At 38.9% G+C, this 64376-nt stretch overlaps 3 protein-coding genes and 1 pseudogene across 3 annotated transcripts; 2 read left to right on the forward strand and 2 right to left on the reverse strand.

Moving 5' to 3' along the window:
• Nucleotides 1–2031: 2031 nt before the first annotated feature.
• On the reverse strand, nt 2032–13772 carry LOC131793929 (fibulin-2-like). Its single transcript, XM_066172440.1, has 14 exons — nt 13682–13772; nt 12721–12825; nt 11547–11657; nt 11124–11264; nt 10479–10589; nt 10100–10237; nt 8712–8777; nt 7661–7768; nt 5602–5733; nt 4659–4781; nt 4092–4190; nt 3248–3379; nt 2797–2892; nt 2032–2490 (listed from the first exon to the last, which is right to left on the reverse strand). Exons 1-14 carry the CDS (start codon nt 13770–13772, stop codon nt 2390–2392), a joined length of 1554 nt encoding a protein of 517 aa, XP_066028537.1. The 3' UTR covers nt 2032–2389.
• Nucleotides 13773–14583: 811 nt separating this feature from the next.
• Nucleotides 14584–20322, forward strand: LOC131772168 (calcium-responsive transcription factor-like; annotated as a pseudogene).
• An 11410-nt stretch (nt 20323–31732) lies between these two features.
• Nucleotides 31733–32805, forward strand: LOC136283487 (uncharacterized). The gene is made up of 2 exons (XM_066172441.1): nt 31733–31781; nt 32303–32805. Exons 1-2 carry the CDS (start codon nt 31733–31735, stop codon nt 32803–32805), a joined length of 552 nt encoding a protein of 183 aa, XP_066028538.1.
• Nucleotides 32806–44205: 11400 nt separating this feature from the next.
• Nucleotides 44206–56754, reverse strand: LOC131772167 (tenascin-like). Its single transcript, XM_066172442.1, has 13 exons — nt 56655–56754; nt 55683–55787; nt 53639–53749; nt 53217–53354; nt 51827–51937; nt 51429–51572; nt 50322–50387; nt 49322–49429; nt 47405–47536; nt 46430–46552; nt 45899–46000; nt 44659–44754; nt 44206–44338 (listed from the first exon to the last, which is right to left on the reverse strand). The coding sequence occupies exons 1-13, from the start codon at nt 56752–56754 to the stop codon at nt 44232–44234; spliced, it is 1443 nt and encodes a 480-aa protein (XP_066028539.1). The 3' UTR covers nt 44206–44231.
• Nucleotides 56755–64376: the final 7622 nt, after the last annotated feature.

The raw sequence follows: 64376 nt of genomic DNA on the forward strand, positions 1-64376 counted from the left end.
TTTGAAGAACATTTGTTTATCCTTATCCAATCACCATCAAAAGAAGGGAGCCATGAATTGCAGTGCTGGTTCAATATTTAAGGGTAATGAATATGGTCCTGTGCAACATCCCAAAGGAGAAGAATTGTCAAGAATAAAGGACAGGATTTCTTCCACTCTTGCTCTTGATCCAAATTCAATAAATAATGTGGAATCATTTAAATGGATTAAACTTCATGGAACAAAATATATAGAGGATAAATGCTATTTGGCCATCCAGTTTGATGATGTAGACCATGATGTAGTACGTCTAGAAACGGTAGGATATGATGAAACACTTAAAGCTTTTGAGGTTCGTCCACAAGCCTCATGCATTTAACTTCAATCACGCCAGATATGCTAATTACTCACACACCTTTGGCCATGTATATATATCATGGCTCTAGTTACATTAAGTTGAAAGGCAGCATTTCAGATATACAAAATAACTAAATCTTCTCAATATCAGTTCCAGCTCATTGTTTGCATGACTTTGCTTCCATGGCTGTTCTCAATTAAAGTAACAAATATTGTGGTTATGAGAATGTTATATTTTCTATCAATATCTACAGTTAGACGTGAATTTCAATTGTGTTTTAAAGTTGTTATTTATTATTTGAGTTATACCACAGCTTGTGCTGGTATCATGCTGTTTTTGTTGAGTGTTTTAGGAGGGGATTGGATGCATGTTCCTGGTGCACAGTGCAGCACAACAAAATAAATTTATTTCAATTCACTTAACTTCATAGTCATTCTTCTCTTATAAGGATTTTAAAATAAGTAAAATGTTAAAGTACATTCTTTAGGGAATTTGAACCTACTTCCAAGCAGATACACTTAAAAGAAATAGAAGACACCGATATAAGTGCAATGCATTTTAAGTGACTCTTTGTTAAGGGAATATTATTTTAAAAGGGGAAATTTTTTCTTGTTTTGGGGCTTCAATTTTTTTTTAAGGGAAATTGATTCTTATTTGAGAGCGAAGTACACTTGGTTGACATAATTGCGCTAATTTCAGTGAAAACTTCATATTTCAGTTCAAACACTCTTACTTTTTTAGTTTTTCACTTAAGAATCATACTTTTTGCAGTGTATGCTTTCAACTATTTACCTATTTATTGAAGTAGAGGTGGCTGGAGGTGGATATTTACCGAGCAACGAAGCAGATATCCACCGCTAACCACCGATACTAAGGTGAATAGTTATTGTAGTATATACTAAAGCAGTAATTCCTGCAACGATTATAAAATTTTTGGGCGCGCATTGAAAATGTGATGGTAAATAGCCAACATGGCGCGTAGCGTTGATTTGGCTTAACCAGTCTTGCATCCAACAAGTGCGAAAAGTTTGGTTATTTGGCGGAGCCTTTTTCCAGCTCCGCAACAGTTGGTGCAATGCATTTCTATAAGGTGATTCAGAAAATGAGCTGATAAACCAATCAGAACACTAGAAATGCACTACTTGGAGTTGAAAATTTCATTATTAACAATCATTGTGAAGAGGTGAATAGTAACCTTAGTGGCATATACTAACAAACTATATTCGGAGTTTGAGTAGCCAATCGGTGCGCGCGTTTTAGGCTATTCACGTATAATTGTTTAAGTACATACTTATTTCTTTTGAGCCCCAGTCCTAAACTAGGATAACCCAATCGAAAACCTGAATAGGTCGCTCTACTCCGGAAGTGAGATTTTTTAAGAATTTTTTTGTTAAGGAATGTAACCTTGTTCGTTGTTTTAAAGTTTAAGTAAGCTATTGACTCCGTTGCTTTTCATCATGACTGATAATTTCATCCTCTCAATCATCAAAGGGAGATTTTCAGTCAGCTGAGATTGTGCGATATATATTCCCTCGCGTCTTCCCGGGAGACCAATTCATACAGACAAAAGATCATCAAAGACAACATTTTTTTCTAAGCGAGCAAAGCAAGGCGAAGCAAATTTATTGATTGACAAGGTAAGAAGTTCAATTCTGGTAATGTTTGACATCAAATATCAGGAAAAATTTCACGTAACTTCACATCATTCAGGATAACAAGAGGACTTGATGGTTGTGTTAAAAAATAGTAAGAAGTCTTTGAAGAGACACGAAACAAACTCAATGAAACAACGAGTGAAAGAGTACAATTGATGAGGTTCAGATAAACAGTTATTTGAACGTGAAAAATTATGTTTGAAAGGGTAGATATCAGTGTAAGGAGTTAAAAATATAATTTTTTCAAACTTTCTTGAATCATCCGTATAGATTTGTACCACGTATAGAAGTATCTCTTACAAATACAGTAATTTCATACAGATGTTTTTGTAAGACAAAAAGAGAAAAGTTAAAAGAATGAGCATGCAGCAGCAAAGCAAGCAGTAGGCGCGGTTCCTCATGCTGTAACGGCCAAGCGCCCAAGCAGCATAAGAACGAGGCCGAGGGTGCCCAGGTGACTGGTGACGTGTACAGAGTAGCCTGAACCAACTAAGCCACCTTAAAAAAAATAGAAAATGAATAACATAGAAATATAGAAAATGAATAATATGATCAAAGATTGTTAAGTATATTTTCTCTCGCTCTCTATTAGACTAAATACATATTTCTTACCCTTTGAAATACATTCTGATAACAAAGAACACCATTGGCTCAATCAAGTGATCTTAACACAATTTATCCTCCAAATGACGAACAGATGGAAATTCATACCAGGAAAGTAAGAGTCGCTGCACAATTAGAGTTCAGAGTCTAAGTATCCAAATTAAAAGGATACGTCTTTTTTCACTCGTGAATAGTACTTACGTTTTCGAGCACACATCCCTTTTGAGTTCCTCTTGTATCCTTTCTTGCACCTGCACTTTCCGTTGAAGCATTCTTCGTGCGATGTACACTTGCATTCTGTTCAAGATAGATAGAGGATATTGCATGCCTGCCTTTGAATACGAACTTTATCCTCTAGTATTATTGATGTCCACCTTCACTTGATTAACCAGCTCTAAGCAATTCCACGAGGGATAGTGCATGTGTTTCGTTACTTATCAGTGCTTGTGACGTTTCAAATTCTTTCTTTATTGCAAGAGTCGCAGACTAATACAGTTTAAAAACCTAATAAGCATCACATACGACCATCAATTTTGGTTGACGAAAAGGAGAGAGACCTAGGATTAAGGTATCCCTCATCAGGAAGCAGATAAATTTACTCGAGGACGCTATCATACACAAGAACATTCATATTATGCCAACAAATTCTTACGAGGTTCCTTGACGCATCCTCCATGATTATTCACATATCCCGCTCTGCATAAGCAAGAGTGTCCCCCTGGTTCATTTACACACTTCTCTCCATCACCGGTGCACTTTGCCCCTTTTTTACACTCGTCAATGTCTAGTATAATAAAAGAAAAGAAAAGGATGAATGGAGGATGTTACACGGTGGCGCATGGATATGAATTTTATGTTCGAGTGGCAAGAACAATATCTCACGAGGGAGCGCATCGAACTAGTGAGCTATTGCTCTTGCCACTCGAACATAAAATTTATATCTTCGAGCTAACGTGTAGTTTTCTTTTTATTATAAGTATAATAGATATTCAAGGTAAAGATTGAAAAGCTGGTTGTTATTTAAATACTGTGTTCATACAAACAAAATACCCGATTCCCAAATTATGATCAAGGTTTACATATAACACCGCCTGTTAAGCCTAAATTATCAGATACTGCTATTTTCAGACTCTTTTCACTGCGAACTTTTGAACAGCTGGAGGTTGTTTAGCACAAACAGAATAAAATTTATCTTTTGTCGCAACTTTAGAGAAATTCCTTGAAAAACTTTTGAGCATACAAGGTTTTCTTTCTGGTGTTCTAGTTCTCTTGTTGCACGGAAAATGCATTTACTTCTTCGCCCCTTACCACAACAAATCTTGCAGCGGCCGTTGTTCCCAACAACGAACAAACCTATATCGTATGGAGATTTTTCAAAGCCATGACACTTTGCACGCACTCTAATTTAACCAAAGAGCTACGCAGCACATAGACATTTATCGGTTTATCTCAATCCAAAGACCATTATGATGAGGCAAGTAAAGGTAATCACTTACCTTCACATACTCCTTCTCCATCTTTTTCATATCCTTTATTACAAGTACACTTTCCGTCGTCATCGCACTTACCATTGTCACCGCATGAACATTTCATTTCTATAAAGGTAAATCACATGCATTTGCTTGTTAAGCTGGAGAAGAGCAAAAAGAACTTTGCTTCTCTTGACCTCTTCGATGAAAAGCTCGATGTTGCAATACTCTTAGGGTCAGCTAACTCGGATGAACGCAAGGACAACTAGCCACGAGAAGAAAATTGTTCACAGCAAAACATAGCTTGATATTGTTGTTGCGCATGGGAACTTCGTTGCCCTATTCCAGCAAAGCTTGTGCAGAAGGCTCCTGAATAAACCAAACCGGTAACAGAGAATTCTCGTTCCGATTTTACAAACGCGTGGGGATCGAAAATTCTTTGAGAAACTACTGTGTATGATCGAAAATTCTTCGAGAAACTACTCTGTATGCAGCAGCACCTTTGGGGCAGCAAACTGTCTGGTCAGCATCAGGGATTTAAATTATTCAAACCTTTACGAAAAATCTCGAATTGGAAGTTTCGGTGGTACTTACTCACGCACTCGTCGCCATCTCCCTTCTCGTATCCATCTTTACAAGGACATTCATAGAAGCCAGGCATGTTTACACATTTGTGCTTAGCTGGGCACTTGTTTGGAGTTTTGCATTCGTCTATATCTGCATGTATACAATAGATATAAGATAAATACACGCTATGTTACCCCTAAAAATTAGTCTACTATGTTTGTTTAATTGCAATGTGTTCTGCTCATGCACCTCGGAAAATATATTTGAAACCCCCGCGCTAAAAAATATGCACTGAGACGAGAAGAAGAGATGTCTGACTGACTAGAACATAAAAATTCATGCAAGGGAGGAGGTAGTCCCGAAGTAATTTAACTTCGGTCCATCATATTATTAAAATTGATTGTCAACAATTATTTTGCGAACTTCTCCACTAAAGCACACATTTTTCAAATGTTCACTCAGTAATTTCTTGAAAAAAAAATGACAATAATGATCCATAGATAAACAAAAGTACATCCTTGATGATCAGTCTTAAAATCTACAACACTCTACTAGTGGTAATCTGCCTCTCTTCCATGTAAACAGAAAAAAAAGAAGACTAAAGACATTCAACGTTGGGTTTGTTACAGTGATTCATAAATTGGAGATGCACACTGACGACTCATCAACATCGCACACCACCAGCACCGTCCACTGACACCAACTCGGAGCGAAAATGTAGCTTTTCGAAAATGCCGAGATCACTGTTTCTAATTTTTGACGAAATGATTGATTTATTCCCATTATGCAAATGTAAAGCGTTTCTGTCACCAAAACTGTTGCATTTGGCGAAGTTTATCCGGCACGGCGTGGATGGAAATGTTAGGGGAAGTTTCAGAATGAAAACAATGTTTTCAAATTTATCAAGTCCAGGGTGAATGGGCTTCAAATAAATAGCGCTATTGAAGAATTTGATCTTTTTTGATCTTACCTATACAGGCGCCATCATCAGACTTCTCATAATGGGCTTTGCATCTGCAATAAGGACTATAAGGATAGTTGGGATCTCTAATACAAGTTGAGTTGGCATCGCATTCATGTGCGACTGGGCACGGTAAGGACTCTGTGATAGAAAACAATGGAATTAAAACATTACATCGCATGAAAGAAGTAACTCAAGTTGCATTCTAACCACAATTAGTGATAGTTCATTTGAAAAGAAACGAAAAAGAAGGAAGACCCAACGTTTTCAGATCGCAAATCAAATAGTGCAGACCCATAAAAAGCACGTTTTTTGCAAGAGGAGTTCTCTATCGATTATTCTAGTTTCGTCGGCTTGCTGACTGACTGTTGGCTCTGCTATCGGTCAGTCTGAGTCACTGAGCAACTGCCCTGATGTCTGACTGAATGACTGTTGACTGACTGACTGCATTGATTGACTGATGCATTGATTGACTGATGCATTGATTGACTGAGGTTCACAGACAGATTAACCTGTTGAACGGCCGACAGTTTATTTAACTATCTGATTGTCTGAATGAATGAAATAATGTTGGATCGATTGATTGATTGATTGGTTGACTGACTGATAGTCCGACTGAGTGACAGATTAAACGAGTGAACAGCAGACAGTTTATCTAATTATCTAATTGACCTGTTGACCTGGTAACTCATTGACCGACTGACTGATTAACTCATCAGCTGACTCAGTGGCCATCGGATTGACTGACCAACTGACTGTCTGGCTAACTGACAGATTAAACGACTAGACGGCTGACAGTTTATTTCGTTATCTAACTGACTGACTAACCGGGTAACTGACTGACTGACCCACGGACGGACTGACTCACCCACTCACACTCCGGCTATGTGACCGACTGACCAACTGACTGTCTGCCTAACTGGCAGCTTAATCGACTGAACTGCTAACAGTTTTTTAATCATCTAATTAACTGAATGAATAAAATAATGGCTGACTGATTGACTAGGTGACTGATTAACTGGGTGACTGATTGACTGGTTGACTGGTTGATCGACTGACTGACAGTGTAACTGACTGATCGACTGACTGACCGGGTAACTGACTGACCAGCTGCATGACAGACTGTCTGGCTAACTGATGGATTAACCACCTGACTGGCTGACTGTTTATTTATCTGACTGACAGACTGAATGACTGAAAAAATTACTGACTGATTTACTGACTGAATTATTGATCGTTTGCATGGCTAGCTAGGAGATTGATCAACCGTAAAACGAAAACGAATGTTAGGCTATATTATATGGCCTTTTTTTAGCTTAACATCTTCATAACATGGAAAGGTGGCTCAATTGTGTGCACTTATCAAGGTGTGCATCTTCTCGCAAAACATTAACCTATCCTTACCTTGGAAAATGTAGCTTTGAAATGTACTATCATTCGTTGTAGAGAAGGACACAAGAAATTTTGATAAGGAAGGGGGCTGGAGGGGGGGTGGGTGTAAAAAATTTCTTTTGCTTTTAAATTTCAAATAACAATTTTTATCTTTCTCTCCCCTCTATGTATTCCCTTTTTTAGTAACGAATAGCCAATCACGTCAAAGAACTCTAACCTTGACATTGGAAAACTGAAGTGGACATTTTCCTCGTGCTTTTGCTGTTTGTTTTAACTGAGTTTACTTGGATTTTTTTAGCTTTTGTTCGCGCAAAGTTGTTACCACTTTGTTTGCAATGTTACCAAGTCTCGGAATTTTTATTCGAGTTAACTGTTGTGGTTCATTTAACTAGTTTAAAATTTATTTTCTACGTAGTTTGAACTCTAGCCCCTGTTTTCGTAAATGAGTTTTCTAACAAAGGGGTCCAAAATTTAAATCAGAAAACAAACAATTCTTTTTAACTTTAGAGCTTTAAGTAGACCAGGAAATATTTCTAGACAAGTAAATCTGCATACCCAAAGTAGTATGTATTTTATCTTTGCAAGAATCTTAGCGTCATAAAAGAGGTGAGAGCCCCACAAGTTTGAATAGGAGGAGACGGTTCTGATCTCCTACATTTCCCCACTGTCGCTATACCTGTGCAACTAAGTCCATTCCCAGCGTACTTTTCCTTGCAGTGACACTTTTTATCGCGGCATTCGGCATTTCTATCGCAGTCCTTGGACGAATCACACGGATGTAAATCTGTTTTAAAACAATAGTTATTTAGCTGACTGTTACTAGCAGTTGACAGAGAACAATTAACTACCATTACAAATTTTGAATAGCATATTTAGCATTATTATATAGATACTGATGAAATACCAGGATTTTTCTTTTTACTAAAAAATCATATCTTCATCGCGCGCAGTGAAGATACTATTTTTATCTTTCACGTGTGAGGATATTGGTGTCACCATGGTTACATGGCTAGCCAATTACAAGAGAGCTTCCCACTCAGGCGCGCGGCCGGTTCTTTTGAAATTTCACTCACAAAATGGCTTTGTGGTGCGAAGACGGTACAGTTACCGGTGACTTTCTCCAAATTTTCACATCGATACTTTTTCCGAGCTTGAAGAACATTCAGGAAGTCTCGGAAAGCGATGTTAAAAAATTTATTTATGTAGGAATTTCATCAGTATCTATAAAACAAACAGAACATCACATGGCCAAGCAGCTAATGTAATATCCTCTATTTATCTCTCCCGCGTCGGAGCAAAAGGTCAAATGCTGAAAGTCGCAAAACTCGATCATTTTTTCTGTCGTTCTCTTAAAGAAGGAAGGAGGGGGGGAACTTGGTTTTTATAGCCTTATGGGGATGTGTCGATGGATAGGGTCACTTTTTTACAACTGGATTGATTGTAATGGGGTTGCATTTTGGGTTTTTTCTTCGGGATTTTACGAGTAAGTTTACAAATTGTCAAGTCATTTAAGAACCACTTTCTAAAAAGGTTCCATAAAGTAGATGCATATACAGAAAGTGACTAAGTTGGAATAACCAGAATTAAATTTGCCCAAAGAAGACTATAGGCTAGAATGGGGGTTCTGAGAGGCCAGCGGCTTGTACCAAGCTAAAATCGACTCAAGTAATCCCCTTTCCCCCCTCTCACACGGACAAACACTTTCAGAAATTAAACGGCAGTCTTACCAGGTCTCTTGCACTTAAAACCCTCACAGAGCTCAGCACCTTTACAATGCTTGTCAGTCACGCAGTCTGCAACAAATTTCGAGAAAAACATGCCCAGGAAATAACATGATTTCGAGTGTAATTTGGTGTATGCCCGGGCGAGTGCAATCTGTAGTCTTGAAAATTTACAAGTGCTTATTTAAATCAAATTGCGCAAGAAATCATGTTGTTACTTGATAATGATTAGCATGAAAAAAGCATCACAGAAAGTGAGGACAGACGAAATTTTGACAGCGCGCCTGCTATTTGTAATTTGAACTGGTGTTACAGCTTTGCACTCATGTTACAACTATCAGAAGCGCGTAACGCTTACATAGGTATTGTTAGTGTAACAGTTTTGTTGCGCGCGCATACTGACCATGCGCACTAGGTCTGTCACGGTTACACAACCTGAAAAAACTCGTCCTCCCCAAGTGGTCGACGACGAGTTTTTGGGCCTGTTCACATGGAGGTGGGAGACCCCATAGCCGTGGTCGAAAAATGAAACGCGTTTACGTACAATCTTACAACCCTGGGGTCAGGTTGTTGTTGCGTTTGCAATTAACGAGTTTTAGCAGAGGTGTCCCAAGCTCACATCTCGAGAAAGACGAAAGATTAATTCTCGGACACATTTGTATTTGTTCTTGAAAGCGTCACGCGTTGTGTTATGCGGTGTTAGGTTGCGCGAGGAACCGTTGACTTAATGCGTTATTTGGAATAGTTTGGGAAACAAAATATAGTCCATTTACAACGCTAAATATTCCGAAATGTGAACATTTTACACTCCTTGTGTGTCCGTTGCGGTTTCTGGAGATTTCTGCCATGAGACGGCTATGAAATGTACAAAGTTAATATACATGCTTCGCTTTTGAGCTTTTTGCCATGAACGCGATCCCGGCTAGGCGGGTTACCCCACCTTGAGACGTTTACATGGCAAATTGTCACCCCGACTGACAGGGTTACCCTAACTTACAGACCGGGCAACCCGCCTAGGCGGGTCACCCCACTTATCATGTAAACGTGATCAAGATAAAATAAGAAATTATATGGACAGGCGGGTTACCTCACTTACCTGGGGTCCCCCACCTCCATGTGAACAGGCCCTTTGTTAAAAATATAAATACGAACTGAAAGTTTAGGCAAGATTGCATTGTTGAAGTTAAAAAAAGGAAAACCGGCCTTCTAGCTGGATTTAAGGGAATGTCCCTTTCTCAGGTATTAAATATTGATACACATTAATCAAAACTTACTTCGATTGGTTCCCGACTTTCGACAATTAAATTCTCTGGCCTCAGAGCACTGTACCCTTCCCCATATATCTCTAAAAGCCCAAGTATAAATTAATTATATCAATCAAAAAGTGAACTTACCGACACATTCTTTGTTAGAGGCAATCTGGTGAACTTGATTCGGTGGGCATTTGCAGAGTTTCTCTCCTGGCATCACTGGATCAACGAGACACTTACTACTTCCGAGACAATTATGCTTCCCTGTGCATGGCTTGGCGTCTAAAAAATGCAAAATTCACATTTCTTTCCTCATGAGACTCGAAATGGAGAACGTTATCTTGATAAATGAGAGAGATGTTTTATCGTTATGTCATAAAAGTGAGACAAAGGAAATATTCCCCGTGCAGAATTAAACCTCAGACCCTCGGATTACCCGCCCTGACGCAATGCAGCACTGAGCATCAGAGACCCGACGATGAGCATCAGTACATCGCTCTTCTTTGTCTACTTGACTGGTTACCTCTGCATTCGCGGCCGTTTCCCACTCGGTTTCCTTGACAAACGCATAGTCCATGCTCGCACTTGGCCTTAGAAGAGCAATCTTTGTCGTCTGTACATGGTATGTTTGACGCTGAAACATAAGAATTAAGGCCATAATCCTTAACGAATCTCTGCACTGAAAGATTTTACCCGTTCAGATCTTTAAATTATCTTCCTCAACCCTGTAAGTACTCCAAGTGACCAAGATAGAATTTTTCTTTACAATATCAAACAGACAAGTGATGAGAATAATGAAAAATAACGGCAACGATAGTTAGTCCTTTTTAAACGTTTCATTCAGCGCGCCGCAAAAATTATTAAAAAAAGAAGCTTTAGATTGTTTGTAATTCGCCTTAAAATTCGGAGAAAACCTTTAGACAAAATTCCGTATGTTGGCCGCAGGGCTGAAAAAAGCCACAAGGCCCCGCGAACAGCGAGCAAAAAGAAGGATGAGGGAGGAGCAACGGTCGCGCGCGATAAAATACCTAATGGCTGAGTTAGGTTGGGCTGAACAAGAAAAGTTTTGGCTCTCGATTCTTACCTTTAGCCAGATTTTTTCTCCTACGACCCTCCCCTCCCCCACTCAGTCAATATGTTAGTATTACAGCCCCACATGGTGACTCACCGACACACATTTGCTTGTCGTTTAACACGTATCCAATCATGCATTTACAGAGGGTAGTGCTAGGAAGGTCTTTGTGAACCACACACATTCCTTTATCTCCGCAAAAATCCACTGTATTACAATGAAGTTTTTTAATTCTGCCTGAAAAAAGAAATCAATCATATTGTGAAGGGATACATGTTCATTTTTTTCGTTAGGTTCATCATGGAACTTCGATCTCTGATCATCTGCTGATTCCGAGAAAAGAGTGTCAATCAATCTTGCGATGCTTGAAAACCTACGCAAATTCTGTTCTCGGTCCTTCTGGTCAGCACCACGGATCTACAAGCTCTCGGAAATTAATTCGTTTACTCCAACTCGGCTGTCAAACGTTTCACGATACTCAATCGAAACACGCTCTATTTCAAAGCGAATGTCGCTTACGAGTGCAATTTCTGCCGTCTCCTAGAAATTCGCCCAAACAATGGCATCCTCCATCCATACAAACTGCGTTTTTATCACAATCTTTGGCCGTTGAGCAGTTCGCCGGCTTCCCTGATTGAAATGAAAACATAAGACAAAGTTAGCTAACAAAATAAGTGAACCTTGATTATTTGATTCGAATTATTAACGCTACTTATAATTAAAAAATAATGTGCTGTACGGCAGAATTCTGCAGATATCTTTTGGTGACTTAATTGCATCTTCGATCCCCAGGAGTTCACTATCCATTTCTAATCCAAGGAGGGGAGGAGATGGGCATAAGGTCTTTGCACTCCTTTCATCAGCACAACACGGTAGGGGCGACCCTAAAAGCCGGAACGGCGGAAAATTACCCCACATCCTAAGGACGGAACGACGGAAAATTACCCCAAGTCCTAAGAGACGGAATGGTGGAAAATCATCCCAAATTCTAAAAGACGGAATAATGGTACACACTTCCCACTCATTATTGTCTTTTCCTTTGCTATATCGTAGCGGTGTTCTGGTCGTGTACGTAAGTGAATGAGATCTTTCTTCGTCCTTTCTTCCCCTCATGATGACAACTTCCGCGGAAATGAAATCAATACTAAAACAAAAATCGTCTTGGCTCGTAATGTGTCACATTATGTTGGCTGTCGTTTAGGATTTGGGTGATTTTCCGCTATTCCGTCTTTTAGGATATGGGGTAATTTTCCGCCATTCTGTCTTTCCGCCCTTCCGCCGTTTAGATCCAACTAGTGATCGAGACCACGTGTCTTCGATCCGGAGCTTGGCAAGTATCAAATGAAGTAAACAAATTAGCGTGCAGTGCAGGGGTCTTATCAGGGCGAGTTAACTTTTAAGAAGCTCGAGATCGTTTATGCAACCGGTCATGTTTGATTTGGAGATAGAGACAACAGGAAGGAGAAGGGGGGGGAGGGGGAGGAAAGGCGAAAAGTAATATTCACTCCTCCACCCACAACTCTCTCCTTATTTTTGACCGTCACTCACCCCCCTGGCACAAATTATTTTCTCTCCTCAGCCTACCGCCGCCATTGAAATCAAAGATGGCGGCCATACTTGTCGCAAAGGATATTAAGCACTCGCTCGCCAAAATTACGCCCGCTCTGAAGGCTATAGACAAATAGGTCATTACCAAGTGTGCAATGAATTCCATCTCCGGCCAAGCCCGGCTTACATCGGCATCTATAGCCTCTACATTGAGCATTGGTTAAACACGATGCATATCTAGAGCAAAGTGCTGTTTAAAGGAAAAAAACAATGTTGAAATGATAAGCGACGCTTTACTAGCCATGATAACAATTGTGACGGCCTTGGGTAGCATCCGAGACCTTCGAGCTCAGTTTTCCCAATACGGACCTCCCGCTTGGTGAATAACATATGTTGCCCGTGATTTACATGAAAAAAAGAGAAAAAAATTAAATATGAGGGAACAATAGCGCGCGCAAATGTCTCGTAAACTTTTACATTACGTGTGCAATGTCGTAATAGTGCCCAAATTGGCTGTTGATGACCTGATATTGTTAGTCAATTTTTAAACCGGAATTTGATCAATATCTGAGAAGTCACACGTTATCTGTTTCTCTGGTTTGTTCTTGCTCTCGTGTTAGAAACGCATCCGTTCAAGGCGAAGTTTTCTCGAGCAAAGCTTCAATTGAGTTCAATGATTTGCACATTACGTCATGGCAAGAGCTCGTTGAAACCGTTAGAAGGAAGTTTTCATGAGAGTAATTTTTCTTCATTACTAGCTATTTAGATCTAATGTTTCAAAACTCTGCAAGAGAAAAGCAAACATGACTCTCCTAATAATCTATTAAACCATGGGCTCAGTTTAAACATCGTTTTAAAGAGAAAATTTTGTCATCGGTCCAATAGTTTACTCGAACTGAATCAGCCTTTCATTCACAGTGAGCGAGTACTGAACATCACATACTTAAGGTGGGAAAATCTTCCTACAAGAAAAGAAAAAACTATGACAATCACTCCTTAGTATCCTTCGACAACGATGCACAGAACTGATTCAAAATTCGGGATCTGACGGGAAAAATGAACCAATAGATAATTAGGTGAAATTGAAAATACTACTGTGAACTTACAGTAAGAGCCCTTAAGACTCCACGTTTGGCCTTCACCAACGAAAACTATGATTACTACCAAAGTAAGAATGTTCCTTAACAAAGGTTGCATTTTGAAGGGAACGCTTGCCACTTTATGAAGACCTCTAAGTTTAGATGCCCATTGTACCACGAAACTAACTGATCAAATGAGCCGTTAATTGATTTTACTGTTTTTAAACGTCATAATAGCTCACGTGAGAAATATTCGTACCCGTAGAGGGAAAACTGAGATATGAGAACGCGAAGTCGAGGCTCTACAGAAGCGATATGAATATTTCAACTTATTATTCGATTGCACAAAGTAGAGAACAAATATCCCGCGATTATGTACGGTTTTTAGGACAGTTGGTTATTTTGTACTTTAAAAAAGACCTGTTTGACAGTTTGGCTTCACTTGCCTTCTCTGGTGCCGTATTTAACAACTGTACCATTGTTCTTGGTTGACAACCCTTAGCTCTTCAAGTAACGGCAGCGATTCCTGCGTCGTCACCGTATGATTGACTCGGATGATGAAATTAGTTTTGGAAATTATTTTTGATATTCTTACAGCTCATCCCTGTCTTTGAGAGTTTGTCTCCCGGTAGATTCAAAGCTTTGTTACTGGCGATAAATTATTCATTGAAAAACGAACACTTTTGTACTTGTAGTACTTTTAAATGCGCACGATTTGAGAACAAATTCAACTTTGAATCGTTTTGACACCCTATGTGACAAGTTGACGTCTCATGAGCCAATCCGACCCGAGCATTACGCAAGACCTGTCACAAACCGCCTCTCTGTTTACTCCGCTTTTCCCGCCTTCTAAAACTTGCATAAAGATAAATAATTGTAAAAATCGTTGTTTGTATTTTGAATCACCCTGCGGACTCGTCAAAATACAGCTCAACTCGTAAAAATACTCCGCGATACAACACGCCAAAACGTCTAATGAGATATATTGAATGATATTTATGAAAGGAAAGACGGCGAAGAAAAAATGGCTTTAATCACACCAGATGAGGATAATAGCCAGTGGGAAGTAAGGGTTTGACGTTTTGATTGAAAAAATTTTATCGTGTTATAACCTTCTTGGGAAAATGACCTGAAATCCCATGCACATCCGTAGAGGTTTTTCGATATTGCATGAAAAAGTTTGACACGCAACCTTCTAGAGATCTTGGGCGCCTGATCTGAAACCACTGAAATTGTACCTGCTCGAGAAGCCTGCATATATCAGACAGCTGAACTGAAGGGGAGTAAACGTTTTAGATTTTACGCTACGATCTCAGATACCTAGATATTTATGTTATGCTTATGACATATACTATTATCATCATTATTATTATTACAGTAAATGGTTTGAACCAGGGGATAACATGTTATAGTGTAGTTTGATCGTCCGGGTGAGTGTAGTCCTGAGAAGGACTGTTGTCGGTCGTGGTGACTAACGTTTCGCCAACCTGAGCGGAGGTCATCATCAGAGTCAAGTGAATAGTTATTGTCAGTCGAATGTTCTTAGTCCGGTTTGTATAAACTGATTGGTCAATTTTCCCGTGATGTTATTGGCTGTAAGACTTAAGTGGCGTCTTGGTCAGCCGTGATTGGTCGGTCTCGATCCGTTAGTAGAGTTAGGCTACATTCACACGGTGCCGAACGAATTTTCGACCGGCCGAAAATTTCGACCGGACATTCTATTCACACGGAACCGTGCGAAAGTTTCCTTCTGTTCAGATGGAACTGTGACACTTGTCAGTGGTTTTACCATCTCCTCATGCGCACAACATTTCTTTAACCAAATGCAAAATGGCGTCCAGAAAGAGAAAAGCCAATTCGGATGGTAGCACGGATAACGAATATTTCACTTGGACGGATGAGGAGACAGCACTACTGCTTGATGTTGCTTTATCATATTAAAATGAGAAAACGTGCGAGGGGGAAGAATGGGAATCGATACGAACAAGGTATGAGGAATTACAAGAACTTTTCATTGAAAGATATAAATTGTTGTATAATGTGTATAATGTTATTATGTTAAATATTGTTTACGCAATTGTCTTGTCACAGGCGGCCCAAGGTCACGTCTCGAGAAAAAGCCAACGATTAATTCATGAACGCGTCACGCGTTGTGTGACTCGGTGTTAAGTTACGAGAGGAACTGCACGTTATAAGGAATAGTATAGGGAACGAAGTATGGTCGATTTACAACGATACATATTTCGAAATACGAACATTTTTCTCGTAAAATCAACAAAACTTACTCATACCCTGTGTATCCGTTGTATTTTCTGGCGATTTCTGCCGTTTTAAGCTTGCTCTACCATCACTGTCATTCACGTCATCTACTTTTATTACGTTGGTAAAATCTGTGCAGACATCACACCAACCAACTCGCGTGCAAAGTAAGAAGACTATATTGAAGGCTTGAAATTATATTACGATCGATTTTCATCAAGAAATGGGCCAGGAATTTTCCACAATAGTGCAAATAATCGTGAAGGCTGATCGCGTAAAAGCGATTGCGTGACGCTTGGTAAACTATAAGATGACATGTTATTATATACTAGACGTAAAAACTCTTCAGATTCTCAGTCTGCATTTTGTACCCACTCTGCAGTCTGCAGTCTATATTTTATGTCCGGTCTGCAGTCTGCTGTCTGCATTTTGTAGCGTATTCATAGTGTACTCGTGTATTAGGAAGTTCGCGTAGTGCGTTTGAGTCAGTTTCTGGCAGATTTGAACAGAAAGAACATCAGTGACACACTCGGCTGCGCCTCGTGTGCCACTTTTTTGTTCCTACCACATTTTGACGTCATCTGTGGTCTATTACTGAACAGACGCACGGCAACTTGGAATCTATTTGTTAAACATATCATCGTCCCAAACCAGATGAGCCCATGACACGTCAGCGGAATCGTGGCGGGAGTTCTCTATTTTTCTGCTCGTTTCCGGCGAATCAAGAGACCGTGACCTGCGTGACCGACGATAAAGCGTCGTGTTCTTCAATATTTTATCGCGAAAGTATTCTTCCCATAACTTGTACAAACTAATTTCTGTCTAGATCACATATTTAAGAAAAATTTTAGCCCGTTATTAAGGCGTTAAAAGGAGGATCGACACTTAAATATAACCGGCCTAATGGTTTCGGTCGATGTTATCCTTTGACCTCGCTATCATCGACCAAAACCAGACTCAGGTCAAAGATCATTTGCATAACTTTGCACTGTAAAATCTTTCGATTGGAACAAACATACAGTTCTTTTCTGTTTGTAATAAATTATCTTTACGTTTTATTTGACCATGATCTCTTGGTTTTTGTTCAACATCGTATTTGCTACTAATAAATATATTTGCGAAGGGGTGGTCCAGTTAATATTTAACACTCATGCATTTACGTTTTTCGGCTCGCAGGTAAATATTGGCGGGAAATCTAAATTTTTGGTAGAAGAACAAACATGGATGATAACAGTAAACCTCGGGCTTCAAGATGGACCATACAGTTTGACCCTTATTCCGGGTATGTTAACGATGAAAGCAGCGCTGACGAACTCATAAAACAGTACGAGATAGCTACGACGACACGCTTCACTGTATTTGAACAAACAGGAAGATTTTCAAATTGCAGTAAGCTGGGTAAGTAAGTGTTTCACATAAGCTTTACAAAACAAACCATACTGACAGTAAAGTAAAGTGAAGTAAAACTTAATTTAGACGCTATAAGTATTTAAAGCCAGGGGCTTATGGGGTCGTGTTATTAACTTGAAATATAGATAAATAAAAACAAAAAAAGGAAAATTGTATATAACTTTTTTCCAATCATTATTAATATCTTAAGAATACATGTACACATCATTATTCTTCGGTTTACACTGGTCAGTTAGACTTTCAAAATTAAAATGCAATTAAAAGTTAACTTAGCTTCAAGTGTCAATTTACTGTCAGCCTGCAACAAGAGTTAACAAGAAATGCTTAATTAATTAAGATCAAGCTTAAAGTGTCAAAACCCTACTCAGTGCTATTGACACACAGCTGCCAGCATCCCCATCCATTATGCCAGTCTTTGGGCTACATCTGGGTGGGGCAGGCTTGATGTTAAGGCCCTCCATTTTAAGCGCCTATGTATACATATGTACGTATGTGTTTGTGTACATGTATCGTATTTCTAGCTTAGCTTGGTTCCTCTTCTCATATAAAAACGTAGGAGTAAAAGAAAATGCAGAGAAAAATGCTGAGAACCACCATATACAATGGGCTGACTCACAGGAGATGGCAGGATGCAGACTAAGTTTTGACAGCATCCCATTCCAAATTGTGGGGGTCAAAGTTTCAGAATGCCAAAATGGGCCAGACAGAAGTAAGGCACTCAAAAGGAAGGAGGCTCAAAAGAGACCAAAAAGAGATGTAAGCATGCATAATAATTAACTAAAGAAGAATGTAAACAAGATGATATTATTAATCAAGGACTCCCAAAGAGGATATCATATATATGGCATTACATAGTTATTGATTTACCTTCACCTATTTGCTCTTAAGCTAACAAGGTGGTAAGTCCCGACTGATTTTTCTAAGCAATTTGGTGAGCACTCTCCTCTCCCTCAGGGCTAATAGCACGCAATAATGATTTCTTTTTTACCACTTGCAAGTAAAAGGACATATCACATTTTATTTGTTAAATTAAAAAAGTTGCTAAAAAAAGACCTTTGTGACTGAAGTTTACAAGGTAGGAATCAAGTACTATTTTAAAGGATGCTTTTCATTACTTCTAAGTTTATTGATAACTTGACTATTCCCATATGACTGCTCTATCTAACAATCCAATAAATCTATTTGGTTTCAGAAGGAGAATGCTGATCACTGCTATAACAACACCAAACAGTGCTTTATAGTACAGGAAACAAAGAAATGTGACTGTCCAGCAAAGATCCACCTGAGGAAAATAATCAAGTATCCTGAAAATAAGGTCAGTTTATTTAAATTATTGAAATAAGGATTCAGGGGGCACTACCATTAACATGAATGATCACTTGCCTTATAAATGGTGCTTAATCCCAATGGGCCTTGTGTTACATGTAGGTGGAGTGGACAGATGATAAGACGACCTGGACATTTCATTGTGCAGAAATGAAACAAATTTACCTGTAATGGAAACAGAGTGAATATTTTAGAAACTAATTTTTCAAATATTGTTTTAATTAAAACATTGTATCATTAGATTTCAGAGAACACAAAGAGTAGAAGGGAGACAATGTCAAAATTTCTGAGAACATCCCTAGAGTCAGAAAAGAAGCAAACAATAGCTACAGAGGAGTGTATTTACATATTACTTCCTAAACCTACGGATCACTTATTTCACCCTATGGGGAGGGTAAGTACTTGGCCATCAATTAAATTTTTTTTGCAGTCAGGACACTGAAGTTTGGTGGGGAGGTGACTTAACTTAACACAGATCATCAGTCTACTATAGACTGTGCTGCTTCCACTGTCATGTGGAATATGTACAAGAATAAATAAAGATTATACATCACAACAAAAGACCAATCAAATGTACTACATGTAGAGCTTCTTTCAGCTACACTGGCATTTATTCCTCAAACTCAATGTCAAGACTATAATATCATGATTTTATCAGATAGGGATTTCCACTGGCACTATTTTAATGGAATGCCATCATGGACTTTTAAAATGGATTTCCTTAAAAAGTACGGTGTTCAGTAATCTGTAATTATAACATTCTGTAACTATTTACTGAAAAGCTCTACCAGGAGACTGCCTATAGTAAGTGTAATTTGCATTATTATTCATTCAAAATATTTCCCTGTTTCTGATAGGTTAAAACCACCCGCATATTTCATCATAACCAGCTGCTGTTGACCAAATTTGGAAAAAGTTTTCTCATATTGAACCAATGACATCAAAAGCAGCTGGCTGCAGGTTATTGAACCATTTACCAAGAAAACCTGGGGATGAGGTTGTGTTATTTTCTAAATGAATAAATAATAAAGCAATTATTCTTTCTTTCTTTGTTGTGTAATCAGACTGCTGGGCTACTTCAGCCTGTTGATGAGACACTGGTTAAAAAATTCATGAGCTTGTTGGAAGTTGTGTTAATTGTGTTTCTGAAATGAAACGGCACCTGCATCATTATGTAAAGAAGGAACTTTTCACAGGCCAACAGCCTTCAAATCTAACTAACACACAGTTCTTCCCAACAACCATGGATGTCAGGAACCACATGTATCATGCCACAGTGATGTGCAGACATTCACAAATTGATCAAGAAAACCTTGACCAAAAATCAAGAAGTGGAAAGAAGAAAGCCAAGATGATAATTTCTTTTTCAGGCCTTGCTGCCTAACAAGTGATAGCAAGTCCTATCAACAACCACAGTCACTGAAGGAAGAGGACAGCACTGATGTAATTGAAATAAGCATAGGTGATCAATCCAACAACCTCCTCCTTGTTCACCAGACGAAGTGGCAAAGAGAGTTGCTTTTGAAGTATGGTTGTGAAATTTGCCTACTGGATGCAACGTACAAAACTTCACGCTATGCCCTCCCCACCTTCTTTCTGTGCGTGAAAACCAATGTAGATTACTGTGTTGTTGCTTCTTTTGTGGTTCAGCTGGAAAATGCAGATGCCATTAGTGAAGCCTTACAGCTCATTAAGGACTGGAACCCAACCTGGAACCCTGATACCCTGATTTCTTTATAGTGGACTTCAGTAGTAGTAGTAGTAGTAGTAGTAGTAGTAGTAGTAGTAGTAGTAGTAGTAGTAGTAGTAGTAGTAGTAGTAGTAGTAGTAGTAGTAGTAGTAGTAGTAGTAGTAGTAGTAGTAGTAGTAGTAGTAGTAGTAGTAGTAGTAGTAGTAGTAGTAGTAGTAGTAGTAGTAGTAGTAGTAGTAGTAGTAGTAGTAGTAGTAGTAGTAGTAGTAGTAGTAGTAGTAGTAGTAGTAGTAGTAGTAGTAGTAGTAGTAGTAGTAGTAGTAGTAGTAGTAGTAGTAGTAGTAGTAGTAGTAGTAGTAGTAGTAGTAGTAGTAGTAGTAGTAGTAGTAGTAGTAGTAGTAGTAGTAGTAGTAGTAGTAGTAGTAGTAGTAGTAGTAGTAGTAGTAGTAGTAGTAGTAGTAGTAGTAGTAGTAGTAGTAGTAGTAGTAGTAGTAGTAGTAGTAGTAGTAGTAGTAGTAGTAGTAGTAGTAGTAGTAGTAGTAGTAGTAGTAGTAGTAGTAGTAGTAGTAGTAGTAGTAGTAGTAGTAGTAGTAGTAGTAGTAGTAGTAGTAGTAGTAGTAGTAGTAGTAGTAGTAGTAGTAGTAGTAGTAGTAGTAGTAGTAGTAGTAGTAGTAGTAGTAGTAGTAGTAGTAGTAGTAGTAGTAGTAGTAGTAGTAGTAGTAGTAGTAGTAGTAGTAGTAGTAGTAGTAGTAGTAGTAGTAGTAGTAGTAGTAGTAGTAGTAGTAGTAGTAGTAGTAGTAGTAGTAGTAGTAGTAGTAGTAGTAGTAGTAGTAGTAGTAGTAGTAGTAGTAGTAGTAGTAGTAGTAGTAGTAGTAGTAGTAGTAGTAGTAGTAGTAGTAGTAGTAGTAGTAGTAGTAGTAGTAGTAGTAGTAGTAGTAGTAGTAGTAGTAGTAGTAGTAGTAGTAGTAGTAGTAGTAGTAGTAGTAGTAGTAGTAGTAGTAGTAGTAGTAGTAGTAGTAGTAGTAGTAGTAGTAGTAGTAGTAGTAGTAGTAGTAGTAGTAGTAGTAGTAGTAGTAGTAGTAGTAGTAGTAGTAGTAGTAGTAGTAGTAGTAGTTCTTTACTCCAAGCCTCACAGGTCATGCTAGGTGCCCTTCGTTGATAGGTTGATAGTTTAATTTTTAGCATACAATAGGCCTCGTGTTAGCTGAAGTGGTTGGCAGCATGTATTCTCCTATCACAGAAATTTTACAACTCAGTTTTATAACTGTTCCAGGCTGTCTTGTGTATATTTGTGATTTCCATCGAGAACAAGCATGGGCACAGTGGATCAACAACTCAAAGAATAGCATTAACAAAGAAAAGAAAGACAACCTCCTGAACAGCTTACGAAACCTTGCAAAAACTTCCACAGAAGGGGACTTCAATTTAGCACTTAGAGATCTTCAAGACAGTGAACTGTGGAGGACCAATACAAGACTCCAAAAGTGGATGAACACAACATGGCTTCCCAAAAGACAGGCAAGTTTATCCCTTGCATACATTATAATAATTGTGGAATTATCCAGCAATAATTCAAGATTTTTGGCTTAAAAATTACACTCACATCTTATTATGTTCACTTAAAATCATTGTCACTCTGACTTTAAACATCAAACTGGCCATCTCCATAGCCGATGTCATTTTGGGCCATTAATCATTCATCATGAGTCTGAGATGAGTCCAAGATGCTCTTACATGGAGATCCACAAGGTGAAAATCAGATTACATACAGTTTATATTCATGAAGTTTTCTTTGACACTTTGTTTCTATTGGCAGCGCTGGGTTTGGGCATACAGGAAGGACCACTTCAATGTGAAAGTGAACACTACCGATGGTGTGGAAAGAAAGAATAGGACATATAAGCACCAGTTTCTTGCAGACATTAGAGACAAGACCTTAAAGTGGTGTCATCACAGTTTTATTGACACAATTTCTGCCAAATGAGTACAGAAGGTAAGGAATCAAAAGCTCATCTTGACCTTAGATCTCAGCGTGTTATATATTGATATCACATGACTATTTCCAGTTACATTTTCATTTAATAATGATTTTAGGCCTAAGGTGTTTTCAGAGAATGTAGATATATAAAAGTTTTTGTTCTACAAGTGAGAAGGATGTATAAAGGTGTCATGCTTACTCTGGGTCACATAAGGTGACCAAACCATAACAAAAGCAACAAAAACTGCAAACAATTGCAATTCATAATTTAGCATGATATTGTTTTATTTGTAATTAGGTCCTGTCTTCCTGATCCCAATACTATTGAGTTCAAATAATAAAACTTATTGAAGCTTACTACCATTTAAATAGAAATCTCTCTCTGATGTCCTTGCAACTAAAACATGATACTTAAATTATGAAGATTGTATCATTTCTTCCAATACATATGCATGTATGATGTAATATAAAATCAATATAACTTCCCATTTGGCTATTTTATCTGATGAGTGCCACATTCCTTGTGTAGTATGAACTAGTTAGTAATAAAATACCAGGTCATACCTTCTGTTGATCACATCACCTGGATTATAATTTCCTTCCCTAGGTTTGCCGAAAATAACATGTGTAACTCAAGTGCTTATTGCCAGTACAATTCCCATCTTCCAAAGTGGTTACACAATCGACCAAGACAGCCACTGCAACCCACTGCTGTCAACGCCTTACACATGCTCAATCAATAACAAAAGAAGACATCACTCAAGAAGGAGATGGCCAGTTCCTTGTTAAAAGCCAAAGTGACAATAAAATTTCATACCAAGTGCACTTTGGTGATTGCAGCAACATGCCTTCCTGCACTTGTCCTGACTGGCAAAGACATCACTGGCTATGCAAGCATTTTGTGGCTATCTACAAACATTTTCCAGAAAGGGGATGGGAAGCAATGTCTCCTTCCTACAGTTCAAGCCCCTTAACTTCCAGATTGATCTGAACGTAGTTCCACCTTTATCTTTCAAGGGATGTTCCTCCACTGACTGTACCATAATGCAGGATTCAGCCCCAAAAGAGAAAGAAAAAGGATAAAGGAATATAGCAGTAAATTTACATCAATTACACAGAGTCCTGTAGCAAATGAAGATTTGGAAAAAAAAGCAGAGGTTGCTGGGAAAAGCTCCAAACAGTCAGTAAGCATGCAGAATGAAGGAAGATGCTGCAGAGAGTTGTTGAAAGAAATTCAAGATCTCACCTACCTTTGTGAATCACTTAAGCAAGACCTTCAGAAGGCACTGGGAAAGTTCCATCCCCTTGTGCCATCAGAAAATGGTATCTTCATGCAGGTTACTCTGCCAAGGAAAAACATTGTGGCAAAATCAAAAAAGTCTCCACTTGCAACAGGTCCTCAAAGCCAAAAAAAAGAGTATGTTCATTTGCCTCTCTGATTGAGACTTAAAAGAAAAAACAGTCATCCTATTCAGTTACCTTGCCAGCCAAAGAAATAAGCCACTGCCACAGTTTCAGAAAACAAGTTTCAATATCAGGCATAATCCTGCCAATAATCAAAAAGAGGTTTTCATTAAAAGAGAAAAAGAAGAAAAGGACAACACCCTGAAGATGACATCCACAAATAAGGAGACCATTGCTGAACAAGATACCCAACCCTTCTTCAAAGAAAATATTACACACTCACCACAAAATACAACTATCCCCATCACCTCAGGTACATGTGATGAACCAAAAATACAAAAAACAACTTCCACTACCATATCATCTACTACAAAGAATGTGACCAGCAAATTCCTGTCTCAGTAACTGATGATAACTGTCCTGATCCAAAGTCACGGTTGCATCCACAGGACCCTGGGAAAAAGAGTGACACCCTGAAGGCTAAAGCCATTAATAAGGAGACCTCTGCTGAACAAGATACTCATCCCTTCATCAAGGAAAATGCCACACTCTCACTCAAAAGTACAACTATCTCCATCAACTCAGGTACATGTGATGACTCAATGCAAGATACAACTTCTACTAACCTATCATCTTGCACGACAAAAGAATACAACTGGCAAATTCCTGTCTTAGTTATTGATGACAGCTCTCCTGATCCAAAGTCATGGTTGCATCTTCAGGACCCTGCTTCATCAAGACTTTATTTGCTCTGAAATTGTTCTCAATTTGAATTTTTGTAATTTACTGCAGGTAGTTCATGGCAAATTATTTCTGAACCATGATTGTACCTGAACATTTTGACATTTCATTTTAAAATTCCAGCAAATGTTTGGTTACAGTTACAACATAATATAATTACCATTAAAACGTATAAGCTTTGAATTTTAATCAGAAACAAGCAAAGAAGGAAAATTGCATTCCACATGGAAGTAGAATTATGGATTGTATGTTCTGAGAAGTTCATTGAAATGTTGTCAGTTCATTGAAATGTTGTAAAGCTGGTGCGAAGAAACAATTTTTTCTGCCCAAAGAAAATCAACACTAAAGAAAAAACAAAATAAATTCTCAGTTTTATGGCTAGTACATGTACACACAACTTTGAGGCTATAAAATTAACAGGTTTCCAAAAACCAATTACAAGGTTGATTATATATGTATATCTTCAATACATTACAAAACTTCTCATTTGCAATCAGCTATAAAAAGCCTAGGGTTGGTCCTTAAATTTTTGGGCAAGTTCTGAAACCCTTACCCTTACCCTTACCCTTACCCTTACCCTTACCCTTACCCTATACCAAGCATCACACAATTGTATGTCCATTGTTAGCAACAAAAATGTTTTTGGTAAATTTTCCACAGACCACAAATTGCATTCACTGTTTTTGTGAAATTTTGTTAGTTTTTGCAAAAATTTACTTGTGCTCATATATTCCACATTAAAGGAGAAGACACAGTGTCAGAACAAAGTATCAGATTTTCCTGAGTATCAATACAGTCTCTTTATTTTCAGCAAATTTGTCATTGAGGAACATATATAACAGCAGAAAAAAATACAGATTAGCCTCGGTGTTCTTGGTTAGCCTCAGTGTTCTCAGTGTGGTACAGAGAATGTTGTCAAGACCTCCAGTGAACACAGGAGCGGTCAAAGAGGTCCTCCCAGTCATGATGTTAATTCAAGAGCTGTTCTTGCGTGTCTACACACAGGAATCGGTGAAACCCACCTAAATAATTTACTGTGTACATTAAATATTCCCTCTATGAATCCAGTAACTTTCAAGAGTTGAGAAAATGAAATTGGGCATGCAGTAGAGCAAGTAACAAGGAAAAGTTGCAAAACTGCAATGTCAGGAGAAAGAAATGCTGCATCAAAAAGGGTGTAAAAGCAGATGAGCAAGGCTGCATAAATATCCCCTGCTCGTGTGACATGGGTTGGCAAAAACAGGGAAAGGGGCATAACTTGTCAACCAGTCCAGCTGCAGTCATAGGTTTAACTTATGGGAAGGTGTTGATCAATCAGGTTTGCACTGTTTCAACGACAATATATTGCCTATGAGGGATATAGAGATTCATGCTACAAGGGTAAATGGTTTAAGGGTCCCAACAGTCAGAGGCGTTAGGGCCCTGTTCAAAGACAATCAACCAGTCGACACTGTGTCACTTGGAAAGTCACTTAGAGAAAACTGTCAGGCGTGTGAAAAGCGATAATAATATCTATACTGTTTTAATCGGGCACAACTCTCAGGTTTTCGACACTCCAACCCTTCTCCGTCAAGGTGGACATCAACTTTGTGAAAAACTTTGCTGTCGTAACGTTTTCGTTTCTGACACTCTTCCTGTGATGAAGAACTTGGTCAAACGTACACATCCCTTTCTGGTCTTATCGGATGGTTCCACGGTTACATTAAGTCAACAATCCATTTATCAGACACTTTTCCATGAACCTTTCCCCGCACACGATGCAATGCAAGATGTTAGAACTTTAAGAAGAGTCTTTGATTCCCGTTTGAACATTTCAGAGGACATGTTGATAGAAAACATGTCAACAACACAGTACGCAGAAAACGACATGGATACCTTGATCGTCGTTACGAACTCCAGCAGACGTTCCGAGGAACTCTTTATCATCCAACAAACGCGGAATTTCCCATTAAGCAACATATTGCTGAAAAAATAGCCGGAAGTGGCATTTCATATCGAGATCTTAAGAATGTTTTCGAGAAGTTCGGAGCGAAAGGGCTTGTTGGCGTATTGTCTCTGCCTCCATCTTCAACAATTAGCAAAGCCCCGCGAGTACATACATACATACATACATACATATATACATACATACATACATACATATACTATTTGTTAAGGCAGGTCGGTTTGCGGCAACCTAAAGGCTGGTGTGGACCTGCCGACAACTTAATTAAAAAATTTAAAACTATATTTATATAAAATCTTAAATAAAATAAATAAATTAATTAATTAAAATTTAAAAACTGAAAATATAAGAAATCTGATCGTTTTGATGTTATCAGACAGGCCTCTTTTTCGAATTGGAGTTGGTCCAGTATCTTGGAGGCTTGTCTAAGTTTTTGTTTAAGAAGTTGATAGGAGGAAGCGTCCTTGATGGCTCTAGGGATTACATTCCAAACGATGGGTCCTCTATATCTTACACTATTTCTGCCAATGTTGGTATTGTACCGTACATGCGAGAAGTGATTTGTGCGCCTTAACTTATAATTAGTATTAGTGTTGCAAGTTTCGAAGAGGGCTGTGAGTTGATCAGGTAAGCTATTATAATAGATCTGGTACATTATAGAAGCGACCCTACGCTTGTAAATATAGACTAGAGGTTTCCATTTTACAAGGTCGAGAACGTCAGTGTCAGGAGTTTCGGTAGGGTCAGTTTGTGAACTAGTTTGGCTGCTTTCAGGTGCAGATGTTCTAAAATATAGAATGTAGATGGTGAGCAGGATCCCCAAATAGCGATGCAGTAAGTGATGCTCGGGACAATCCCTTTAAAATATATTTCCTCTAAACACTTGAGGGAAGGGCTTTAAAATTTTTCAAGAATTTTAGCTTTCCTCCAAACTTAGTGTGCAGTGCTTTTACGTGGGGTTTCCAGTTCAGTTTATAGTCGATTTCAACCCATAAGCAAGTGGATTTGGGTGAAATAGATCATTAGCTCCAAGGTGAGAGTCTAAGGAATCGCAGACAATGTCCTCCAGAATTTTGCTGTTCAGATTAAGCATTGTCAACGATCGGTAGTTTGCACAGTCTGATCTAATCCCTTTCTTGTGTTCCGGGACAACCTCTCCAGTCTTCCAGATATTGGGGAAAATGCCACATTGAACACTATTTTTAAAGATGCTAAAGAGACCTTCAAAGCCACAGAAGCCACGGCCATATCGCGCGACGTTATTTTATCAGGACCACCTGTTTTCTGTTTGATATGAGTTAATTTCAGCTTAATTTGTGCTTCAGAAAAGGCTACCTGGTCGAGCACAGCAGTTCCAGGGTTAACAGATGCTTATGGCTGGTTAAGTGATGCACCGGAATCGTGGTGAAACTTTTTAGCAAGCTCTGTTCCAATGTTTACAAAGTAATTATTCATTTCCTCAGCTTTGTCGTAGTCATTCATCAAAATTTTCCCATCGCTATCTTGTACTGGAGATATTGGCTTTCTCGGGTTTTTTCCCTGAGTTTTCCTTACAATTCGCCAGAAATTTTTACTGTTCTTAGATTCTGTGAATTGCCCTCTCCAATAAGAGATTTCTGCATCACGTATCAGCCTTTTGACACGATTTCGAACAGCTTTATACAGGGTTCAAGTATGCGCATCATTGTTGACCTTGTAGAGTTTCAGAAGACGATAACGTTTGTTTTGTTCTTTCTTTATTTTGTTGGTTATCCATGGAAGTTGGTTTTTCCTCTTTCTCACTTGTCTGGTTGAGATATGGTCAGATACTATTCTCTGATAGAGGTGTTGCCATGCCCAGACATGATCATCAATATCGTCGAAAATCTCGCATACACTCCAAGGAGCGCTTTCGATGTCGTTTCTAAATTTCCGCTGGTTGAAGGTTCTGTAATTATTTGTGGTCTTAATCCTCAGGGGGCTCATTTCCTTTCTCATTCGAAAATTTGCATACACAAAACTGTGATCAGATATTCCCTAGTGGGACACACCAGCCAAAGTGATTTTCTCTAGATGGCTAACAATTATCAGGTCAATTAGTGTTTGTGCTGTATATAGTGACAAAAGCAACCCGTATTTTAGCCAAGATCGTTGAAGACTTCAAAGCAGCGGGAGAAACAACAATTTAAAACGCATTTCCATAAGTATTACAACACTTAGGTATACTTTTGCCGTAGTGGGGAAAAAAGTGGAAGAGTCTTCCTTACATAGTCTAAGGCTGTAGGTTTTATTTCTGACCTTCTACCGAGTGCTATGTGATAAACATTTGCCTAGGGAGAAATTATTTATGCATATGTAATATTTAAAGCCTTGTAAAATACTGTATAGAGCCACCTTAAACGCTGGCACAAACTAACACTCCTTAATTCCCTGATTAAAAGTTCTGTTAAATTATCTGATATGCGGAGAAATAAATGTAAGGTATCAATAATGACATGATCAAATGGTATGAAATTAAATAATGAAGTTGCTTTGCAATTAAACTTTTTTGATTTGGCAAAGCTTGAAATTTCCTCCAGTGATCTGGCACCCTGAGCACTGTTAGAAAGTGACCATACCCTTTGGATGTCATGTCTCTGGTTGCGAGGGCATTTGCACCAGATACAGGCGTAGTCTTGGGATTCCTTCTAGCCAACCAGAAACGCACAGTTCCTTCAATAACAAATGCAAAGTCACCATTTTCGTTAAAAATACGTTCATCCCATTTGAGTCCAAGCAAATGGTTTAATGTCTGATTAGAATCAATACTGTGCACGACCTTGCCACGCTCTGTCTTTGCTTTTCCCGCCAATGCCAGTCCTCCATTAAATACATCTTGATCAATTCGAACTTCAACACGAGTGGACGGATCATCCTTCCTGCCAGAATATAGCTTCCTTTTTATTTCACGATATAGCTCCCCGTGAATCAATTCCATGCGATCGTCAAGCGAAGAAGAAGACGGACTGGAAAGAAGTTCCATCCGCTGGAAAAGATTGTTGTCTTCAGATTCACATGCCCGCCAATCGTCGTAGCGTTCACTGTAGCCAACATAATGGATCTTAACTCGCTTTCCGACCTTGTCCACGTCTGTTACAACCACAGGATATAGTTTACGGTCGGTTGTTTTTACTCTTGTCTTTTTTCGGCAAAGCTTCGATGAAAAGACTTCTTCCGGGTATCGTTCTGGTGCTATGATCTCCCTCTAAACTCTCACTGCCGCCATCGCCGCCATCTAACCTCTTGCGCTTGCGCAATACGGAAAAATTTTGGCCGCGCCAGACTGGACACAAATTTAAGCAAATGTTCACGTTGGTGGGAGATAAGTTTGATATGGGAGTATAAATTCAAGCAGTGAGGTGATTTACGGAAATTGTGGTTGCCACGCAGGCCACCCTAAAAAACGGAAAACCTGCACTAAAGAGCGCAAGCGCAGAAGATTGGTACGAGACATAGCAGAATTTTTAAACATAGTGGACATTTAATAGTGTAGTTTGAGCGTCCGGATGAGTATAGTCCTGAGAAGGAATGTTGTCGGTAGTCGTGACTGACGTTTCGACAACCTGAGCGGAAGTTGACTCCGATGATGACTTCCGCTCAGGTTGTCGAAACGTCAGTCACCACTACCGACAACAGTCCTTCTCAGGACTACACTCATCCGGACGCTCAAACTACACTATTACATGTTACCCCCGGGTTCAAACCATTTACTGTATAATGGACATTATCTGCTCATTTTGTCCGAGCCACGCGGGAACAGTTATCCAGTGGTTTTAAAGACCACTCTAAGGACAACGAAATTATCTTCTAGGAGAGTTATGTTACAAGCGAAAATAGAGGATAATTATAGATACGGCAAGTAAGTGGTTAATATAAATCCGCATGGGCTATCAAACTTTGAAATTATTCCATTCCAGTTTAGTCTTGAGTCTGCTGATTCATCTATGAAAGTTTGAAGCCCACTAAATATTTATTTTTCTTTGATTTGTGTCGCTGCCATTTCGTTCCGTGCTCCTAGATTTCAGCACTACTCGTTTTTCTTCATAATTTTGTAAAGGATAATTTGGAAATCGTCGTCGTTTTTCCCCTTGTTTATTGAACATTCTTCTCAATTATGACAGTACATCTCTTCTGAGCACGACCTTCTTACAGTTGCAATTCATCTTGATCAGAGTATCAGTGGTAAGTACTAAAACATGGAACGACCTAAAACCACCTACAACCATCTACAACCACCTACAACAATCCACAACCATCTACAACCACCTACAACCATCTAAAACCACCTACAACCTACCTACAACCATCTACAACCACCTACAACTATCTACAACCACCTACAACCACCTACAACCATCTTCAACCATCTTCAACTATCTACAACCACCTACAACCACTTACAACCACCTACAACAATCTTAACAACCACCTACAGCCACCTACAACCACCTACAACCATCTACAACCACCTCAAATCATCTACAGCCACTCGCAAACTGTCTAAACCCATCTAAAACAAAGCATAAATGTATTAAATAAGGCGAAACAACATGTCACATACATGAAATACGAGAATCGAATGAAACCTCCACCTCCTGGTCCCATCTATAATCAACCATCTCACGAAATGAAATGCGAGAGGTCTTTTACTATTGAGGTAATAAAAAATAAAATTGACATACTCTTCTCGCATTTCATTTCGTGAGATAGTTGATTATACATGGGGCCAGGGAGAGTAAGATTTTGGGGGATGGTGGAGGTTTTGTTCGATTCTTGTATTTCATGTATGTGACATGTTGTCGTTTCGTCTTATTTATGAAATTTATGCCTTGTCTTAGATGGTTTTAGTTAGTTTGCGAGTGGCTGTAGATGTTTTTGAGGTGGTTGTAGGTCGTTGTTGAAATTTTTGAGGTGGTTGTAGGTGGTTGTAGGTGGTTTTAGGTGGTTTAGGTCGTTCCATGTTTTAGTACTTTCAGCTACAACGTATGAAGAGAAAAAAAAACCCGAACTGCCAGCTGAAGGAAGTTAAGTTGATCTATTTGCGTTAAAACGTTTTAATCTCACTGAAAATAATTGTTAACATCAACACCTCCTTGTGGTCATTGGGTAATGAATGGTCCACAAGGAGAATTCCCCTTGAAGGAATCGAATTATAAGATAATTTCCCTTTTGACCTAATGGCTGAGTTAACTGTAACATTGTTCTCCATTTTCAGAGTATTTCCTGGTTCAGTTTATTGAGGATAGTGTAGAGTCCATTGTGACTGATAGCAAAATTTAAAGGGAAGATGATGGTACGACCAAAGCTATGTATGTGGACAAGAGATATTACCCCTGTGTGGTGCTCAGTGAAAGTGGTAAGTTTGCACAGCTTTTACTTTGGTTAAGGTAATAAGAAACCATACAAGCGTTTTCTAGGGAACTTCACACACACTTTCTATAAGGGTAAGTGAAATATCAGGGGTAAAGACAATTAGTGAAAGCTAATCCTGCCACCTTTAAATAGGTGCAAAGGTAAGCATAGACTTAAGACTACTAGCATAAGACATAGGACTTTGCATGTGACCATGCACGCAAGGAAGAATTTATGGTTGTTGCTAAAATGTGCCCTAATTTCAGGCTAGATATATGCTCCAAGACCTTAAACATTGCATTGTTTTTTCCTGGGTGAAGGGTTTGTCAGGGTCTCTATAATCCACAATTAGATACTAAGGTGTTGGATTGAAAAGGGGGTCCTGTTTTGAATGTTACTGAGTAGATAATTGAATCAAGACTTGTTATTAAAATGTAATAACTTGTATTGTACCTTTTAAAAGACTGTTATTAAGTAGAACCAAGGGCTTGGTTATTTAGCTGGGTGTTTCTTCTCTCCTAACAGAAGATAAAGACCAGCTGATAAAGACAAAAAATGTCATACATTCAACAGCCAAGAAACAAGGTGGATCATCAGGATCAGCCGGAAAGGAGAAGAAAGACAAACAAGCAGGGGAGAAAAATAAGAGGAAAGGCCCTTCTGTTTCCAACGATCAAACCCAGGAAGACAAGTTGAAAACTGTAAAGGAGAAAGAAGAGGAAAAAATGGAAAAAAATCCAAAGAAAAAGGCACTAGATGAAAGAGATTTGAACGTCCTTGGGCAGATGTCACAGTTGAATAGGTCCATAGTCATTGTTGACAAGCTCAGGAGAGATACTGAAGGAAAAGAGAAGGAACTTGAGAGAAAGAGGGGTGAACTTGAGAGAAGGGAGAAGGAATATACAAAGGAAAGAACGTGTGGTACAAGAACCAAACTTACAAGAAAGGAGAGAACAAGAGGAAGTATTTCAAGAAATGCGTCGCATGGTGCAAGGGCCCTCCAGGGGGGGGGAGGAGGAGGAGGATAAAGATGACAAGGAGTATGATGAGGAAAATTTTGGTAAAGAAAATTGTTTGCTTTCTACACCTTAGCAAATTGTTGTTAGTTGAAGGGAGGTCAATAATTCCAAAACTGCCAAATGAAACCAGCATCCTTGTAAAAATATCTGTATATTTTTTAATATGTTACTTGAGACACAAAGGTCAATCAACCAGACTGATCTGCAGTACTGTTTTTGCATCAAGCAGAAAAATGAATGTCTGCATAGGTTTTGAAATAAATTTGGTTTGTATTTTGAGTCCTTTAGTTTGTGACAGTAACTCTATACAAATAAGCCTTTATATGATCCTTTCTTTGTCTTTCAGATCTTAGACTTTAGAAAAGGAAGTCCAAAGGAAAGAACATGTGGTACAAGAAGAAGCGGAAGACTTTAGAAGAGTGATGCCCTCAGACCAGGAAAAGTGTCAAGGGTTTTTGCTGAAAGACATCATGTAAGAGTAATATGCTTTTCTAATTATTACAACAACAAAACTATATATCATCACAGATTGAGTGAAATTTAGGGTCCTTACAGTAGAGATTCTGACAGACTAGCATTTATTTCAATTATTTATACACACCCCATTGAACACCATCTATTCACTTTGTATTACCAAGAAAAACAAAAGTCATTAAAAGGGTTTTGGTGTTACTGCAGCCTTTTAATGAACTTGCAGTCACACCAAACTGAGCACTCTTTTCACAAGATAACCAGTTAGAGAGTGCAAAGAAGTTTCCAGACCTGCCTTCTGATATTGTTCTAAAGATTGCACTCAGAAATAAAATAACTTGTCTGGAGGCAAAGTCAAGAAAGAAGACCACTGTCAACTAAAAATAAACTGATCTGCCATTCTTTAATACCTATGTAGATGTTTGCTTAACATCAGAGAAGTCTCGTAGCTTTTTTTGGTTTTGAAGAAGGAAAATTGAAAGGCTCAGAGCAAGAACGACCCCTTGATTTTTCGGCCATTTTTGAAAGTGTTCAGAAGTAGTTGAATTTTGGCATGTGGACTTAGTTTTACTCGATATACACTGTTTTGGTTTTTTTTTCGCTGGTTTGCGCTTTGTTTGTTTTCAGATCAAATTACACCTCCATGGCTCAATTACCATTTATTATTACAGTTAATGAACTCCTCTACATTTGCAAGAGAATCCAAGTATTGACTAAGTCTATTGCTAAGAGAATCATGTGCTTTTTCAGGTTTATTCACTGTTTACAAACTGATTTTGAATTTAACAGCCATGTATATGAATGTCACTATTTACTGCTGTAAGAGAAGGGTGAAACACAGGATTAAAGAAGTATTGCACAACACATATTCCATTACTGTTGATGAAATGAAGACAGTCCAAATATATATTATTTTCTTACTTGTTAAAAAAAAGAGAAGAGCAGGGTAGATTTTGAGAACAGGAGATGTGGTGCCATTTTTGCATTGATCAAAGGCACAGTTACCCAGGAGGGCTAGTATGAAAAGGATCATGCCGCCAGTGGTGCTTGAAGACCTGGATGAGTAGGTTTTTATATGGCTAGGTTGATTTGCACCTGTATGAAGAACAGAATAATTTTGTTAGAGTTTGTTGAATTACATTTATATCTCTCTTACGTCATGTTTGGTAGAGTCAGCAGAAGTAGTATTAGCCTTGAATTACAAGAAATGGTAATTAAAGTCCAAGTGGTCAGTTCAGTTTCATTTTTAATCATGTGAGTGACTACAAAATTGGACAACCCGAAGCAGGAGTTGGATTTGTTAATCATAAGTATGATTACAGACCCAATTGGACCTGTCACCAATTGATTATAATGGTTACGTGTACCTTGAAAATTTCCAAAAATACAAAACAAAACAAATAATTAGGGGCTTTCCATCTAAAACATCCAAAATATAACCATCACAATCTTTGACAATTTAAGCAAAACGCAAAGTTTTAAATTGGCTTTTGAAGTTCCAAAGTTTTGAAGGTTAATGAAATGGTTGTTGCTATGCTGTTAATGTAATCAAATTTGTGATTGGTGGATTTAGCTCACTTAGCTCACAGTTATAGAGAGTTGTTTACGAAAGTTTAAGGCACAAACATTTGCATCTTATCTTAATTTTGTTGGAATAGTCTCACAAATTTACTGTAACCACACCAACTCACTATGATAGCTTCCACAACATCCTAAGATTTAGTGCATACTCAGTCAATATGAAATATAACAAAATGACACTCTAAGGTGTGGCAATGTTTAACATTCCTACCTGGATTGAATTAAGAAACATTTACTCTGTACAAGCTTCACCCCAATTACAATTCCTTCTTTGCTTCTAGGTGATTTTTGGCCAGTTTTGACAAGAGCAGTTTGAGAGGAGCATTGACAACAAATAAGGCTATGGTTGGGTGAGCCAGAGAAAGATAAAGGGAATGCAATTCTAAAATTGAGGTCCACTTCGTGTCTCAGTGATTTTTGTACTAGAGGAAAATCTACACGTGTTCTGCAAAGTAACAAGTTAGCGACAACGAGTAAGAGAGAATCTCAATAAAATTTGTATGTCTCTGAGGCATAATAGCTCCGATAGCTGAGGTAGACAGTTTTCAACCCAGCTTGAAAATACAGTCTTCTGTAGTCTTTGACTGTAAAAGTTACTAAACTGCAGATGCCTGAGATATAGCTGGAATCTTTTTGTTTGACGATCGGTTACGTAAACGCGGCGGGGGAGTCTGTGCTTATATTCGCGAAGACATTACAGTCACTATACTGAAGGAAATCATAGTTTCCCATTTATCTGATAATTATTTCCATCAGTTTTAGCTAAAACTGCAATACAGGAAATTGTGATCAGTCGTGATTTGCATATCCTACAGACCGCCTGATTGTTCGCTGTCCTGTTTTGAAGAGTTGCTGAAACCGAGTCACATTCTAGCACTTACCATGAACAAGCCCATTGCAGTCTTAGGAGACCTTAACTGTAACGTCTTAAAGAAGAGCCTAGAGAGCAGAGCTTTGTCTAACTTTTTGTGTGAGACTAACCTGAAGCAGATAATTACAACATCAACAAGGATAACAGACACCGGCGAATCTCTGATTGATGTCACTTTAGTCTCATCTCCTGACCTCGTCCACGCGCGTGGCGTTTTAAACACTCCTATTAGTGATCACTTACCTGTATATATGGAGTTACAGCTGAAACTCCCTAAACCTCCACCATGTTATCTCTCAACAAGGAGTTACAAGCATTATAACCCCGATCTGTTTACTGCAGACCTAGCAACCAAGTGTGACAAATTTCTTTCAATTTTTTCAGAGGAAGATATAAATTATAAACTCGCAACGTTTAATGACACTTTTCTTTCCACACTGGACGCTCATGCACCAATTAAGTCGATCAGAATTCGCATTCGTCCCTGCCCTTACGTAACAACTGAAATTGAGGATCAGATGACCTTTAGAGATCAGCTTTTTCATCGTTACCGACAAAGCCGAAATGTAGACGCCTGGAAGGCGTACAAGGAAGCCCGGAGATCTGTAAAACAAGTTCTTAAGAATGCCGAGTGTGACCACATCCGCACAGAGGTCCAATCACACAAAGATAACCTCTGTGGAAAATAATCAATAGTTGTATTCCATCCAAAGAAAAAGAAACTCCGGTCTATAGGAGACACTAAGCTAGTTGCTAACGACTTCAACCAATTTTCTCCTCTGGTGGGAGAAACACTGCTCAATCTGCGGCACAGTTGGCCATAGACAACAACATCAATATTTCAGATACATGCCTAATTTCACCACCAACGACCAGAAATTCATTCAAGGAACTATTTAATTTCACCTTTGTTACCTGTACGCAGGTCGAACGTATTGTATCATCTATGCCTTCTAATAAGTCTCCAGGCCCCGACAAAGTCAGCATGCGCATCATCAAAGACTGCCTTCCCGTTATTCTTGGCCCGTTGACAGACATCATCAACTGTTCTTTCGCAACTTCTACATTTCCAAACTCCTGGAGAGCGTCTGAGGTCATACCACTACTGAAAGACGGTGATCACGAGGAGCCATCAAATTATCGCCCCCTTTCGATGCTTACCGTTGCTTCAAAGAAAATCGTAAACACCATTCTACAGAGACTCTTAGTATTACGATCAGCGACTTCTTATTTGATGCTATGGACAATAAGGGACTGTCAGCCCGGATGCTATTAAATCTATCAAAAGCTTTTGACAGTATTAGCCATTTTATATTATTACAGAAGCTGAGACAAAACCGTGAAATGGTTTGAGAGTTACCTGACCAACAGAACACAGGTGGTCCGTATTGGCACATCTACATTTAAACCCTTCCCCCTATCACCCATGGCGTACCACAGGGCGCCATACTGTCACCACTTTCGTTTGTATTTATATCAGTGATCTTCCTCTCACTCCACAAGTATGCAATCTCGAGTCGTACGTAGACGACTCTAAGATCTTCTTATCCTTTCCAGTCAAAGATGCCGAATCTGCAAAACGTGTTCTTAAAGAAGATTTAAGACGAGTGGCTGCCTGGTGCTGTAAAAATCTACTATTAATCAACCCTGAAAAGACAAAGTTCTTTATGGTCGGGACACAACAACTACAGCGTAGGCTTCCTAACGAAATCGCGATCTCTTTCCTGGGGAAAGAGATCACACCTGTCTCCAGTGCCAAGGATCTCGAAATAATTCTAGATAACAACTAAATCTATGATCAACACATCCATCAACTTATCTCATCGTGCATGACCAAACTTTGTCAAATAAACAGGGTAAAGAACAGTTTTGATAGGGACACTCTACGCACGATTATCTCCACTTTAGTCCTAAGCAAATTGTTCCATTGCTCTACAGTTTGGTCAAACACAACTGCCATGCACAAACATCAAGAAGCTTCAAGTTGTTCAGAATTTCGCGTGCAGAATCATCACAAAAACCAAGAAATCTGAGCGCATAGGACCTGCGTTACGCAAGATCAAATGGCTACCGGTAAATGAGCATCTCCACTACAGAGACACTGTATAGGTGCATGAAGGGCCTAGCCCCCACATACTTGTGTGAGTCTCTCCGAAGACGCAAGTCTATTCACTATCATAACACAAGAAACAGAGAACCCCTTGATATTCCTTCAAGACAAAGTCAGGCCAGTGACGTTTCCTCCATAGAGCAGTCAACATTTGGAACAATTTAGACAAAGACATTAAACAGTTATCTTTAGCATCATTCAAAATAAAGTTGAAAACGCACGTGCTAGAGAATTAGTTTAATTGACCGCTTTTTATAATTTTATTCATTTTTTATTATAATGTTCTTTGCTGTTTGGTATTGAAAGCCCCCCTGGGGAATACTAATAAAGTATGTATGTAAAATTAAACCTATCTGTCTAGGGGACGAGTAACAATCCGCTGTAACCAACAGCCCTTTGGTAGAAATCTCTTTGTTTCGATCCATTCCCAAGACTCAGTGCGAAATGTCTTTCTGTGAAGTTGAAGTTTATCCAAGTAAATGCAATAGCATGTATCCAGTTTTCTTTTGTAAAATATTCCATTCCTCCCTTACTTGTGTAGTGTTCTATCATTGATGAAGAATTTTTATTCTTATGTGAGTTTCTACACCAAGAACTCGTGCAACACACGTTTTGAAAATTAATGTTTAATTATCATTATCACCTTTTGCTGTGTAATTTAAGGAGCTGTAACATTAAATTCTCAACCAATTACAGTGCACAAATTAATTTTATCACCTGAGCAACCCCATACAATTCTGTTTTCATCAATGACTTTAATCTTATACAATTTGACTGCCGATCTGAAAAAAACTTCCATGCAGCTTTGGGAATGAAGGCCTGTTATTTTATGACCAGACATCAAGTTCTGAGTGGGTAGCTGTAGACAATTTTAGAATCTACATGTTCATGAAGATCCCTTTGACATCTAACACCGCTGTTTTCTTGTCACGATATTCCTACCAATAGTGGAACTCAGTTTTCTGCATATAAACCCACACAAAACTCACAATTTCTCCAATTATCTTACTTTTTTTAAGCTCTGACATTTGCCCCCTCATCCCCAATATACCTGTATGCTCTACTCTCACCCCATATAGAGGGTTCAATATCCTTTATATGTGAAGAGCATGATAGGAACAGATTTTAAAGTTTTGATATGATAATTCAGATAGACTTACATTAAATTAAGACTTCCCATCTAAAACATTTTGCACAATGTGAAGTCTTAATTTAGTAGATTGGTTTGTTTTCCTCAATCATTTGTCTGTTTGCCAGTCAAACCATTGATACAGGTTGTAACACCTAAATGTTGAGTGGTCTATTATTTGTTTAATTATTTTTGCTATTTTATCTTTCCAATTTTCTGTTTTGATTTCTTTTATGTTTTTCAGATGCATGCAAACTGCAGACTGTCTGTCCTCCAAATTCAGAATGCACAAGAGAATATATGAATGACAAGTTTCCTACATTTTACTATATTTGCAAATGCAGAAAAGGCTTTTTATCTTCTAGAGGGACTTTCATGGCAGTCTTAAATGATGACATTTTAGATGTTTGCAAGGGTTAGCCAGCTCTTTAAATTTGCATAGTGATAACCTTTGTCTTTCTGCAGTGTTATTGAGGCAGTTTAATGAGGCAGTTGTTATGTAATTTGTTCTGATACCATGATTGTGAAAATTTGCTGCGGGTGGCATCAAATTATCTGAGGGTTAACTAACTACTCAGTTTAGCACGTTAGGTGATGCAGTTTGTCAAGAGCAGTGGATGGTAACCCTAACCCACTGTTTTCGAGTGGCTAAAGCTGTAGTTCTACCACCAGCCAAGCTAATGCTTGGTGGCGACTAGACTTAGAGGAGGTAGTTTATGTTGCTCATGTCTTCATTCAGCTTAGGAGTCGTTGCTGTGATTCACAGGCTAATCATTTTCTTATCTATGCTGGTGAGTTTTGTTGGATCAATTGTTTGTTTACACTTTCACTTTGTTCTTTCTATTATCCTACAGAAGAACTTTTTAAATTTTATTCAGGGTCCTTACCTGGAAGATAACTTTAATGTGTGTGGTCAGGATTTCCTTAATTACCTTTGTAGAAATTTCACAGAGGCAAATATTTCTGATCACAAAGGCTGGCATGTACACTACGGTAGAACTATCACTGCTAGATATCTCTACATTAGACTCTGGGAAACCAATAATTTGAGACTTTGTGAAGCTTATGTATATGATGATTCTAATGGTATGTACAATAAACATCCATGGTGATTTGCCTCTTATGTTATGTAAGTGACTGGGGTTCGGTGAGACAGGGTATCAAGTGACGTTTAGTGTTGTAGTGCTCAATATACCTCTTCTATTGGCCAAAAGCGGAGAGCTTTACATATCTCGTTATTTATGTAATTTAATTTTTTTCTCTGAGAACAAAGTTAGAAACAATTGATTTTCTTTTCTTTAAAATTAAACCACCTTAAAGTAAAAATAAAAGCTAAGTTTTTCGTTTGTCTCACGATGTAGTCACGTGTAATGTAGATCGCGACGTTTCGACTGCATACTGCTAGTCTTCTTCAGGCGATGAGGTCGACTGGTCATGTGTGATCTTTTAAAGCATGATGCCCTGCTGTGATTAGTTGTTTTTTCAACAGCTCTGATTGGTGCATTTCGATCCTTTCTGTTCACTCAGTGATGTGCTCCCTCGGCGGTCCGCTGTAACACGGCTCTCCTGTTGTTGTGCTTTTTGATCGTGGGCATCCACGCTTCTGGAATTTCTATTCCACTATCCCTGTTGATGTTGTTAGGGTGAAGTCTTATATGAATTGCTTCTTTGACCTTGCGCGTGTAGTAATAAGGGTCACGATCAATAAACTTTACTTCGTTTTAGGGTGGCTTGTGTTCGGTGTTGTGGGCATGCTCTGAAACGGTGGAGGTCTCGGTACGGGCGTGTCGAATGTCTCGATCGTGCTCCTTAATTCTGTCTTGCATAGGTCTTCCAGTCTTGCCGATGTACACCTTGCCGCATTCACAGGGAATCCTGTAAACTACACCATCTTGTTTAGCCGGGGCGACAGCGTCTTGTGGTCGTACTAACTGAGATCTTAGCGTAGTCTCCGACTTGAAAACAGCGCGTACGCCTTGTTGTTGTAGGCAGCGGCAACGCTGTTCGGACAGACCTTTGACATAAGGTAAAACCGCAGTAGCTTTGAACTCGTTGGCGAGTTCGGCACTGTTGTTTGGTTTTCCGGTCTTGGTAAGTTTCTGCAAGAAAGAAAAAGGATAACCATTAGAAACCAGAACGGATGACAGATGTTTTTTTTCCTCGGTAATGACGGAAGGTTTTGTTACGAGACGTTTGGCGCGCTCGTAAAGGCACTTAACAATACCCCGTTTTACTGATTGAGGGTGATGTGAATCATACGCTAAGTATTGATCGGTGTGCGTGGGCTTCCTGTATACGCTGGTGGTGAGGCGACCATCAGGTTCTCTTAAAACTGCGGTGTCTAGGAAGGCGAGTTTGTTGTCTCTCTCTGTCTCCATGGTGAAGCGGATGGAAGGCTGCTGGTTGTTTATTGCTTTAGGCCTGCCAGAATACACAGTGGCTGTGGATGGTGATTTACAAACCTGCCTTGATACTTTCCTTATTCTGGACACATTTTTGAGGATAGACCTGGTGTTTGTTAGACCTATTGCTCTTGTTCATTTAGTTAGTAGGTTAGACATGACAGATGCAGCAGTTATTGTAGGTGAGCAATGTACCATACCATAGAAGTAGTTATTTTGATTATAACTATACTATCTAAAGAACATAACTTGGCTCAGCGAAATATCTCTATTGCATGTTAATCACCCGTTTGGGATATGTACTTTGTAAGGATAAGTTGAACTGAGTGACAAGTTTAAGGCAGGCCAATCTTTGAAGAATCACGAAACAAACTCGATGAAACAACTAGTGAAAAAGTAAATTGATGAAGTTCAGATGAAAAGTTATTTTAATGCGAAAAAATTGTTTGAAAAGGGTAGATATCAGTGTAAGGAATTAAAAATATAATTTTTTCAAACTTTCTTGGATCATCATGCAAGCTGAAAAGCGTCGTTTTCCGAGCCCCCGACTTCTAACATAACATTGCTCAACAACGATGCTCAGAACTAGTGAGGAATTAAAAAAAACTCTCAAAATACTCAAAGCACTTCCAAAGAAAAGGTATTTCAAAAAGAAGTCAAGAAAACTTACAATTTGCAGCTTTGACACAGATAATTGTGATCATCACCAAAGAAAGAATCTGTTTTGACAAAGATAGAATTCTAGAGGGAAGGTCAGTCGGTCAGTCAATTTCCAGAGGTCTATGTCAGCATTTAAGTGAAGCGCGATGAAAGAAACTGGTTACTTGAGTCGTTTAGTAGTTTCCTGATGATGTACGTCTCAATGACTCAGGTAAGATATGACTCGACGTGAGGGAGGAAAACTGCATCCAAGTTAACTGTTCTGAGGAGATTGAAGTTGAGAAGATATTTTTGAGATTTTTAAAACTTAAAGCGCTAGCGTACTTACTTCCTTTGAACTGGGTGCACATCTACTCAGTTGACTCAAACACAAACATTGCAAAGCTATCAAGTTCCGAAGACCTTTAAATTGCTCTGAATGTGATATTTCTCTTACATCTTGAATAATCGCATTGAGATATAAAAAATCCAGGACAAGAGTAATTCAAGGTCTGTTTAAGACGACTTTCGAAAGGTCGCATAGTCGATGAGGTTGGCGTATTGCAGACCATTGATACCAAAACCTCAGAGAAATTCCTGTCTTTTCATGTGAAGCGGGAGGAAAAAACCTGGGTCAACTCTCATGTCAGAGATAAGTCTTTAAAAAGGGGTTGCTGAGATAATTAAGATCGTTTTGAGTTTGACGTACTGGTCGAATCACAATCTTGAAGACGGCTAACCTTGGTATGCCAAACGCGAAAACAAATCTTTTAATTCTCTGGAAACATCGGAGTCCCTAGCAGGAACAAACTACCCCAGGAATGTTCACCAGACAAAAGAAGTTTAGAACCAAAAAGCTTGTTGGTTTTCTTACTGTTCCCGCGAGTTCATAATTATGTTTTCAACTATTTACCTATTTTTGAAGTGGAGGTGGCTGCAGGTGGATATTAACCGAGCAACGAAGCAGATATCCACTGCTAACCACCGATACTAAGGTGAATAGTTATTTTTGTTACATTAAAGCAGTAAGATAATATAGCACAAAAAGATGATTTGGACTCATTCATTCCTGCAACGATTATAACATTTTTGGGTGCAAATCCCACGTGTGTTACTCGGAAGTGAATAGTTAACTGATTACTCCATGAGCGCGCGTTGAAAATGAGATGGTAAATAACCAAAATGACGCGTAGCGCTGATTTGGCGGTAACCAGTCTTGTATGTGACGAGTGCGAAAAGTTTGGATATTTAGCGGAGCCTTTTTTCAGCTCCGCAACAGTTGGTGCAATGTATTTCTATAAGGTGATTCAGGATATGAGTCGATAAACCAATAAGAACACTAGAAATGCACTATTTGTAGTTGAAAATTTCCTTATTAGCAATTATTAAGTAGAGATGAATAACAACCTGAGTGGCATATACTAACAAACGATATTCGGAGTTTGAGTAGCCAATCAGCGCGCGCGTTTTACGCTATTCACGTGTAATTGTTTTGGAACATACTTATTTCTTTTGAGCCCCAGTCCTAAATTAGTATAACCCAATCGAAAACCTGAATAAATCGCTCTACTCCGAAAATGAGATTTTTTTAGAGGGATGTAGCCTTATTCGTTGTTTAAAAGCTTAAGTAAGCTATTGACCTCGTTGCTTTTCATTATGACTAACAATTTCATCCTCTGAGGGAGATTTTCAGTCAGCTGAGATTGTGCGATATATATTCCCTCACGTCTTCCTGGAGATCAATTCACACAGACAAAACATCATCAAAGACGACATTTTTTTAAGCGAGCAAAGCGAAGCAAATTTATTGATTGACAAGGTAAGAAGTTCAATTCTGGTAATGTTTGACATCAAATATCAGGAAAAATTTAACGTAACTTCACATTATTTAGGATAACAAGAGGACTTGATGGTTGTGTTAAAAAATAGTAAGAAATCTTTGAAGAGACACGAAACAAACTCAATGAAACAACGAGTGAAAGAGTACAATTGATGAGGTTCAGATAAACAGTTATTTGAACGTGAAAAATTATGTTTGAAAGGATAGATATCAATGTAAGGAATTAAAAATATATTTTTTCAAACTTTCTTGAATCATCCGTATAGATTTGTACCACGTATAGAAGTATCTCTTACAAATACAATAATTTTATACAGATTTTTTGTAAGACAAAAAGAGAAAAGTTAAAAGAATGAGCATGCAGCAGCAAAGCAAGCAGTAGGCGCGGTTCCTCATGCTGTAACGGCCAGGCGCCCAAGTAGTGTAAGGACGAGGCCGAGGGTGCCCAGGTGACTGGTGACGTGTACAGAGTGGCCTGAATCAACTTGGCGAGCAGAGCCTTAAAAAATAGAAAACGAATAATTTGATCAAAGATTGTCAAGTCATCAGCCCATGGGCTCCTGGTTAACGCATATTTCTCACCCTTTGAAATACATTCTGATAACAAAGAACACCATTGGCTCAATCGAATGATCTCAACATAATTTATCCTCCAAATGGCGAACAGATGGAAATTCATACCAGGAAAGTAAGAGCCCCTGCATAATTGGAGTTCAGAGTCCAAGCATCCAAATTAAAAAGATACGTCTAGAACTTTCAGTTCTCGATATATTCTTCTTGACCCGTTCGCGCGTTTTTGGACTTGTGCACAGTACTTACGTTTTCGAGCACACATCCCTTTTGAATTTTTCTTGTATCCTGTCTTGCACCTGCACTTTCCGTTGAAGCATTCTTCGTGCGATGCGCACTTGCATTCTGTTCAAGATAGATAGAGGATATTGCATGCCTGCCCTTTAATACGAATTTTATCCCCTACCATTATTGATGTCCACTTTTACTTGATTAACCAGCTCTAAGCAGTTCCACGAAGGCGAATGCATGTGTTTCGTTGCTTATCGGTGCTTGTGACGTTTCAAATTTTTTATTTATCGCAAGAGTCGTAGACTAATACAGTTTAAAAACCTAATAAGCATCACCTATGACCATAAATTTTAGTTGACGAAAAGGAGCGAAACCTAGGATTGAGGTATCCCTCATCAGGAAGCAGGTCAAGTCACACGAGGACGCTATCATACACAAGAACACTCATATTATGCCAACAAATTCTTACGAGGTTCTTTGACGCATCTTTTATCAGCCTTCACATATCCCGCTTTGCATAAGCAAAAGTGTCCCCCTGGTTGATTTACACACTTCCGATACACTTTGACCCAGAGGCACACTCGTTAATGTCTTGTTTGATAACAGAAAAGAAAATGATGAATGGAGGATGTTACACGGTGGCGCATGGATATGAATTTTATGTTCGAGTAGCAAGAACAATATCTCACGAGGGAGCATAAAACATAAAATTTATATCTTCGAGGTAACGTGTAGTTTTCTTTTCATTATAAGTATAATAGATATTCAAGGTAAAGATTGAAAAGCTGGATGTAATTAAAATACTGTGTTCATACAAACAAAATACCCGATTCCCAAATTATGATTAAGGTTTACATATAACAGCGCCTGTTAAGCCTAAATCATCAGATACTGCTATTTTCAGACTCTTTACACAGCTAACTTTTGAACAGCTGAAGGCTGTTTAGCACAAACAGAATAAAATTTATCTTCTGTCGCAACTTAATAGAAATTCCTTGAAAAACTTCTGAGCATACAAAGTTTTCTTTCTGGTGTTCTCGTTCTCTTGTTGCACGGAAAATGCACCCTTACTAAACAAATCTTGCTGCGGCTATTGTTCCAAACAACGAACAAACCAATATCATAAAGAGATTTTTCAAAGCCATGACACTTCGCATGCACTCTAATTTAACCAAAGAGCCACGCAGCACACAGAAATTTATACGTTTATCTCAACCCGAAGACCTTTATGATGAGGCAAGTAAAGGTAATCACTTACCTGTACATACTCCTTCTCCATTTTTTTCATATCCTTCATTACAAGTACACTTTCCGTCTTCGTCGCACTTAGATCCATGAGCACCGCATTTACATTTCATTTCTATAAAGGTAAATCACATTGTTAAACTGGAGAAGAGCAAAAAGAACTTTGCTTTTCTTGACCTCTTCAATGAAAAGCTCGACGTTGCAATACTCTTAGAGTCAGCTAAGTCGGATGAACGCAAGGACAACTAGCCACGAGAAGAAAATTGTTCACAGCAAAACGTAGCTTGACATTGTTGTTGCGCATGGGAACTTCGTTGCCCTATTCCAGCAAAGCGTGTGCGGAAGGTTCCTGAATAAACCAAACTGGTAACAGAGAATTCTCGTTCCGATTTTACAAACGCGTGGAGATCGAAAATACTTTGAGAAACTACTCTGTATGCAGCAGCAGACCTTTGGGTCAGTAAACTGTCTGGTCAGCATCAGGGATTTAAGTTATTCAAACCTTTACGAAAAATCTCGAATTGGAAGTTTCGGTGGTACTTACTCACGCACTCGTCACCATCTCCCTTCTCGTATCCTTCTTCACAATGACATTCATAGGCACCAGGCGTGTTTATACATTTTTGCTTAGCTGGGCAAGCGTTTGGATCCTTGCATTCGTCTATATCTGCATTTATACAATGGAGATACGATAAATACACGTTATGTTGCCCCTAAAAATTAGTCTTCTATGTTTGTTTGATTGCAATGTGTTCTGCTCATGCACCTCGGAAAATATATTTGAAACCCCGCGCTAAAAAATATGCACTGAGACGAGAAGAAGAGATGTCTGACTAACTAGAACATAAAAATTCATGCAAGGGAGGAGGTAGTCCCGAAGTAATTTAACTTTGGTCCATCATATTATTAAAATTGATTGTCAACAACTATTTTGCGAACTTCTCCACTAAAGCACACATTTTTCAAATGTTTACTCAGTAATTTCTTGGGAAAAAAAATGACAATAATGATCCATAGATAAAAAAAAAGTACATCCTTGATGATCAATCTTAAAATCTACAACACTATACTAGTGGTAATCTGCCTCTCTTCTATGTAAACAGAAAAAAAGAAGACTAAAGACATTCAACGTTGGGTTTGTTACAGTGATTCATAAATTGGAGATGCACACTGACGACTCATCAACATCGCGCAACACCAGCACCGTCCACTGACACCAACTCGGACCGAAAATGTAGCTTTTCGAAAATGCCGAGATCACTGTTTCTAATTTTTGACGAAATGATTGATTTATTCCCATTATGCAAATGTAAAGCGTTTCTGTCACCAGTAATTGTTGCATTTGGCGAAGTTTATCCGGCACGGCGTGGATGGAAATGCTGGGGGAAGTTTCAAAATGAAAACAATGTTTTCAAATTTATCAATTCCATGGCGAATGGGCCTCAAATAAATAGCGCTATTGAAGAATTTGAATACTGAACAACAGCTACTTATCGTTCAAAAATATGTAACATCTTACCTATACAGGCGCCATTATCAGCCTTCTTAAAATTGAATTTGCATCTGCAATAAGGACTAAAATGATGCCTGTGATGTAAAATACATTCGGAGTTGGCATCGCATTCATGTGCGACTGGGCACGGTAAGGACTCTGTGATAGAAAACAATGGAATTAAAACATTACATCGTATGAAAGAAGTAATAGACTCAAGTTGCATTCTGACCATAATTAGTGATAGTTCATTTGAAAAGAAACGAAAAAGAAGGAAGACCCAACGTTTTCAAATCGCAAATCAAATGGTGCAGACCCATAAAAAGTAAGCACGTTTTTTGAAAGAGGAGTTCTCTATCGATTATTCTAGTTTCGTCGGCTTGCTGACTGACTGTTGGCTCTGCTATCGGTCAGTCTGAGTCACTGAGCAACTGCCCTGATGTCTGACTGAATGACTACTGACTAACTGCAGTGATTGACTGAGGTTCACAGACAGATTAACCTGTTGAACGGTCGATAGTTTATTTAACTATCTGATTGTCTGAATGAATGAAATAATGACGGATCGATTTATTGATTGGTTGACTGACTGACAGACCGACTGAGTGACAGATTAAACGAGTGAGCAGCAGACAGTTTATCTAATTACCTAATTGACCTGTTGACCTGGTAACTCATTGACCGACTGACTGATTAGCTCACCGGTTGACTCAGAGGCCATCGGACTGACTGACCAACTGACTTTCTGGCTAACTGACAGATTAAACGACTGAACGACTGACAGTTTATTTCGTTATCAAACTGACTGACTACCGGGTAACTGACTGACTGACCCACGGACGGACTGACTCACCCACTCACACTCCGGCTATCTGACCGACTGACAAACTGACTGTCTGCCTAACTGGCAGCTTAATCGACTGAACTGCTAACAGTTTTTTAATCATCTAATTAACTGAATGAATGAAATAATGACCGACTGATTGACTGGCTGACTGATTGATCCACTGACTGACCGGGTAACTGACTGACCAGCTGCATGACTGACTGTCTGGCTAACTGATGGATTAACCAACTGACTGACTGAATGACTGAAATAATGACTGACTGATTGACTGACTGAATTATTGACCGTTTGCATGGCTAGCTAGGAGATTGATCAACAGTAAAACGAAAACGAATGTTAAGCTATATTATATGGACTTTTTTTTAGCTTAACATCTTCATAACATGGAAAAGTGGCTCAATTTTGTGCACTTATCAAGGTGCGCATCTTCTCGCGAAACAACCTATCCTTACCTTGGAAAATGTAGCTTTGAAATTAACTATCATTCGTTGCAGAGAAGGACACAGGAAATTTTGATAAGGAAGGGGGCTGGAGGGGGGGGGGGTGTAGAAAATTTATTTTGCTTTTAGATTTCAAATAACAATTTTTGTCTTTCTCTCCCCTTCGTCTTCCCTTTTTTAGTCACGAATAGCCAATCACGTCAAAGAACTCTAACCTTGACATTAGAAAACTGAAGTGGACATTTTCCTCGTACTTTTGCTGTTTGTTTTAACTTTAGTTGGATTTTTTTAGCTTTTGTTCGCGCAAAGTTGTTACCACTTTGTTTGCAATTCTACAAAGTCTCGAAATTTTTATTCGAGCCAACTGTTGTGGTTCATTTAACCAGTTTAAAATTTATTTTCTACGTTGTTTGAACTAGTAAATGAGTTTTCTAACGAAGGAGTCCAAAATTTAAATCAGAAGACAAACAATTCTTTTTTAACTTTAGAGCCTTAAGTAGGCCAGGAAATGTTTCTAGACAAGCAAATCTGCATACCCAAAGTAGTATGTATTTTATCTTTGCAAGAATCTTAGCGTCATACAAGAGGTGAAAGCCCCACAAGTTTGAATGGGAGGAGACGGTTCTGATATCCTACACTTCCCCACTGTCGCTATACCTGAGCAATTACGTCCATTCCCGGCGTACTTTTCTCTACAGTGACACTTTTTATCGCGGCATTCAGCATTTCTATCGCAGTCCTCGGACGAATCACACGGATGTAAATCTGTTTTAAAACAACAGTTATTTAGCCGACTGATACTAACGGTTGACAGAGAACAATAAACTACCATTGCAAATTTTGAATAGCATATTTAGCATTATTATATAGATACTGATGAAATACCAGGATTTTTACTTTTGCTAAAAAATCATATCTTCATCGCGCGCAGTGAAGGTACTATTTTTATCTTTCACGTGTGAGGATATTGGTGTCGCTATGGTTACTAGCATGACTAGCCAATTACATGAGAGCTTCTTGCTCAGGCGCGCGCCGGTTCTTTTGAAATTTCACTCACAAAATGGCTTTGAGGTGCGAAGACGGTACAGTTACTGGTGACTTTCTCCAAATTTTCACATCGATACTTTTCCGAGCTTGAAGAACATTCAGGAAGTCTCGGAAAGTGATGTTAAAAAATTTTATTTATGTAGGAATTTCATCAGTATCTATAAAACAAACAGAACATTACGTAGCCAAGCGGTCTTCCCTCAAAGAATGAAGGGGGGGGGGGAAACTTCGTTTTAATAGCCTAATGGGGATGTGTCGATGGATAGGGTCACTTTTTTAACGACTGGATTGATTATAAAAGGGTTGAATTTTAGGTTTTTTCTTCGGGATTTTACGAGTAAGTTTACAACTTGTCAATTCATTTAAGAACCACCTTCCAAAAAGGCTCCATAAAGTAGATGCATTTACAGAAAGTGACTGAGTTGGAATTGCCAGAATTAAATTTGCCCAAAGAAGACTATAGGCTAGAATGGGGGTAGGGGGTTCTGAGAGGCCAGCGGCTTGTAGCAAGCTAAAATCGACTTAAGTAATCCCCTTTCCCCCCTCTCACACGGACAAACACTTTCAGAAATTCTAAAGTAATTTGGATTTGCTAAAACGGTAATCTTACCAGGTTTCTTGCACTCAAAATCCTCACAGCGCTCATTCCCTTTACATTGCTTGTCAGTCATGCAGGCTGCAACAAATTTCGAGAAAAACATGCCCAGGTAATAACATGATTTCGGGTGCAATTGGGTGTATGTGAGTAGGAGTAAAATTTTTCAGAGTACAACAAAGTTACACGAGCCCGGGCGAGTGCAATCTGTAGTCCTGAAAATTTACAAGCGCTTATTTAAATCAAATTGCGCAAGAAATCATGTTGTTACTTGATAATGATTAACATGAAAAAAGCATCACAGAAAGTGAGGACAGACGAAATTTTGGCAGCGCGCGTGCTATTTGTAATTTGAACTGGTGTTACAGCTTTGCACTCATGTTACAACTATTAGAAGCGCGTAATGTTTACATAGGTATTGTTAGTGTAAGTATTAGAGACCTTCAGATCCGAGACCTAGGACCAGGACCAGGACCAGTTTCACGCGCATACTGAGCATGCGCACTAATTCTGTCACGGTCACACAACCTGAAAAAACTCGTCCTCCCCAAGTGGTCGACGACGAGTTTTTGGGCCTGTTTACATGGAGGTGGGGGACGCTATAACCGTGGTCGAAAAATAAAACGCGTTTACATACAATCTTACAACCCTGGGCTGCAATTAAGGAGTTTGAGCAGAGACGTCCCAAGCTCACATCTCGAGAAAGACGAAAAATTAATTCTCGGACACATATGTATTTATTCTTTGAAGTGTCACTCGTTGTGTTACGCGGTGTTAGGTTACGCGAGAAACCGTTGACTTAATACGTTATATGGAATAGTTTGGGAAACAAAATATAGTCCATTTACAACGCTAAATTTTCCGAAATGTGAAAAAAATGTGAAAATGTGAAATGTGAAAAAAAAAAAAAAAAAAAAAGAAGGAAAACCGGCCTTCTAGCTGGATTTAAGGGAATATCCCTTTCTCAGGTATAAAATATTGATACACATTGATCAAAACTTACTTAAATGGATTCCCGACTTTCGAAAATTAAATTCTCTGGCCTCAGAGTACTGTACCCCTTCCCATATATTTCTAAACACCTAAATATAAATTAATTATGTCAATCAAGAGTGGACTTACGGACACATCTTTGGGAATTTCCAGCCGCGTGAACTTGATTCGGTGGGCATTTGCAGACTTTCTCTTCTGGCATCATTGGATCAACGAGACACTTAATACCTTTAGTTTTCTTTGTGTTACATTTCCCTTTGCATACCTTGGCGTCTAAAAAATTCAGAATTCACTTTTTTTTTCTTTTTTTTTTTTTTCATGAGACTCGAAATGGAGAACGTTGTCTTGATAAATGAGAGGGATGTTTTATCGTTATGTCATAAAAGTGAGACAAAGGAAATATTCTTCGTGCGGAATTAAACCTCAAACCCCCGGATTACCCGCCCCGACGAAATGCAGCACTGAGCAACAAAGACTCGACGATAAGCATCAGTACGTCGCTCTTATTTGTCTACTTGACTGGTTACCTCTGCATTCGCGGCCGTTTCCCACTCGGTTTCCTTGACAAACGCATAGTCCATGCTCGCACTTGGCCTTAGAAGAGCAATCTTTGTCGTCTGTACATGGTATATTTGGCGCTGAAACAAATGAATTAAGGCCATAATCCTTAACGAATCTCTGCACTGCAAGATTTTACCCGTTCAGATCTTTAAATTATCTTCCTCAACCCTGTAACTACTCCAAGTGACCAAGATAGAATTTTTCCTTACAAAATCAAACAGACAAGTGATGAGAATGATGAAAAATAACGGTAACGATGGGATTATTAGTTGTTTTCATGACACACTCTCGCAACTAACATCACAGGAATTGGATGACAGATAGTAGGAGGAATTACTAAGGAGATATTGGGAGTGAAAGGGTTAACAGGAAAGGACCGTTGAATACTTCCAGAGGATTATAACTCTCTCTGGTTCATAAACTTCTGATACTTCCTGAAGGCACACGGCTCAAGTTTCAGCTGGTTCGAATCATGAAAATATGAAGTTTTCAGGCAATTCGCATGCCAAGTAACATTCACTGTAAAACTTTGACGTTCATTTATCTATATTATTTCTGAAGAAGCTTTGTCCCAAATTAAAAAAAAAAGATTGTGCCCTTCAAGAAAGCCGAAAATGACTCGAAAAGATTGGAAAATACAAATGGCAGTGTCTCAAGAGTTGGAAAATTCCCGTATGAAGATCGTACACGGTAGCACCAATAGGGCCTGAGAAAGCTGCACGACCTCGCGGGGTGTAAGATGCACGAGGAAAGGAGGAAAGAGAGAAACCGGCAATCGTATAAAATACTCATCAGTGACGTCGAAGCAGAGGGGAAACTATTTTGCTCTATTTCTACGCACGCTCAGTACTTAGTTACCTCGAGCTACATATTTTCCTGCCTGCCACGACACCTTAAAAGTTTATTCAAGTAGGAAGAACGTTTTTCTGTGATTATAGAAAAAATGACAATGCTGCTTGTTTGTAAAATCGCTCTTAAAAATCAGTGTCCTTTTTCGACGGTTAGTCCTTTTTAAACGTATCATTCAGCGCGCCGCAAAAATTATTGAAAAAAAGAGGCTTTAGATTGTTTGTAATTCGCCGTAGAATTCAGAGAAAACCTTGAGACAAAATTCCGTGTGTTGGCCGCAGGGTTGGAAAAAGCCACGAGACCCCGCGAACAGCGAACAAAAAGCAGGACGAGGGAGAAGGAACAACGGTCGCTCGCGATAAAATGCCTAGTGACTGAGTTAGGTTGGGATGAACAAGAAAAGTTTTGGCTCTCGATTCGGACCTTCAGCCAGATATTTTCTCGTACGACCCTCCCCTCCCTCACTCAGACAATATATTAGTATTACAGCCCCACATGGTGACTCACCGACACATAATTGCTTGTCGTTAAACACGTATCCAATCCAGCATTTACAGACGGCAAAATCAGGACGTAGAGGATGAAAAAGACACGTCCCTTTATCTCCGCAATAATCTTTTGTCATACAATTCACAGATTTTGTAGCTGGAAAAAAAAATTGTCATATTGTGAGTGGATACATATTCAATTTTTTTTTCGTTAGGTTCATCGTGGAATTTCGATCTCTGATCATCTGCTGACCTCGAGAAAAGATTGTCAATCAATCTTGCGATGCTTGAAGACCTACACAAATTCCGCTCTCGGTCCTTCTAGTCAGCACCACAGATCTACAAGCTCTCGAGAATTAAATCGTCTACTGCAACGCGGTTGTTAAACGTTTCACGATACTCAATCGAAACACACTCTATTTCAAAATGAATGTCTCTTACCTAAGCAACGTTTGCCGTCTCCTATAAAATAACCCATACAACGGCATTTTCCTTCCACACAAGCTGCCTTTTTATGACAGTCTTTGCTCGTTTTGCATGACGGCGGGTCCGCTGGTTAAAAGGAAAACATAAGACAAAATGATCTAACAAAATAAGTGAACCTTAATTATTTGATTCGAATTATCAACGCTACTTAGAATTAAAAAATAATGTGCTGCACGGTAGAATTCTGCAGATATCTTTCAGTGACTTAATTGCATCCTCGATCCCCAGGAGTTCACTATCCATTTCTGATCCAAGGAGGGGAGGAGATGGGCATAAGGTCTTTGTACTCCTTTCATCAGCACAACACGATAGGGGTGGCCCGAAAAGCCGGAACGGCGGAAAATTACCCCAATTCCTGAAAGACGGAACGGCGGAAAATTTCCCAAATTCCTAAAGACGGAACGGCGGAAAATTACCCCACATCCCAATGGACGCAACGGCGGAAAATTACCTAAGATCCTAAAAGACGGAGCGACAGAAAATTACCCCAAATCCTAAGAGACGGAACGGTCGAAAATCATCCCAAATCCTAAAAGACGGAATAATGGTACACACTTCCCACTCATTCTTGTCTTTTCCTTTGCTATATCATAGCGGTGTTCTGGTCGTGAACGTAAGTGAGTGAGATCTTTCTTCGTCCTTTTTTCCCCTCATGATGATAACTTCCGCGGAAATGAAATATTCAAAAAATCATCTTTCCTCGTAATGTGTAACATTATGTTGGCTGTTCAGTTTGTTTGAGATGATTTTGTGGTTGTCGAGGTATTTGCTGGGCTAACAGGCTGACCCGACTTTTGCTGTTTTCGTGGTTAGGCTATTTTCGAGGTAGCTGACCTTCAGACCTTTGAGACCTTTTAAAGCATGCCTTTAAATGATTTTCCCCCTTTTACATGAAACTATCGGAAGCTCTTTAAAAATTTTCTGAAGCTTTGGTTGCTTCTCCGTAATTTGCCAGTTGCTCAATAAAATCTTTTTCAAGGCTGATCACTGATGGGTTATATTGTGTAACAAAAGGCAATGTGGTTAGTTGCACTCTGTATTTCTCCTGGAGTGTTGTTTTCCTGTCCATGAAATCAACCTCTGTGAGAATTCTTTCAATTAGATTATTTAGGTAAAGGGGTAAGTTTCGAAAGAAACTGTGGTGATGGGTCGGTGGGAGAGTATAGCAGGTAATTTAGTGTTAACAACTGAGTTGAAAACGTAAATTGGCCACCGTAAAGAGTAAGATGCTGACGTTTCGAGCGTTAGCCCTTCGTCAGAGCGATCGAGCGTCAGAGCGTCAGATTATTTGGATAGCCCCTTTAGCGTAATCGCGTCTTTGAGTGTCTGATGTTCTCTTCATTGATTTTTTTTTTTAAATTGAGGTTTCTCTTATGTAAATGGCTTCCTAAAATCCGTGTATCTCTATCGCCTGGTTAACATAATACAAGTTTTCTGTTTACAGGTCCTAGCCCCCACCCAAAGGAAAATACTGTATTCACCGTTCCGTCGTTTAGGATTTGGGGTGATTTTCCACCATTCTGTCTTTTAGGATATGGGTAATTTTCCGCCATTCTGTCATTCCGCCCTTCCGCCGTTTAGACCCAACTAGAGATCGAAACCACGTGTCTCCGATCCGGAGCTTGGCAAGTATCAAATGAAGTAAACAAATTAGCGTGCAGTGCAGGCGTCTTATCTGGGCGCGTTAACTTTTAAGAAACTCGAGATCGTTTATGCAACCGGCCATGTTTGATTTGGAGATAGAGACAGCAGGATGGAGAAGGGGAAGGGGGGGGGGGGGGGGCCTGGAAAAGGCGAAAAGTAATATTCACTCCGCCACCCACAACCCTCTCCTCATTTGTGACCGTCACTCACCCCCCTGGCACAAATTATTTTCTCTTCTCAGCCTACCGCTGCCATTAAAATCAAAGATGGCGGCCATACTTGTCACAGAGGATATTAAGCACTCGCTCGCCAAAATTACGCCCGCTCTGAAGGCTATAAACAAATAGGTCATTACCAATTTTGCAGCTATATGCATCTCCGACCAAGCCATCCCTACACTGGCATCTCTTGTTTACGCATTTGTGACTTAGTAGACAACCTTCGTCGTTGTCGCATGTTCCTGTTTAAAGGGAAAAAAACGATGTTGAAATGATAAGCGACGCTTTACTGACCATGATAACAATTGTGGCGGCCTTGAGTAGCATCCGAGACCTTCGGGCTCAGTTTTTCCTAATACGGACCTCCCGCTTGGTGATTAATATATGTTGCCCGTGATTTACATGAAAAAAAAAAGAGTAAAAAACGAAATATGAGGGAACAATAGCGCGCGCAAATGTCTCGTAAACTTTTACATTACGTGTGCAATGTCGTAATAGTGCCCAAATTGGCTGTTGATGACCTAATATTGTTAGTCAATTTTTAAACCGGAATTTGATCAATATCAGAGAAGTCACACGTTATCCGTTTCTCTGGTTTGTTCTTGCTCTCGTGTTAGAAAAACATCCGTTTGGAGACGAAGTTTTCTCGAGCAAAGCTTCAGTTGAGTTCAGTGATTTTCACATTACGTCATGGCAAGAGCTCGTTGAAACCGTTAGAAGGAAGTTTTCACGAGAGTAATTTTTCTTTAATTCAGTACTAGCTATTTCGATCTAATGTTTCAAAACACTGCAAAGAAAAGCAAACATGACTCTCCTAATAATCTATTAAACCATGGGCTCAGTTGAAGCATTGTTTCAGAGAGAAAATTTTGTCATCGGTCCAATAGTTTACTCGAACTGAATCAGCCTTTCATTCACAGAGAACGAGTACTGAACATCACATACTTAAGGTGGGAAAAATCTTCCTACAAGAAAAGAAAAACTATGGCAATCACTCCTTAGTGTCCTTCGACAACGATGCACAGAACTGATTCAAAATTCGGAATCGGGCGGGAAAAATGGACCAAATTGATAATTTGGTGAAATTGAAAATACATCTCTAAACTTACCGTAAAGTTCTTCGAGACTTCTCACTGCATCGATTTGGCCTTCACTAACGAAAACTATGATTACTACCAAAGTAAGAATGTTCCTTAACAAAGGTTGCATTTTGAAGGGAACGCTTGGCACTTTATGAAGACCTCTAAGTTTAGATGCCCATTGTACCACGAAACTAACTGATCAAATGAGCCGTTAATTGATTTTACTGTTTTTAAGCGTCATAATAGCTCACGTGAGAAATATTCGTACGCGTAGAGGGAAAACTGAGATACGAGAACGCGAAGTCGAGGCTCTGCAGAAGCGATGTGGATATCTCAACTTATCATTCAATTGCACAAAGTAGAGAACAAATATCTTGCGATCATGTACGATTTTTTGGACAGTTGGTTATTTTGTACTTTAAAAAAGCCTGTTTGACAAGTTGGCTTCACTTGCCTTCTCTGGTGCCGTATTTAACAACTGTACCATTGTTCTTAGTTCACAGCCCTTAGCTCCTCAAGTAACGACAGCGATATATTCCTGCGAAGTGTCGTCGCCATGTGATTGAGTAGGATGATGAAAATGAAAATTAGTTTTGGAAATTATTTTGGATATTCTTAGAGCTCATCCCTGTCTTTGAGAGTATGTCTCCCGGTAGATTCAAAGCTTTGTTACCGGCGATTAATTATTCATTGAAAAACGAACACTTTTGTACTTGTGTTACTTTTAAATATGCATGATTTCAGAGCAAATTCAACTTTGAATCGTTTTGACACCTTGTGACAAGCTGACGTCTCATGAGCCAATCCGACGCGAGCATTACGCAAAAAACCGCTTCTCTGTTTACTTCGCTTTTCTCGCCTTCTAAAAATTGCATTAACATAAATAATTGTAAAAATCGTTGTTTGTATTTGACTTACCCTGCGGATTCGACAAAATACAGCTCAAATCGTAAAAATACTCAGCGATACAAGACGCCAAAACGTCTTATAAGATATATTGAATGATATTTATAAGAGGAAAGAAGGCGAGTAAAAAATGGCTTTAATCACACCAGATGAGGAAAACAATGACAAAGGTTCATCGTATCTATTGATCACTTACATTTGTTTTGACATTTGTAGCGGCATTGAAAGGGATTCATCGCACGGATAGCGTAAGCGTGCGCGAATGCAATTCCCTCAAACATTTTGCCCTTTCTGTGATAAACAAGGAATCGCAAGTGCCCTCGGGCAATTTGAGACTAATTTCACCTGTATTTTCAAAGTTTTCCAAACATTTTTTAATTGTTTCGCGACTCGGGCAATTTTGGGTGAACATTGAAAAAAATACGCGGGAAATTAACCCTTAATTGCCCTTGGGCCCATGCGATTACAGATACGAACAAATAGACACAAATGTCTATCTATATCTAACTACAAAATGTCACTAAAAGACCCAACGAAAGATAACGAACCTACAATCTGTGTCGTATCCATGTAAATGAAACTCTGAGCGGAGAAGTAACTTAAGAGCTAATGTCAACATGCATCAGCAAACAGCAGCAAGTCCCCAAAATTTGTTTTCTCTCCTACTTTCATGTTTTGTTGAAGAAATGTAAAATGGTTTCCGTGTTTACATAGCCTGATTTATACACGCGGGAGGTTGGGAGAACACGAGATAAGCGTAGGAAACCACGACGCGAAGCGGAGTGGTTTCCAGCTTATCGAGTTTATCCATTTTACATTTCTTTTATTAAATAACTAATGAAAGAGGAACGAAAACCGTGTTTATACACGCTCATGTAAAATGGTTTTATGGCCAATCAGAGCGCTGAAGCTGGCAAAGAAATATTTATTTTTTGGTGAATATTTGTGTCCGACATACTTTTTCTATGTAGAAAAGTAGCATCAAAACAAAGACAGTTATAACAATGACCGATATGACAGAATCTATTGAGCTTCTAGCTTTTAAAAGACAAAAGGATGGCTATAAAGTTACTGTTAAAATTTCCTTGTGTATTTGCGTTGTTCTATCGTGAGATGAACTCAAAGTCCGGCAAAATTTACTTGCTAGCGACTATGAAATGTACATGGTGTGCCTACTTGTCGCCACCGTTTATTGGCATAAATCACTACAATTTGTCAAAAAAATAACACTCTTATCTTGTTTATTTTGATTTTATACGACCAGTAAACTGTTTCGGTTATTAGATTACGCTTGGGTATTACTTTTTGCCAGGAGCCCAGGTTTTACGTTGTGTTTCCCCCTACCCCATGTATATCATAAGCTAGTCACGCAATAATTTATACCAACACAAATGAATATTTACCCTGTGTGAAGATTTTTGTTTATGTTAATTGACAATATTACAATACGTTACTTTTTGTTTATGTTGAATTGACAATATTACAATATGTTACTTTCTAAAAAAGAAAAAAAAAGCGAGTCAGTGAAGATGTAAATACTACTACGAAACTGTAGAAACACAATAATACTCTCAGTTACTGTAACCTGACTAACGTTTCAATCGAGTATCTCTTTCGTCACTGTTATTTTTCTCATCATGCAAAAAGCATGCCGCTCTTCGTATACTATGGCTATCAGGATAAAAGTTGTCGCGGAGGCTGAAGCTGTAGGAAACAGCTCGAAAATCGCTTGAGATTATGGACTTGGCGAGTCTATGGTACGACGTTGGAGACGAGACCAGGCGACTGTTCTTTCTGGCAAGCTTAAGAACGAGTCTCTGTAAGAATCAAACATCTTGGGAAATGGAAATTCTCAACCCCCCTTCAAATTTTGCATGCAGTTAGGCACTCAGGGGGAATGCACAAAAATGCCCTTTTTAAAGGTCGCAGCACTCTTGTTGCCATGGTAACAACGGCTGCTTGTTCGAGGCCTAGGGCCTCATTTTCATACAAAAACGTCGCAAGAAAAGAGTGAAATGTTTATTTCTCTATCTCAAGCTAAATACAACATTACAAATTGGCACTTGTACCATATATAGTGACATCATTCGTCTTCACTTTGATTCATTCAATTTCCCCTGGGAGTGAATGTGAACACACCAACAGATTATTCATCTCGGTACAGTTTCGGTCATTTTTGCTGTCGGGTAAAACAGGGAAAACGTTTATCTGAATTTCTCCAAAAGTACACCAATACTGGAACTGAAACTACCCACCTAGCTGGTTATAATATTCTAGTTTTTAAATATGTAAAAATCTCTGCGGGCCTGCCCCTACTTTTTATAGGGGCAGTTCGCGAAAAAAGCTCAAAATCACATATTGCATAATTTAGCGATGTTTACATCTAATGTTCTCAACAACAAATGCTTCAGATAAATGAAACGAGCGAGGCTTTGGAAGAATGTTATCTTATGAGTAATATCCCGAAGAGAAATCTCGCCTCTGGTTGTCATCTTTTTAAAAAAATTGATCAAACTTCATGGAGGACTACTAGACGTAACTACAAACATATACCTCAAATCGTGTGCATATTGTCCAGGTTCCGAGTGCTGCACCTTCTTTCATGGGAATTTGAGCTACCCGAAGTCCTCTGAAGATACACTGTTATACTTGTATGTCATTTGAAACATGTTGAAGTCGGCTGATCTACAGGAAAGTATTCTCACACTGGTCATTTGTCATAAACATGTACGTTATCACGATGGCGTGACGCTGTATTTCTCCATGAAGTTTCCATCGGTCGCTCCAAAGAAAACAGGAAATAGATATTTTTCTTATATGTCAGCAGATTTCCGCTTTCTGAAGTAAAAACAACCAAAAAAAAAAAAAAAAGAGGAAAACATTAATTGAACGCTCGTAAACACTGAGAATCTGAGAGTATAAATCGTAACTTGTCAGCGGCAGTACTACATGTAAAACCCAGTTGGAAGAATAGCAATTTGAACGAAATAGGCATCTCCTCACAAAGAACAGATTCGGGCAGTTATCATTTCCTTGTGACAGGAATTAAGATATTCCAAATCATCTGAAAACAGTCAGAAAACTGTTAGAAAATTTGCATACGATATGCGAGGAGGGACTTATCACCGCCGCAGTACTATCGAGTCAATCAATGTTTCCTTCCATGTCTTGATAAAGAAAAAATTATAACAAAGCTCGAAATAAAAGATTTAATGAAATCATAATGTCATAATTCCACCTTTCAAACAACTTATTATCCACATGCAAATCGCAACTTGTCACTTGAACGAAACTCGCCATGGTTAATATGTAATCCGGATTGCTTCATGTCCATCAGAAAAAGGACAGCGATTTCATCACCATTATTTTCCATACTTTTTCCCGGATATCTTTTACAAGCTTAAAAAAAGATGAATATAACGCAATCTCCCAGTGATTTACACGAGAGGAAGTCAAAGGTCCTTTAATTTTCCCCTGAGGTGGCCGGCTCACCAGGAAGGAGATCGTTCGGTCCAATATTGTTAGTCTGTGGAGATTATCAAGCCAATAACTTGAGAAGATTGTGCCCTTTGGTTCATCAATGACAGCATTAATTATTTCAAATCTGTATTTCTCGGTCCAAGCGACACCAAAAATAGTTCCTTTGTAATTTTGTAAGCACTTTCTAGAGCATTTTATTGTCACGGGAAATAAATCTCAAGGCTCAAAGCCAATATAACGTTCGAGCAGGTGAAAGACTCCCTGAAAAAAGCTAAATTTTGGAAATTGATTGTGATGAAATCCCTGTTGCGTTTTCTGTACTGCAGGGATACTGAGTAGTTCAAAATCTCCACTTTGTGATGATTTTCGCGTCGTACAAATTGCCATTGTTGCGACTGAGTTTTACATGTAGTACTGCCGCTGACAAGCTGCGATTTCTGCTCTCAGATTCCCAGTGTTTACGGTTGTTCAATTGAGGTTTTCTTCTTCTTTTTGGCTGTTTTTTACTTAGAATGCGCGGAAATCTGCTGATATATCCAAAAATGGGCTAAACTTCAGAATACCCCGCAACTCATTTCCGCCTCACTTACATGTGTCGGGAGGCTTTGAAGATCGAGGCATAACACAATAGACGCTATTCTTATTCAATGACATGTAAATGAGTTGCGGGGTATTCTGAAGTTGCTCCCAAAAATGTCCATTTCTCGTCTTCTTTGGAGCGATCGATGGAAACTTCATGGAGAAATACAGCGTCATGCCGTCGTTACAACGTACATGTTTATGGCAAATGACTGGTGTGAGGATAGTTTCGTATAGATTAGCCGACTTCAACATGTTTCAAATGACATACAAGTATAACAGTGTATCTTCAGAGGACTTCGGATCGCTCAAATTCCCATGAAAGAAGGTGCAGCACTCGGAACCTGGACAATATGCACACGATTTGAGGTATATGTTTGTAGTTACGTCTAGTAGTCCTCCATGAAGTTTGATCAATTTTTTTAAAAAGATGACAACCAGAGGCGAGATTTCTCTTCGGGATATTACTCATAAGATAACATTCTTCCAAAGCCTCGCTCGTTTCATTTATCTGAAGCATTTGTTGTTGAGAACATTAGATGTAAACATCGCTAAATTATGCAATATGTGATTTTGAGCTTTTTTCGCGAACTGCCCCTATAAAAAGTAGGGGCAGGCCCGCAGAGATTTTTACATATTTAAAAACTAGAATATTATAACCAGCTAGGTGGGTAGTTTCAGTTCCAGAATCGGTGTACTTTTGGAGAAATTCAGATAAACGTTTTCCCTGTTTTACCCGACAGCAAAAATGACCGAAACTGTACCGAGATGAATAATCTATCGGTGTCTTCACATTCACTCCCAGGGAAAATTGAATGAATCAAAGTGAAGACGAATGATGTCACTATATATTGTACGAGTGCCAATTTGTAATGTTGTATTTAGCTTGAGATAGAGAAATAAACATTTCACTCTTTTTTTGCAACGTTTTTGCATGAAAATGGGCCCCTAGGCCTCGAACAAGCAGCCGTTGTTACCATGGCAACAAGAGTGCTGCGACCTTTAAAAAGGGCATTTTTGTGCATCCCCCCTGAGTGCCTAACTGCATGCAAAATTTGAAGGGGGGTTGAAAATTTTCATTTCCCAAGATGTTTGATTCTTACAGAGACTTGTTCTTAAGATGTCTGCAAGACGTGCAAAAATGAGCCGTTTCACTCCCAAGAGTCCCGAACTAGACGAGCAAGCGATGGAGTGGTTTTCACGGCAAAGAGACCAAATATTTCATTTGTAACGTGAAATGAGAAGAGTTTTTGCCGAATCGAGTGAGATCGTCTTTCAATGCGTGGGAAGCAAAGAATCTGATTGGTGGTCAGAAATACGTTGTTGTCACGTCAATTTGAAAGCATGTCAAGTAAAGAGCGCTGCACGCGCAGTCACGGAATTTACGGTTATTATTTCGCATTAACACTAAATTTGTACTTGTTTTTGAATTCCAAACCCTCAGCTATAAGCCGAAGCCCGGTTCTTGCGAAAAAATCTCCCAAACTTTTGTGTCAAATACTGAAAAATCGCTCGGCTTATAGGTGAAGAAATACGGTAATCGTTTCAGTAGCAGCGCATATTGAAATTTATATTGTTCTGGCGGAAGAGCAAAGCGTGATGCTCTGGGAATAAAAACTGTTAGGGGCCTTTTACATAATATCGGAATGAGTTTTGTTCAAGAACGAGTTCATCCCGGTCGCCACATGGTAGCAGGGTCAAATTATTCGAAACGAGTCATCAGGCGATCGGATATGAGTGAGAATGCTTGTCGTACCTTTCAGGGGTCAAAATCAGTGATCTGGTACCTTTTATGATGTCTCAAACTTTAGTGGACTACCAGAGATCTAGCCGGTACCTTTTAGGATGTTTTTCGCTCAATAAAATACCTGAAATAAGTATTACTAGGACGATTTTAATGATCTGACTTGAGCCTCCGTAGCATATCGATAAAGGAGTTTTTATTTTTAGGATTTTTCAATTTTTTGTGTTTAAATTGGTGCTTTTTAGGGGTAGACATCGGTTGTTGCCACTCCCACACGGATAAGACTCAGGTACCTTTTATAATTTTATAGGGGTCATTTTCGAAATTCCCGGCGCGCATCCTCGCTCTCTTATGTATAGAAGTTCCTCGGGGGGTGCTAATACGTGCAGCACATTTGAAATTTAGCAAGGATAAATTTTGATGTGATTTTCGGTGAAGAGAAAAAGTTTTGTCAGCAAATCTCCTTGTTAGCATGTAAGATGAAACGCTTATACAACAGATTAATTAGCTAAATCAGTATGTAGCCTGTTAATCGAATTGACTTTGGTGAACATTCTTTGACTTCCGCCGGCAAAGGAATCATTGATGGATCTGTACATTTTAGTTTTCTGAATACAGTAATTCTTGGAAGATTTTTATAGATATGCAAAGAGGGAAAAAAACAGCCTATCTCTTGGTAATTTGGAGGTTGATTCATCTTTGAATTTATGTGTCACGCTTGTCATACTGATCTAATGATGTGGAGAAGTTTTATAAACTGCAAATTAAATCTGGCTAAAATGTGGTAGAGCATAACTTGATCATCGAAACAGCTCATAAAATCGTAAATAAATGAGGTAAGAGTATTATGCTTGATTTTTTTACAAATTGTGGTGATTTATGCTAGTAAACGGTGGCGAAAAATAGGCATAAGATGTATATTTCATAGTCGCTAGCAAGTAATTTTTGCCGGACTTTGAGTTTGTCTCACGATAGAACGACACAAATACACAAGGAAATTTTTACAGTAACTTTATAGCCATCCTTTTGTCTTTTAAAAG

Source organism: Pocillopora verrucosa, chromosome 9 (assembly GCF_036669915.1).
Source record: "Pocillopora verrucosa isolate sample1 chromosome 9, ASM3666991v2, whole genome shotgun sequence".
Lineage (NCBI taxonomy): Eukaryota > Metazoa > Cnidaria > Anthozoa > Scleractinia > Pocilloporidae > Pocillopora > Pocillopora verrucosa.

What these genes read in the sequence shown, in the direction of transcription:
- LOC131772167 (XM_066172442.1), bottom strand. Translation starts at nt 56,754, where the DNA reads ATGCAACCTTTGTTAAGGAACATTCTTACTTTGGTAGTAATCATAGTT. An exon ending in GAATGGACGTAATTGCTCAG is followed by an intron (nt 47,537 to 49,321) that starts GTATAGCGACAG and finishes TTTCTATCACAG; the next exon opens with AGTCCTTACCGTGCCCAGTC. An exon ending in TGATAATGGCGCCTGTATAG is followed by an intron (nt 46,553 to 47,404) that starts GTAAGATGTTAC and finishes GTATAAATGCAG; the next exon opens with ATATAGACGAATGCAAGGAT.
- LOC131793929 (XM_066172440.1), bottom strand. Translation starts at nt 13,772, where the DNA reads ATGCAACCTTTGTTAAGGAACATTCTTACTTTGGTAGTAATCATAGTT. An exon ending in TGGAATTCATTGCACACTTG is followed by an intron (nt 11,658 to 12,720) that starts GTAATGACCTAT and finishes CATTTCAATCAG; the next exon opens with GGAAGCCGGCGAACTGCTCA. An exon ending in TGGAGAAGGAGTATGTGAAG is followed by an intron (nt 3,380 to 4,091) that starts GTAAGTGATTAC and finishes TTATTATACTAG; the next exon opens with ACATTGACGAGTGTAAAAAA.
- LOC136283487 (XM_066172441.1), top strand. Translation starts at nt 31,733, where the DNA reads ATGTATGTGGACAAGAGATATTACCCCTGTGTGGTGCTCAGTGAAAGT. An exon ending in TGTGGTGCTCAGTGAAAGTG is followed by an intron (nt 31,782 to 32,302) that starts GTAAGTTTGCAC and finishes CTCTCCTAACAG; the next exon opens with AAGATAAAGACCAGCTGATA.